Source organism: Delphinapterus leucas, chromosome X (genome assembly GCF_059928025.1).
Source record: "Delphinapterus leucas isolate spDelLeu-1000000601 "Yukka" chromosome X, BTC_Dleu_Yukka2, whole genome shotgun sequence".
In the NCBI taxonomy this organism is placed as follows: Eukaryota; Metazoa; Chordata; class Mammalia; order Artiodactyla; family Monodontidae; genus Delphinapterus; species Delphinapterus leucas.
Window position 1 is genome coordinate 77,402,985 of NC_143150.1, and position 72,089 is coordinate 77,475,073.

The 72,089-nt window shown below is 40.3% G+C and overlaps 1 protein-coding gene and 1 long non-coding RNA gene across 6 annotated transcripts; one reads left to right on the forward strand and one right to left on the reverse strand.

Moving 5' to 3' along the window:
- Positions 1 to 17,617: 17,617 nt before the first annotated feature.
- On the forward strand, positions 17,618 to 48,946 carry VSIG4 (V-set and immunoglobulin domain containing 4). The gene is made up of 8 exons (XM_022564071.2): positions 17,618 to 17,912; positions 23,629 to 23,985; positions 24,752 to 25,033; positions 42,480 to 42,542; positions 43,078 to 43,155; positions 43,484 to 43,588; positions 45,819 to 45,840; positions 46,180 to 48,946. The coding sequence occupies exons 1-8, from the start codon at positions 17,858 to 17,860 to the stop codon at positions 46,415 to 46,417; spliced, it is 1,200 nt and encodes a 399-aa protein (XP_022419779.1). The 5' UTR covers positions 17,618 to 17,857; the 3' UTR covers positions 46,418 to 48,946.
- On the reverse strand, positions 47,863 to 55,768 carry LOC111169698 (uncharacterized). 5 transcript variants are annotated; one of them, XR_002643269.3, is made up of 4 exons: positions 55,679 to 55,768; positions 52,434 to 52,494; positions 51,223 to 51,309; positions 47,863 to 49,518 (listed from the first exon to the last, which is right to left on the reverse strand). It is a non-coding gene; the product is annotated as an uncharacterized LOC111169698 (long non-coding RNA). The 5 variants fall into 5 exon arrangements; XR_002643270.3 differs by having other exon boundaries at positions 55,684 to 55,749; XR_002643267.2 differs by having other exon boundaries at positions 52,434 to 52,567; positions 55,684 to 55,698.
- Positions 55,769 to 72,089: the final 16,321 nt, after the last annotated feature.

A 72,089-nucleotide genomic window follows, 5' to 3' on the forward strand; every position in this document is an offset into this window, starting at 1 on the left:
CAATGAAACAATGATGAACCACACAATAAATGAAATTAAATATTCTCTAGTATCAATCAATAGCAGAATAACTTAGGCAGAAGAATGGATAAGTGACCTGTTAGATAAAATAGTGGAAATAACTACTGCAGACCAAAATAAAGAAAAAAAGAATGAAAAGAACTGAGGACAGTCTCAGAGACCTCTGGTCTCTGGGACAACATTAAATGCACCAACATTTGAATTATAGGGCCCCCAGAAGAAGAAGAGAAAAAGAAAGGGACTGAGAAAATATTTGAACAGATTATAGTTGAAAATTTCCTTAATACGGGAAAGGAAATAATCAATCAAGTCCAGGAAGCAAAGAGAGTCCAAAACAGGATAAATCCAAGGAGAAACATGTCAAGACACATATTAATCAAACAATAAAAAATTAAGTACAAAGGAAAAATATTAAAAGCAACAAGGGAAAAACAACAAATAACATACAAGGGAATCCCCGTAAGGTTAACACCTGATCTTTCAGCAGAAACTCTGAAAGCGAGAAGGGAGGGGCAGGACATATTTAAAGCAATGAAAGGGAAAAACTACAGCCAAGATTGCACTACCAGCAAGGATCTCATTCAGATTCGATGGAAAAATTTAAACCATTACAGACAGCGAAAGCTAAGAGAATTCAGCACCGCAAAACTAGATTTACAACAAATGATAAAGGAACTTCTCTAGGCAGGAAACACAAGAGAAGGAAAAGACCTACAATCACAAACCCCAAATAATTAAGAAAATGGTAATAGGAACAGGGTTCCTATATCAAAAGCTACCTTAAATATAAATGGGTTAAATGCTCCAACCAAAAGACATAGACTGGCTGAATGGATACAAAAATAAGACCCGTGTATATGCTGTCTACAAGAGACCAACTACAGACCTAGGGACACATGCAGACTGAAAGTGAGGGGATGGAAAAAGATATTCCATGAAAGTGGAAATCAAAAGAAACTTGGTGTAGCAATTGTAATATCAGACAAAATGGATTTTAAATTAAAGACTATTACAAGAGACAAAGAAGGACACTACATAATGTTCAAGGGAAAAATCCAAGAAGAAGTTATAACAATAGTAAATATATATGCACTCAACATAGGAGCACCTCAAAATATAAGGCAAATACTAACAACCATAAAGGGGGAAATCAGTAGTAACACAAATATAGTAGGACACTTTAACAGCCCACTTTCACTTATGGACAAGTCATCCAAAATGAAAATAAATAACACAACACAAGCTTAAATGACATATTAAACAAGATGGACTTAACTGATATTTTTAGGACATTCCATCCAAAAGCAACAGAATACACTTTCTTCTCAAGTGCTTATGGAACTTTCTCCAGGATAGATCATATCTTGGGTTACAAATAAAGCCTTGGGAATTGAAAGAAATTGAAATCGTATCAAGTACCTTTTCCAAACACAACACTACGACACTAGATATCAATTAGAGGAAAAAATCTGTAAAAAAATACAAACAAATGGAGGCTAAACAATGTACTACAGAATAAGCAAGAGGTCACTGAAGAAGTCAAAGAGGTAATCAAAAAATACCTGGAAACAAATGACAATGAAAACACGATGCCCCAAAACCTATGGAATGCAACAAAAGCAGTTCTAAGAGGGAAGTTTATACCAAGACAATCGTAACTCAAGAAACAAGAAACATCTCAAATAAACAAGCTAACTTTACAACAAAAGCAATTAGAGAAAGAAGAACAAAAAACCCCCAACATACCAGAAGGAAAGATATCATAAAGATCAGATCAGAAATAAATGAAAAAGAAATGAAGGAAATGATAGCAAAGATCAATAAAACTAAAACATGCTTCTTTGAGAAGATAAGCAAAATTGATAAACCATTAGCCAGACTCATCAAGAAGAAAAGAGAGAAGACTCAAATCAATAGAAATATAAATGAAAGAGAAGTAAAAACTGACACTGCAGAAATTCAAAGGATCATGACAGATTACTGCAAGGAACTATATGCCAAAAAAATGGAAAACCTGGAAGAAATGGAGAAATTCTTAGAAAAGCACAACCCTCTGAGACTGAATCAGGAACAAATAGAAAATATAAACAGGCCAATCACAAGCACTGAAATTGAAACTGTGATTTTAAAAATTCCAACAAACAAAATTCCTGGACCAAATGCTATCACAGGTGCATTCTATCAAACATTTAGAGAAGAGATAATGCCCATCCTTCTCAAACTCCTCCAAAATATAGCAGAGGGAGGAACACTACCAAACTCATTCTACAAGGCCACCATCACTCTGATGCCAAAACCAGACAAAGATGCCACAGAAAAAGAAAATTACAGGCCAATATCACTGATGAACATAGATGCAAAAATCCTCAACAAAATACTAGGAAACAGGATCCAACAGCACATTAAAGGGATCATACACCATGATCAAATGGAGTTTATCCCAGGAATGCAAGGATTCTTCAATATATGCAAATCAATCAATTTGATACACCATATTAACAAACTGAAGGATATAAACCATATGATCAAAGCCGTGAACCAAGATGGCAGAGAAGGAGGACATGCTCTCACTTGCTCTTGTATGAACACCAGAAACACAACTAACTGCTGAACAATCATTGACAGGAAGATACTGGAATTCACCAAAAAATATACACCACATTCAAAGACAAAGGAGAAGCCACAATGAGACGGTAGGAGGGGCACAATTACAATAAAATCAAATCCCATAACTGCTGGGTGTGTGACTCACAAACTGGAGGACACTTATACCACAGAAGTTCACCCACTGGAGTGAAGGTTCTGATCCGCACGTCAGGCTTTCCAACCTAGGGTCCAGCAACAGGAGGAGGAATTCCTAGAGAATCAGATGTTGAAGGCTAGTGTGATTTGATTGCAGGACTCTGAGAGGACTGGGAGAAACAGAGACTCCACTCTTGGAGGACACACACAAAGTATAGTGCACACCAGGAGCCAGGGGAAGGAGCAGTGACCCCACAGGAGAATGAACCAGACCTACCTGCTAGTGTTGGAGAGTCTCCTGCAGAGGTGGGAGTGGCTGTAGCTCACCATGCGGACAAGGACACTGGCAGCAGAAGTTCTGGTAAGTACTCCTTGGTGTGAGCCCTCCCAGAGTCCACCATTATCCCCAACAAAGAGCCTGGGTAGGCTCCAGTGTTGGGTTACCTCAGGCCAAACAACCAACAGGGAGGGAACCCAGCCCAACCCATCAGCAGACAAGCAGATTAAAGTTTTACTGAGCTCTGCCCACCAGAGCAACACCCAGCTCCACCCACCACCAGTCCCTCCCATCAGGAAACTTGCTCAAGCCCCTTAGATAGCCTCATCCATCAGATGGAAGACTGCAGGAGCAAGAAGAACTACAATCCTGCAGCCTGTGGAAGAAAAACCACATTCACAGAAAGATAGACAAGATGAAAAGGCAGAGGGCTATGGACCAGATGAAGGAACAAGATAAAATCCCAGAAAAACAACTAAATGAAGTGGAGATAGGCAACATTCCAGAATAATGATAATGAAGATGATCCAGGACCTCGAAAAAAGGATGGAGGCAAAGATCGAGAAGAATCAACAAATGTTTAATAAAGACCTAGAAGAATTAAAGAACAAACAAACAGAGATGAACAATACAATAACTGAAATGAAAACTACAGTAGAAGGAATCAGTAGCAGAATAAATGAGGCAGAAGAGCGGATAAGTGACTTGGAAGACAGAATGGTGGAATTCACTGCTGTGGAACAGAAAAAAGAATGAAAAGAAATGAAGACAGCCTAAGAGACTTCTGGGACATCATTAAACACAACAACATTTGCATTATAGGGGTCTCAGGAAGAGAAGAGAGAAAGGGCACGAGAAAATATTTGAAGAGATTAGAGTTGAAAACTTCCCTATATGGGAAAGGAAATAGCTACCCAAGTCCAGGAAGGGCAGAGAGTCCCATACAGGATAAACCCAAGGAGAAACACATCGAGACACAAAATAATCAAATTGGCAAATAGTGAAAACAAAGAAAAATTATTGAAAGCAGCAAGGGAAAAATGACATATAACATACAATGGAACTCCCATAAGGTTAACAGCTGATTTCTCAGCAGAAACTCTACAAGCCAGAAGGGAGTGGGACTAAAGTGCTGAAAGAGAAGAACCTACAACCAAGATTACTCTACACGGCAAGTATCTCATTCAGATTCCATGGAGAAATCAAAAGCTTTACAGACAAGCAAAAGCTAAGAGACTTCAGCAGCACCAAACCAGCTCTACAACAAATGCTAAAGGAACTGTGCTAAGTGGGAAACACAAGACAAGAAAAGGACACACAAACAAACCCAAAACAATTAAGAAAATGGTAATAGGAACATACATATCATTAATTACCTTAAACGTGAATGGATTAAATGGTTCAAGCAAAAGACACAGGCTTGCTGAATGCATACAAAAACAAGAGCTGTCTACAAGAGACCCACTTCAGCCCTAGGGACACATACAGACTGAAAGCGAGTGAATGACAAAAGATATTCCATGCAAATGAAAATCAAACCAAAGCTGGAGTAGCAGTACTCATATCAGACAAAATAGACTTTAAAATAAAGAATGTTACAAGAGACAAGTAAGGACACTACATAATGATCAAGGGATTGATCCAAGAAGAAGATATCACAATTATAAATATATATGCACCCAATATAGGAGCACCTCAATACATAAGGTAATTGCTAACAGCTATAAAAGAGGAAATCAACAATAACACAATAATATTGGGGGATTTTAACACCTCACTTACACCAGTGAACAGATCATCCAAAATGAAAATAAATAAGGAAAGAGAAGCTTTAAATGACACAGTAGAGCACTCACGTTTAATTGATATTTATAGGACATTCCATCCAAAAACAGCAGATTACACTTTCTTCTCAAGTGCGCATGGAACATTCTCCATGATAGATCACACCTTGGGTCACAAATCAATCCTCAGTAAACTTAAGAAAATTGAAATAATATAAAACATCTTTTTGTACCACAACGCTATGAGATTAGGAATGAATTAAAGGGAAAAAAAACTTAAAAAACACAAACACATGGAGGCTAAACAATACATAACTAATTAACCAAGAGATCACTGAAAAAATCAAAGAGGAAATCAAAAAATACCTAGAGGGCTTCCCTGGTGGCGCAGTGGCAGAGAGTCGGCGTGCCGATGAAGGGGACACAGGTTCATGCCCCGGTCTGGGAAGATCCCACATGCTGCAGAGCAGCTAGGCCCGTGAGCCTTGGCCACTGAGCCTGTGCATCCACAGAATGTGCTCCACAACGGGAGAGGCCACAACAGTGAGAGGCCTGCGTACTGCGAAAAAAAAAAAAACCTAGAGACAAATGACAATGAAAACACAATGATCCAAAACTTTTAGGATGCAGCAAAAACAATTCTAAGAGGGAAGTTTATAGCTACAAGCCTACCTCAAGAAACAAGAAAAATCTCAAATAAACAATCTAACCTTACACCTAAAGGAAGTAGAGAAAGAAGAACAAACAAAACACAAAGTTAGCAGAAGGAAAGAATTCATAAAGATCAGAGCAGAAATAAATGAAATAGAAACAAATAAAACAGTAGCAAAGATCAATAAAACTAAAAGCTGGTTCTTTGAGAAAATAAACAAAATTGATAAACCATTAGTCAGAGTCATCAAGAAAAAGAGGGAGAGGACTCAAATCAATAAAATTAGAAATGAAAAATGAGAAGTTACAATAGACACTGCAGAAATACAAAGCATCCTAAAAGACTACTACAAGAAATTCTATGCCAATAAAATGGACAACCTGGAAGAAATGGACAAATTCTTAGAGAGGTATAACCTTCCAAGTCTGAACCAGGAAGAAATAGAAAATATGAACAAACCAATCACAAGTAATGAAATTGAAACTGTGATTTAAAGTCTTCCAACAAACAATAATCCAGGACCAGATGGCTTCACAGGCAAATTCTATAAAACATTTAGAGAAGAGGTAACACCTATCCTTCTCAAAATCTTCCAAAAAATTGCGGAAGAAGGAACACTCCCAAACTCATTCTATAAGACCACCATCACACTGATACCAAAACCAGAAAAAGATACTACAAAAAAAAGAAATTACAGACCAATATCACTGTTGAATATAGATGCAAAAATCGTCAACAAAATACTAGGAAACAGAATCCAACAATACATTAAAAGGATCATACACCATAATCACATGGGATTTATCTCAGAGATGCAAGGATTCTTCAATAACTGCAAATCAATCAATGTGATACACCATATTAACAAATTGAGGAATAAAAACCATATGATCATCTCAATAGATGCAGGAAAAGCTTTTGACAAAATTCAACACCCATTTATGATAGCAATTCACCAGAGAGTGGGCATAGAGGGAACCTACCTCAACATAATAAAGACCATATAGGACAAAGCCACAGCAAACATCATTCTCAATGGTGAAAAAGTGAAAGCATTTCCTGTAAGATCAAGAAAAAGAAAAGGATGTCCTATTCTCATACCTATTATTCAAGAGTTTTGGAAGTCCTTGCCACAGCAATCAGAGAAGTAAAAGAAATTAAAGGAATGCAAATTGTAAAAGAAGAAGTAACACTGTCACTCTTTGCAGATGACATGATACTCTACATAGAGAATCCTAAAGATGCCACGAGACAACTACTAGCACTAATAAATGGATTTGGTAAAGTTGCAAGATATAAAATTAATGCACAGAAATCTCTTTCATTTCTATACAGTAATGATGAAGAATCTGAAAGCGAAATTAAATAAACACTCCCATTTACCACTGCAACAAAAAGAATAAAATACTGACGAGTAAACCTACCTAGGGAGACAAAAGACCTGTATGAAGAAAACTATGACACTGATGAAAGAAATTAAAGGTGATACCAACAGATGGAGAGATATACCATGTTCTTGGATTGGAAGAGTCAATATTGTGAAAATGTCTATACTACCCAAAGCAATCTACAGATTTATTGTAATCCATATCAAATTACCAATGGCATTTTTTCAGAACTAGAAAAAACTATCTAATAATTTGTTTGGAGACACAGAAGACCCCGAGTAGCCAAAGCAGTCTTGAGGGGAAAAAGCAGAGCTGGAGGAATCAGATTCCCTGACTTCAGACTATACTACAACGCTACAGTAATCAAGACAATTTGGTACTGTCACAAAAACAGAAACATAGATCAATGGAACAAGATAGAAAGCCCAGAGATAAACCCAGGCACCTATGGTCAACTAATCGATGACAGAGGAGGCAAGGACATACAATGGAGAAATGACAGTCTCTTCAATAGGCGGTGCTCAGAGAACTGGACAACTACATGTGAAAGACTGATATTTGAACACTCCCTAACACCATACAGAAAAATGGACTCAAGGGGGATTAGAGACCTAACTGTAAGACTGGACACTATACAACTCTTAGAGGAAAACATAGGAGGAACACTCACTGACATAAATCACAGTAAGATCTTTTTGATCCACCTCCTAGAGTAATGGAAATAAAACCAAAAATAAACAAATGGACCTAAAGAAACTTCAAAGCTTTTGCACAGCAAAGGAAACCTTAACCAAGACAAGAAGACAACCCTTAGAATGGGAGAAAATATTTGCCAAGGAATCAATGGACAAAGGCTTAATCTCCAAAATATGTAAACAGCTCATGCAGCTCAGTATTAAAAAAAACAAACAACCCAATCCAAAAATGGACAGAAGACCTAAACAGACATTTCTCCAAAGGAGACATACAGATGGCCAAGAAGCATATGAAAACCTGTTCAACATCACTAATTATTAGAGAAATGCAAATCAAAACTACAATGAGGTATCACCTCATACCAGTTAGAATGAGCATCATCAGAAAATCTACAAATAACAAATGCTGGAGAGGGTGTGGAGAAACGGGAACCCTCTTGCACTGTTGGTGGGAATGTAAATTGATACAACCACTATGGATAACAGTATGGAGGTTCCTTAAAAAACTAAAAATAGAATTACCATATAATCCAGCACTTCCACTACTGGACATATACCTAGAGAAAATCATAATTCAAAAAGACACCTGCACCCCAATGTTCATTGCAGCACTATTTACGATAGGCAGGTCATGGAAGCAACCTAAATGCCCATCGACAGACGAATGAATAAAGAAGATGTGGTACATATATGCAAAGAAATATTACTCAGCCATATAAAGGAATGAAATTGGATCATTTGTTGAAACGTGGATGGATCTAGAGACTGTCACACAGAGTGAAGTAAGTCAGAATAAGAAAAACAAATATCGTATATTAATGCATATACGTGGAATCTAGAAAAATGGTACAGATGTACCTGTTTGCAGGGCAGAAATTGAGACACAGATGTAGAGAACAAAAGTTTGTACACCAAGGGTGGAAAGCGGCAGGGGGTGGGGGGGTGTGGTGAACTGGGTGATTGGTATTGACATATATACACTGCTGTGTATAAAATTCATGACTAATAAGAACCTGCTGTATAAAAAAAATAATATAAATTAAAATTCAAAACCAAAAATAATTCCCCTAGACCCCCCCCAAAAAAAGAAAAAGTCATTGCCAAGTCAATAGTTATTTAGATTTTCTCCTATGTTATCTTCTAGGAGTTTTATAGTTTTGTGTTTTACATTTGGGTCTGTGATCCATTTTGAGATTTTTTTGTGTGTGATGGGTGTAAAGTCTGTATCTGGATTCACGTTTTTGCACGTGGATGTCTAGTTGTTTCAGCAGCATTTGTTGAGGGGCCTATCTTTGCTCCATTGTATTGTTTCTGCCCCATTGTCAAAAATCAGTGAACTATATGCATATATATAATAAATATATTAATTGAAATATAGTTGATTTACAATGTTGTGTTAGTTTCTGGTGTACAGCAAAATGATTAAGTTATATATATATATATATTCTTTTACATATTCTTTTCTGTTATGCTTTATTACAAGATATTGAATATACTTCCCTGTGCTACACAATCATAAAAAATAAAAATAAATTAAGACACTGGAAATGACTCAAAACTTTTGGGTGCAGGCATATCCTTGGGTCAATACCCTGAGCCAGCCAGGTGCTGGCAAATGTGGGTGACACCCATTCACCCAACCTTTTTCTGTGTGCTAGGACCACCTGTGTTTGTGCCCAAGTGAGATGTAGTGCTGAAGGATGTGACCTTTGGGAGGGAGGGATTCTGGTGAGAGACTTGGGGAGTGGTAGTTTTAGTGATGTGTCCACACTTTTAGCTGAATATAGGGTGGGGGCAGGAGACCAAGTTTGGGAGCAGAGGTAGTCGGGAGGCATATTTGTGGAAATGGGATGAGCCCAGTGGGAACATGTTTCAGGAGTGCAGCCCCAAGTTTAGAGGACTTGGGGATTGAACTGGAAATAGCCAGGGTCCTGTCTTAGAAAATGGTACCCAACATCAAGCCCCAAAGGCCAAGGTGACAATGTAAATGGTAGAATAGGCAGCAAGATTATCCTTTGGAAGGGTTGGTCACACATTGTAATTAGATATGATGGATGGATGAAGGAAGGTGGTTCTGAATTAAGGCAGAAATGGTGAAGGTGCTTGTGTTTGCATCTGACTCAGAATAAAATATGAAGACATCACCATTGTCCAGGGTTCCTTAACTTTGACATTGTTGACATGTTGGGCCAGATAATTTTTTTGTTGTGGGTGCTGTCCTGTGCATTATAGGAGGTTTAGCAGCACCCCTGACTTCTACCCACTAGATGCCAGTGTCCTCTCCCCATTACCCACCTCCCACATTGTGACAACCACAAATGCTCCAGACACTGCCAAATGTCCTTGGGGGGGGCAAATTGCCCCAGATGAGAAGCACTGCATAACCTGCCAGGCTATGGTACACAGTGCATATTCTAGGGTGTAGAGGAGACCTGCCATCCAGACTGGGACGGGGGATCTGGAAGAAATGGAAGAACCTTGCAGGCCTGGAAATTTACTAATTTAAAAGCTTAGGACAGGTTCCCTTAGATAAAATTGGGTTTATCTTCCTGACTTACGGGTTTCATCCTGGTCTCCTGTGCTCCCACTGTATATCACACATATTCCCAATAAAGCTCCTAAATTCTTGTATTGTCAACAAAATATATATGATCATCTCAAAAGATGCAGAAAAAGCTTTTGACAAAATTCAATACCCATTTATGATAAAAACCCTCCCGAAGGTAGGCATACAGGGAACTTACCTCAACATAATAAAGGCCATATATGACAAACCCACAGCCAGCATTGTTCTCAAAGGTGAAAAACTGAAAGCATTTACACTAAGATCAGGAACAAGACAAGGTTGCCCAATCTCACCACTATTATTCAACACAGTTTTGGAAGTCATAGCTACAGCAGTCAGAGAAGAAAAAGAAATAAATGAATCCAAATTGGAAAAGAAGAATTAAAACTCTCACTGTTTGCAGATGACGTGATACTATACATAGAGAATCCTAAGCATCCTACCAGAAAACTACTAGAGCTAATCAATGAATTTGGTAAAGTAGCAGGATACAAAATTAATGCACAGAAATCTCTTGCATTCCTATACACTAATGATGAAAAATCTGAAAGAGAAATTAAGAAAATACTCCCATTTACCACTGCAACAAAAATAATAAAATACCTAGGAATTAACCTACCAAAGGAGAGAAAAGACCTGTAGGCAGAACACTATAAGATACTGACGAAAGTAATGAAAGATGATACAAACAGATGGAGAGATATAATATGTTCCTGGATTGGGAGAATTAACATTGTGAAAATGACTATACTACCCAAAGCAATCTACAGATTAAATGCAATCGCTATCAAACTACCAATGGCATTTTTCACAGAACTAGAACAAAAAATTTCACAATTTGTATGGAAACACATGCGACCCTGAATATCCAAAGCAATCTTGAGAAAGAGAAATGGAGATGGAGGAGTCAGGCTCCCTGACTTCAGACTGTCCAAAAAAGCTACAGTAATCAAGACAGTATAGTATAGGCACAAAAACAGAAATATAGATCAATGGAACTGTATAGAAACCCAGAGATATATCCATACACATAGGGTCACCTTACCTTTGATAAAGGAGGCAAGAATATACAACGGAGAAAAGACAGCCTCTTCAATAAGTGGTGCTGGAAAACTAGACAGCTACATGTAAAAGAATGAAATTACAACACTCCCTAACACCATACACAGAAATAAACTCAAAATGGATTAAAGACCTAAATGTAAGGCCAGGCACTATAAAACTCTTAGAGGAAAACATAGGCAGAACACTTAATGACATAAATCATAGCAAGATCCTTTTTGACCCACCTCCTAGAGAAATGGAAATAAAAACAAAAATAAACAAATGGGACCTAATGAAACTTCAAAGCTTTTGCACAGCAAAGGAAACCATAAACAAGCTTCAAAGACAACCCTCAGAATGGAAGAAAATATTTGCAAATGAAACAACTGACAAAGGATTAATATCCACAGTATACAAGCAGCTTATGAAGCTCAGTATTATAAAAACAAACAACCCAATCCAAAAATGGACAGAAGACCTAAATACACATTTCTCCAAAGAAGATATACAGATTGCCAAAAAACACATGAAAGGATGCTCAGCATCACTAATCATTAGAGAAATGCAAATCAAAACTACAATGAAATATCTCCTCACACTGGTCAGAATTGCCATCATCAAAAAATCTACAAACAATAAATGCTGGAGAGGGTGTGGAGAAAAGGATACACTCTTGCACTGTTGGTGGGAATGTAAATTGATACAGCCACTATGGAGAACAATATGGAGGTTCCTTAAAAAACTACGAATAGAACTACTATACGACACAGCAATCCCACTACTGGGCATATACCCTGAGAAAACCATAATTTAAAAAGAGTTATGTACCAAAATATTCATTGCAGCTCTATATACAATAGCCAGTACATGGAAGCAACCTAAGTGTCCATTAACAGATGAATGGATAAAGAAGATGTGGCACATATATACAGTGGAATATTAACCATAAAAGAAACGAAATTGAGTTATTTGCAGTGAGGTGGATGGACCTAGAGTCTGTCATACAGAGTGAAGTAAGTCAGAAAGAGAGAAACAATTACTGTATGCTAACACATATATATGGCATCTAAAAAATAAAAAAAGGTTCTGAAGAACCTAGCGGCAGGACAGGAATAAAGATGCAGATGTAGAGAATGGACTCGAGGATATGGGGAGTGGGAAGTGTAAGCTGTGACAAAGTGAGAGAGTGGCATGGACATATACACCCTACCAAACGTAAAATAGATAGCTAGTGGGAAGCAGCCGCATAGCACAGGGAGATCAGCTCTGTGCTTTGTGTCCACATAGAAGGGTGGGATATGGAGGGTGGGAGGGAGACGCAAGAGGGAGGAGAAATGGGGGTAAATGTATATGTATAGTGATTCACTTTGTTATAGAGCAGAAACTAAGACACCATTGTTAAGCAAATATATTCCATTAAAGATGTGAAAAAAATAAGTAAATAAGTAAATCAAAGTAGTCTGAGTTCCAGTCCTTCCTCTAACACTGACCTTCACTCTGTAGACTTGAACAAATTCCATTCTCTCTCTAGGCTTCAGTTTTTCCCACCTGTACAATTGAGACAATGTAAGATCCATGGTGACCTCAAAGGTTCTCTAGGCTCTGACCTTTAATGATTCTAAGTATGGGTCTGGAATTAGTGGCAAAGGAGGGAGCTGGGTGTCCTCTAGGAACTCTTGGTTCTCCATTCTTGACTCTCTGCTCCTTTTCTCTACTCTCCTCAGCGGTTTGGCAAACTCCCATGTCTTCACCATCATCTCTTTCTAAATGATTTTCAAAGTTCTCCCTCTAGCCATGACCTCTCTTATGACTTCCAGTCCTCTCATATTCTCCCTACGAGGACATCTCAGTGCAGAAGTCCCATCACTTCTATTCCCATAAAGCTGGTTCCAAACTGTTTTCTCATAAAAACCACCACTTCCCGTCCAGAATTTGTTGAGTTTTACTTGTGGCCTTGTTGTTGCCCACGCCATCCAGATCTACCACATGAACAATATCTGCACCTTACACTTAGCCATGATTCACTCTGACACATTGTCAAGTCCTAGCCACTCTTCTTTCCTCAGTCTCTGGCATCTACTCTTTCTACTCTGATTAAAGTGCCACCATTGTACATTTACTCATTTGTGGCAAAAGCATCCAGATTGGTCTCCCTGCTTCTACCCTTGCCCCTCTAGTGTCTATCATAGAGAAGTCATGGAAATGATTTTAAAACACTATCCAGATTACATCATTCCCATGTTCAGATACCACCAATCATTCCTTATCTCAGAGTAAAAGCTAAAATTCTTTAAATGACCCTCAAAACCCTGCATGATATACTCCCCCTCAACCATCCCCTTTCCCATTACATCCTCTAACAATTCTCCCCTTCACTCACTGTACTCCAACCACACATACTTGAAAATGCCAGGTATACTCCCTCCTCAGGATCTTTCCACTTGCAGTCCTCCTTTCCTGGAATTATCTTTCCCAGATATCGGCCAAACCTGCTGTTTAACTTCATTCAAGCCTCTATTCAAATGTTACTTCCTCCAAGAGTACATGCCACCTTATTACTCTCTGTTTAATTTTCTATCATTGCCATAACAAATTATCATGATTTTAGTAGCTTAAAACACCACAAGTTTACTACCTCACAGTTCTAGTGGTCAGAAGTCTGCCAGGGATATTCCTGAACTAAAATCAAGATGTGAGCAGAGCTGCATTCCTTTTTGAAGGCTTTGAAAGGGAATAATCCATTTCTTTGTCCTTCTTAGCTTCTAGAGGCCACCCACATTCATCGGCTTATGGCTCTCCTCCTCCATCTTCAAAGCCAGCAATGTTGCACCTATCTGCACCTTTTTTTCATAGTAACATTTTCCTATAGCTCTGACTCTTCTGCCTCCCTCTCTTCCACTTTTAAGGACCCTTGTGATTACACTGACATCACCTGGATAATCCAAAATATTCTCTCTGTTAAAGTCAGTTAACTAGCAACCTTAATTCCATCTGCAAATTTAATCCTCCTTTGCCATGTAAACTAACATATTTACAAACTTTGGGAATTAGCATATAGACATTTTTCGGGGTCCAGTATTCTTCCTACCATACTCACTGTCCCACAGCACTGCTTCATTTTAACTTCATGGTACTCATCACCGCCTGATGCAGTATATACAACACACATATGTTCTAGTTAAACATGCATGTAATCAAAACAATCAAATAGTTCTATGATGCTTGTTAAAACATTTTTCCCTCCTCAGAGACAAATATTATCAACGCTTTTAACTGATTTTGGGGAGCTTTGACTCCATAACTCTAAATAACATGCTTATATTGCTACTCCTTCTTCTATCTTATATAGAAGATGAGAATCTAGCTCTCATTTGTTCCCCTGTATCCATTCACTCCAGTCCTGCACACATAAACTCATGCATATTTCCTGTCTTCCCATTATCTCAATACATTCAAATATAATTTTATTGGTAAGAGTAAGATTCAGTGTTTATGATGCTGAGACTTCGTGGCTGAGCCATATCATATATAACGTTTCATTTATTTGTTTGGTTGTTTGTTTAATAGATACTTTCCACTAGAAAAATAAGCTCCATGTCTGTTTAGTTCAGTACTATATCCCCAGTACCTAGAACAGTGTCAGGAATGTTAAAGGTAAATAATATGCATTTGTTCATTACCCATCTTATCTGGAATTCCTTCCCCATTCTCTTTGCCTAGACAGTGTTAACCAAATCTCAGGTCCCAGCCCACATTCCAGCTCCTCTCAGAAGTTTTCTTAGACCAATGAAGTTCATGGGATTTGTTACCACCTCTGTATTCCCATTGTACAAATAAGTTTCTGTCATTCCCTTATCCCTTAGTATGTGAGGCCTGTTATTGTTAGTTTACTTTTAAATACATTTCCCTCTTTTTAAATGTTTCTTTGGGTTAACGTTTGTATGTGTGTATCTGTGTGTTTACATGCTTATATGCATGTACTGTCTGCTTGTGTTCTGATTGGATAAATGGATCTGTGTTTCAACCCTTGTTTTTGTGTCCATGTGCATGTCTGTGTATATTTGCATGTCTGTATGACTGTTTTGTGTGTCTGTGTATCTTTGCATGTACATTTCATGTATTGTGTGTCAATGTGCTAATATTTTATGCCTATGGTCATTATATACACATATGTATAACTATGTGTCCATATGTATCTATGCATCTATGTTTATATATGATATTTGTGGGTTTATGGGTTTGTGTGTATGCATGTTCTTGAGCAGGATTTGTGTGGATTTCCTTTTTGCACCACTGCTTCCTTCCAGCTCGGTCAAACCCAAGGTGTACATTCACACTGTGCTTAACAATTTGGATCTTGTCTAGGTAGCTCTATACAGGTAAGTGATTTCACTATTCTGGGCCTCAGTCTCATTTGTAAAATGGTGATTTATTCAATTCCTTCATCAAAAAATATTTACTGAGTATCTATTATATGTTAGTCGCTGTTCTAGGCACTGGGTATATAGCAGTGAACATGACTTCATAGTGTTTACATTCTAGAGTGGAAGACAGAAAACAAACAAATAAACCAGTAAAAATGCAACATGCCAAGTGATTTCTACAAAGAAAAAGAATAACAGCATAAGAGGGAATAGAGTGATAAAAGAGACACAAGAGTAAGTACAATAATACAATAATATCAATACCTACCTGAGTGACTGTAAATGCCAAATGAAATAATCTGCACTAAGTGCTTAGTACAGTGTCTGGAAGAGCAAATGATTAAGAAATAGTAGCTGTCATTGTTATACTTGTTATTGTATGTATATTATAGTTTGATTTTTAAAGATCAGGGAAGATACAAATATCAAGGCTAACAGTGCTCATGTTACAATTGGGGAAGCTGAGGTGCAGAGAGATTTAACTTGTCTAAAGTCTCAGAATGAAATAGATGCAGAGCCCGGCCTGTCTCTGGGCTTCCTAATTTCACCTTCAATGTTCTTCTCGCTCAACAGTTACTGAGCCCACTGCAGGACTGGAAGTCTTCCCCAGAGAAATGCTGTGCATGCTCTCGAGGATATTTCTTTATCTTCAGATCCAGGAGATCCTAACAAGAGGCAAGAGGCAGTTGAAAAATAAAATCACCAGGCCAGACAGAAATTGACACCAGTCCAAGGGGGCATGGGCTTCCAGCTCTTCGTCAGGAAAGACTGTATAGGTGAAGAGGTGTGTGTGTGTGTGTGAGTGTGTGTGTTTGTATGTGAATGGTGGTAGTGTGGTAGGGTGTTAGTTGGAAAATACAATAGGAGAGTTCTCCAAAGTTCAGAGTTCCCTGAGTGAGGACCCTATGGGAATGAATGACTAGAAGTTCCAGTGAGGTAGACTGAATGAAGTAACCAAAAATCAAGGGACAACAAGACAAGTGGGATTGAAACTGGGAGGCAGAGGGGCTTGACAGAATTCCTTGTGATAATGGCAGGGCCTGAAAATCTGAAGTCTCCTCTTAGCCCTTGAACAGCTCCAAATCATCTGTATGTAAACATGCTTTGACAAGCATGTGGAGGAGATAATGTCTCTCTTTGGAGTCCCACTCCCCCTCTCTTTAAAGCTCATGCCTCCCCAACCAAGGTCTCTCTATCCCTCTAATCAAAAAGAAAGCTAAATTCAGGTGTTACCCACACTTCAGTATGAATTTGTTGGATGTATTTTTCTTTTGGAAGTGTTTATATTTTCAAATATTAGTGGATTGTTGTCAGTGCCAAACTTGGAGGTAGACTTCTGGTGAACTTACAGTCACTCTTGGGCCTATGAAAAGAAGTAATTAAGCTTCCCATAAGGCTTAATATCACTCTCTCACAGATCAGGGGTATGTACCAATTGAAAGCCATTGAAAACATCAACCTAATAGAGCGTACCACTCAGGTCAATTGGCAAGTACATTGGATGCTAGACTTAACTTTCCCACAAAATAAATAAATAATAGATTCCTTGTGAGCAGTAATGGGAACTAATGTGTACCCTTGCCACTAAAGAGGCAGAGCTATTGGAGAAAGTAATTCAAAGAGCTTTCCCTATACGAGATATGGGGGTATATTCCCTCATAACCGTCTTACTCATGGGCTTACAAATTATTTAAGCATTGGTGTATAAAAATGTCTTTCATAAACTTAATCTCTGTATTCTGAGGCCCATAGGCACCCACCTCCAACACTCTTTATTTGCATACACTGAACAGACGGGGTTAACTGTATGACTGCTGAATATTGCATAGGCCAGCAAAGTTGATCTTTTCTACTTGGGCCCACTAGAAAGGAAAACACTCCCATACTGAAGGGAGCAGACTCATCCCAAAACTCATTCCTCAACCTCATCTTGTTGAGGAAACACAAGTAAACACAGCTTGAGAGATCAAAGACCAGAAGCCCCTATTGGCTCCAGGGAAAGTCAAGTCAATAGTCTAGCAGGGGGAGGAATTGCTTCACTCACACTTAAACCTCCAACCCCAGGCAGGGGAGGGAAGGGTGTGCTCATGTGACTTGTGCTGAAATAGGGAAGGAAGGGGAATTTGAGATGGGACTGGGAGTCTGAGCGAGAGATATAGGGAAGAAAAGGAAGTGAGCAGGCACAGACACTGGCAGCCATCAGGAGTTCAAGTCTTTTTGACAGCAGGAGGCTGGAAGAAAGGACAGAAGTTGTTCTGGCTGTGATGGAGCTCTTACTGGGCCTACTGCTCCTGCGCCACCTACTGGTGCTCACCTATGGTAAGGTAGCAAAAGGGGGCCTGGCTGCTACTGCTGGCACAGGCAAAAAGCTGGGGGTTGGGGAGAGGCGGGATTGAACGCCTACTGAGGAAAGCCTACTCCTGCTGACTAGGTGAGTGTTCTCAGCCAATGCTCCCGGCTTTCTCAGCTTTTGGCAGAAGGAAGGGAGGAGGTTAAAGTCTATTGAAGAAGCTAGGAGATAATTTTGGGTAGAAATTGGAGAGGATCCTCTCTCGGAAGACATCCACATGATTTTCTAGTACCTGTCATATCTCAGGGGCATTAAAAATGTGCCCAATGCCACCCAAATCCCTCCCCAATCTGTTGCCCTTCATCTGAAATTCTACCACTATACCTTTACCCCTATGCTACCAGGTTTTGATCCTTGTTAAGGTATACAACCCCCAAAAGAAGTAATGTTGTCAGGAGCTAGATGGGACCTTAGAAGTAACTTAGATCCACATTTCACTGTTATGAACAGGTGTTCAGGATATTTGTTCACATTCTTGCAGTGACTGAGAATTCACTACTTGTCCAGACCATCTAAAAAGGCAGCTTCAACTGTTAGAAAGTTCTTCCTTGTGTTGAACTAAATCAAATTCCCTGTGGCTTCCATCCAAACACCCCAGCCCTGTTTCTTGGAGACACAGATAATATATCTTCTCCTTCTATGCTGTGACAGCTCTTTAGAGTCCTGAGGACAGAAACCATGTCCCTTTGATTCATCTCTTCTCCAAGCTAAACAGCCTTAGCTCCTTCAACTGTTCTTCACAGAACTTGGTTTCTTACCACTTCCTGGGTTATCTCACTTCCCTGTGGACATAGCCCAGTTTGTCTGGGCTATTTGTGGGGGCTTAATGCTGGACACATACCCCAAAAGAGGATTGACTATCCCATAGTAGCATTATTTTGTGGGGTCTTACTCCATCCTCATTTATACCCCTGAAAATTGAAATAGCCTTTTTAGGAAACTGAGCCTGATAATAGCTAAGTGAAATCCAGGATAGGGTAAAAGATTCTTTGATGCACCCCTGTTTATTCCATATCCTTAGAGGGAGAGACTAGATGAGTGTTAACTTGGTGCCCTTTGTGTGGTTAGAAAGAACCCAGCTTTCCATAACTGACTCAGATTAAACCACCTTGTCCTGGGGCTCTGTGACCCATTAAATTCTAGAACCTCAAAGTTAGAAAAGGAATACTGAGTTAAGTCACCCAAGAAGGAAAATAATTTGCTCCAGGGCACAGAGCATTAGCAGCAGAGTTAATGTTCCTAAAAATTACCGTTCTTTCTACAACTACAATATTTTCACTATCTAACATGTTTTAGAGTGCACCACTCTACCTTCTCCAAATCTGTTGATTTGAGCTGGGAATTAAAGAGGCAGGACTGGAGCTCAGAGGAACATTTTGTAAATGTTAAATTTAAATCACATGTGTATGTGTGTGAGTGCATGTTCCCTCCACAGCCTGTGAGGGTCCTTTAGACCTGGAAGCAGGTCTTCCATTTGCATGGAGGGTCTTACACCACAGACCTGAGACTGTGGACAAACTCAACAGCCAATAACACTTTCTGTCGCCCTTCATCTCAGTATCCCCAACCCATCTATATAGTTAGATCAGCTTGGCTGGCCTTAGAAGATCCTGTCAGCTGGACAAATCTGTAGGACTGTGGCTTAACTTCTAAAAAGCCTCTAGATCTAAGACATATGTTGAAATAATCACAATAAAAATAAGTCCTAATATTTGCATTTTATAAAAACTATAAACATTTTATAAATACCTATTATCTTAGCTAATCCTTTTTTGAGGAAGCATCCCAAGAGGGGGAGAGAGGCCAAACACAGAGGTGCAGGGTCATTGGAAGATCTCACCATCTTTGTTTGATGACGGGAGAAGGAAAATTCAAGATGGGACCCATAATGGATCTCATAAAAGGGGCCACATACCCCAAACTAGGCCTTTTCTTGATTTAGTATCATCACACAGACCACAGAACTTTGATTTTCAAAGTCCAGGTCCCAGGACCAGAGTGGGCCTCAGTAATATGCGTTCTTTCTCAAGCCAAAACTTTTTTCAACAAAGCCCTTTGAGTACATGCTCAGCCCTTTTCTTTCTTCTGAGGGGATGCAATATTTGCAGGAAATTCAATCCTTCCCTGAGGGAGGAGAGCTAAGCTCTGAAGTTCTGGGAAAGGTTTCTCAGGAAGCAGCTGGCAGATGGGGGAATTATTTTTCAGGCAGTCAGGAGGATATTATCTAGCCCTAGGATAACACCCATTAAACCATGTCAAATAGGCCCAGATAAGGGGTTGCTGGTTTCTGTTGTGGCTGGTGGATTAATCAGTTAAAAAAGTAAAAAGGCAGTGTAGGAGCTGAAAGACTTCATTCTAGGCCCCCAGGCCAAGCTCTGCTCCTGCTCTCTGTGTGACTTTGAGTAAGCATCTTTCTCTCTCTGGGCCTCAGCTTGTCCACATGTACCATGAGGGAGTGTGACTAAGTGGTTTCTAAAAGCCCTTTGAGCTATGCCATACTGGAAGTCTCCAAATTCTCTCCTGCCTGATACTTCAAACCCTGTTGTACCAAGTACCTCACCATTTGGTGGTCTGCATAGATCCATAATGGGCAGAGCATCCCCCTAATAGTTGGGACTTTCCTGAAATAGATTTTCCTCTACCCAATCTTCCAGGAAAGTCAGGAGTATTGTTGAATTTGGCCAACATTTCACATTGGCTGCCAAGCCAGTCCTGTTGCTAAAGTGTCCTCTCTGGTTTCCTTATAACCTAGGGATGACCTATTACCTACCCATAACTTGGTAGGTCCCAGCAAAATGGAAAGGCAAACTCCTTACTTTCTCATGTATTAACTTCTCCTTCAGGTCATTATTAAAGCAGACAATGATCCAATCTAATGAATCTGTCCACCCTGGGTAAGACGTATTGAGGATTTCTAGGATAAGAAGAATCAATACAAATATGTGAAGTTTCTTTTGAGGCATGGGACAGGACTAGCATTTATCCCACACCTACTGAATGCCAGCCACTATGCTAGGTGCTTTCACACTTATGAGCTCATTTTATCATCATAATAACACTCCATGGAAGGTTTACTATTACCTCTATTTTGCTGATAATGACCTAAAACTCAGTCAGGCTTAGCAATTTACCCAAGGTCACACAGAGAGATATATGGTAAGGCAGACCTTAAACTTAGATTGGTGTTACTCTTCTTACTACATCATGCAGTCCTTCACTGTCCTCCTGATCTCACTAGGTGCAGTGCTCCTACTCAGTGTTTCTCTAGGCTCTTTGTGCACCAGAGGAAGAGTTGGAAGGTAAAAACCTATGCTATTGAAGTTACCTTCATTTTGGAGGTCAGGGTACATGAGGAATGGTACATTGTCCTCTTTCTTGTGATACCCTGTGCCTACTATACACTGTCTCTTCATGCTACTGATGAAACAGGAAGAATAAGAGGAGAGAAGAGCAAGAAGAAAAAGGAGGAGTAACAGGAGCAAGATGGAATAATGGGTGAAAGGAATAAAGGAGAAGGGAAGAAAAAGAGTAAAAGGGGGAAAATATGCCATTCTTGGATGTCTTGTTACTAACTATGCCCCACTCTCCTATTCTGGGATGGAGAAGTGAAGCCTGACCCACTTCTAGAAGTGAGACTGGGAAATTGGGACTGACTGCCCATATTTTTGACAGACCAGAGTGAGCTATGTGAGAATCTCCAGCAAGTTTCCAGAGAGAGTAATACAAGACAGGCCTTGCAGCCCCGCTATGTCAAAGGGAAAACATATATATTCACAGACAGGCATTTTTGGCTGCTCCAGCTGTCCTCACAGCAAAATGCTGTTTTGTTGCCCTAGAAGGAAAGGAAGCATGAGAATACTTTTCAGAGTTGGAGAAGGATATTTGGGAGGGCTGGAGTAAGATTAAACTGAAAGGGTCAAATAGTTTTCAAGGGGCTTAAGGCTGGTATGCTTGTGCTTACAGGTGAGCAAAAATATATATGGGCATGTGTGCTCATGATGATGATAAGCTGTATCTGCATGCATATGGAGGCAGGAACTGTCAATAGCACAGTGGAACCCACTACCTGGTGAAAGCTCACCACCAGCTGGAACATGTAATTATTTAATTTATGCTTTCATTAAGTCTATTAGCACTGAACCATCTAAGATTGGAAGAGACCTTAAAGAATAATGCTGTTCAAGACCTAAACAAAGCTCAGAACTTGCCCTAGACAGCTTAGTCCATCATGGACAGCTCTGATTAATTACAAAATCCATTTTTAGGGAAAACCAAAATCTGCCTGTATTGTGCTCCCATTTGTGGATCTGAGTTTTTCTCTCTGCCCAGTTTGAAACTCTCCAGAGAGAATGTGGTGGACCTAGCAACATGGACCCATGTTTATTATTGTTTATTCAAGGCTTTTATCTTGGCCAAAATATGCTGGTTATGTACTAGAGTCCCAGGTGAAGTCACAGGCCAAAGGCTAAACTTTAGTAACCCCATTGATAGAAGCCCTGGTACTTGGCAATACATTATGGGAGCTAGCCCCCACCCCAACTTCCATCTGCTTGACTGAAGCCTGGGAATACTAGGCTATATAAAAAGTTTTTATTCAGCAATAGCTTGCACTTTGAAACAACCTCTCCTGAGAGAGATATAAAGACATATCTAAATACAATCTCTCACTCCTGACCCCAGTTAAATAAAACACAAAATCCTCAAGATATTAGCTTATGGATGGAAATTGCTGATGGAAGGTGGTGGCTCTCTCAACACCCACAAATTTCCCCCTTTAGCTTCCTTTCCCAGCAAGCCAAGAATTAATCACCCTTTGGTCCTACCATCATTCCTACCACAGCCAGGTCTAGGATTATACTCAGAACTTTTTCCCCTCCAGACCTTTTCATCTCCATTCCTCCTCAGGATGAAATTTTCCAATGTACCTTTGCTGAGAACTCAGAGAAACCAATAGGGAAATAAACAAAGAAAGGATAGAAATCAGAAGAAAAAAGTCAAGCTTACAAATTACAGGTTTAACACTTAACAATAACTAAAGATTTTGTTAAACAGGAATGCATCTCACACAAGTTTCCACCCTCAAAATTGTCCTTTGTCTGCCTCTTTCCTCCCTTCCAGAAAAGAGCTTTAGTCTAAGGACCCAATCTGAGCCTTTCTGAAGGAGCAATGGGGAATTAGTGGGGCAGATAGCCCTTTCTTTCTGAGCCTTGAAGCCACCACATTTCTCCAGGTACATAATTACATACAGTAAAATAGCCCAGACCCAACTGCTCAGCATTTGCTCCCACACTTCTTTTGCAAAATGTTGAAAGACGTACCTTTCATGGATTTACAGAACGTTAGAGTTTGTAGAATCGTTAGAGATCATTCCATTCAGATTCTCTACATTATATACAAAGAAAATGGGTCCTCCATGGTGAAAGGTGACTTACCCAGGGTCACCTCACAGCAAGGCAGTGACAGGGAAAGGACTTGAAACTCACAAGAGCTAAACAACCTTAAGGGCTTTCCTTCTAAGGACTGGTTCTGATTGATGGGAGGGCTGGCAGAGAACAAAAGGGCATGGGAAATCTGAAAGTATGAGTTAAGGCTGTGTTTCTCAAAAGCCTCTCTGCCATTGCCATCTTAGCCCCCAGGTGGGTGTGCCATCTGTGTCTGCTTCCTTCTTCTGTTCCCCCTCTTCAGGCCAACCCATCCTGAAAGTGCCTGAGAGTGTGACAGGGCCTTGGAAAGGGGATGTAAATATTCCCTGCACCTATGGTCCTCTGCAAGGCTATACACAAGTCTTGGTAAAGTGGCTGGTACAACGTGGCTCAGACCCAGTCACCATCTTTTTACGTGACTCTTCTGGAGACCATATCCAGCAAGCAAAGTACCGGGGCCGCCTGCATGTAAACCACAAGGTTCCAGGAGATGTGTCCCTCCAACTGAATACCCTGGAGATGGATGACCGGAGCCACTACACATGTGAAGTCACTTGGCAGACCCCTAATGGCAACCAAGTCGTGAGAGATAAGATCATTGAACTCCGTGTCCAGAAACGTGAGTCACTGTGGGTGTTAGGAAAGTACTGGTAAGCAAAAACCTGATAGAGGACTGTAATCCTAGAAAACACTGAGAAACCCAGAGACCTCTGTTTACATTTACATAGTGTCTCTTCAGTTATATGTGCTAATCAGAGGAAGTGGACAGGCAGAGCATCCTCAGTGATATCACTCTCGTGGCAGAATTTAATAAATGTTGGGAAGGCTTTCTGGCCTTCAAATCTCTACCCCTTCAAGTGTTCCAGAAATTCCTGCATCGATAGCCTGATTGCTTCCTTGGACTCTGAGCCTTAAAATCCATAAAAATGAGTATATCTGATCAGGATATTGGAGAGTGGATAGATGCTGGCAGAGAAACTCTGGGAAAAGGGATGCATGGATTAGTCAAGATAAACTTAACTGGCTTGACAATTTTACAGAGTTCTGACCCCTGGTAATCCCAAACTGCATATAATCCAAAAACTCTACTTGAGCAAAACAACAACAACAAAGCCTGTTTGTTGTTGTTGTTGTTGTTTTTAGTCAGTTGATTGTTTTAACTCCAGATAACCCAAATCCCCAGATAATACAAAATGGTACCCAATCTTCCAAAAGTTATTTTTATTTAAGTTGTCCTATTCCCTTTTTCCTCCCCATGTCAGGAGTCCCTTTTAGTTCCCTTTGCAGATATATTCATACCCCTAGACTCAGCAGGGATGACTCAGCCTTGTGTTCCCATACCCTTGTAACTTCTCAGAGCCTCCTCTCTTGTCTTCCCTTTGCAGTTTCTGTTTCCAAACCCACAGTGACGACTGGCAGTGGCTATGGCTTCATGGTACCCCAGGGAATGAGGATTAGCCTTCAATGCCAGGCTCGGGGTTCTCCTCCCATCAGTTATGTTTGGTACAAGGAACAGATTAACAACCAAGAACCCATCAAAGTAGGAGTCTTGAGTACCTTACTCTTCAAGCCTGCAGTGGTGACAGACTCAGGCTCCTATTTCTGTACTGCCAAGGGCCGGTTAGGCTCTGAGCAGCACAGTGACACTGTGAAGTTTGTGGTCAAAGGTGAGCAATTCTCTTTCCTGGTGAGCATTTCAATGGACTACCTTGTTCCAGAGATACGTCAGTATATGCCTTTATTCCAGAGAAGAGAGGTTGGGGCAGGATGGGAAGGGAGTCCTGGGTTGTTCAATCACAAAGAAAAAATTCTGGACTGGGGACAATAGGGGTGGAGACAATGCCTGTCATGTTGTAGGTTAAGTAGATGAAAATGGTAAAGGGAAAAGTGACATTTACTAGGTACATTTATTTGCCAGATACAATGCACAAGAAGTCGGCACATGTTTTCTCATTGAATCCCACAAATATCTCATGAGATACCCTTATTTTACAGAAGAGGAAACTAAAAGTCAGGAAGGGAAACCTACTTGTCCAGGGGCTCAGAGCTTGGAAGTTCAAGGCGGTATTTGTACTCAGATTTCATGCTCTTTCCACTATGTCTGATTGCCTCTCATGGTGGAATCTATACCAGCTCCTGGGCACCCTTTGGGATACTTTTTGTTTGTTTGTTTTTGTTGTGCTTTGTTTGGTGTGTTTTTTGTTGTTATTTTGTTGGTTGATTATGTTTGGTTTTGCTTTATGAAATAAAGCCCAGATCTCTGCATAGTTTCTTTAAATCCCCCCCCTCTTTTTTCCTAAAGCCAAATGCAAGTTCTGGTTGAAGTCTCGATGAAGATTGACTATGCTTAATTAAGGTCAGATTATTTATTAAAGAATTATTTGGGAATACTACAAACTGTTTACATAAAGATTGTAGGCTGGGATTTAAGTGATCAGCTCAGCAGTGATATGTCCAAATGAGTCTTGTTACCTTTCAAGAAATCTCTTTGGAAGGAAAGATACTTATTTCAATAAGGTTTCTATTTCCCAAAACATGTTGAGTACTAACTGCCTTTAGGAGATTATCCTCAGAGCCACCTGAAAATTATTATCCTCTGAGGCCAACTCTGTATAACAAAAGTGAACAAACTGTCTCCTTCCACTTGGGTTAGGAGACCGATGTTGGTTTGAGACTCCTGTTTTGCCTGCAAGGATTTGTTTCCCAAAATTGAATTGTAATGAGGATGTGTGCTGTAGGATTTGGTCTGTTAGTTTAGGTGGGAATAAGGGCAGTCTCATTCTGACAGAATTATATGGACACTGGCCCAGTTCTCTGAGAGTCGATAATCTGGTCAAGCAGAGAGAGCAAGACATGGCCAGAAAGTCCAAGAATGTGTACTTCATAAAGGGACAAGTTGAACATTCTCACCTTTCTGAGTTTGTTTCTAGTCCATCTGGGGAGGATCTTGCTCACAACCAATCAGCCTGTCTATTCCTTATCTAGTCCATGTTCACAGGTCACAGAGTTGTTAGGCAGTGCTCACAATTGAGCTCTCTGACAGATAAGGAAATTGAGGCTCAGAGAAGTTACACCCTTCCCTGTTCTCTAAGCCAAGCTACTATCTCTTGGCTTCCTCTACCTGCCTCTTTTGCACCTCAATCTGGTCCCATGAGTCTGGTCACTTGTTTCATCTCTGTCCTACATAGCTCTCAGCTCCTCATCCATCCCCTCACCCTCTGTGATGTTCCTTAATTCTGGAAAAAGCACAGAGGTGCATTGGTGCCACTTTAGTTTCATGCTCTGTGACATCAACTGCCTGTCCCCATGCTGTATGCCAATCAATTTGCTCATCTATGTTCCATTCCTTATAACAGCTATTCAGAATACTTTCTGCCTTATCTCATGTCCCCAGCCCTGCTCCCAGAAGATGAGGTCACCTTCTCCTTCTTTGAGAAGACCCAGACCCCTGCCCTCAGATGTGAATTCTATCAACCATCCTCTCTACTTTGACATTTCCCTGCCCATTCTCTCTTGGCTCAGAGTAAGATGTGTCTCTCTTCTCTCCACAGTAAACCTTCTACCTCAGCTCTTTACCTCAACTACTCCAACTCCCTGCTTCACCCATTATCCTCTACATAAGCCTAAAACGTATGTATGTACGTGTGTGTGTATGTATGTATGTATAATATATGTATAATGTAAGCCTAATATACATATATATGTAAATAACATACATATATATGTTATTTTAAAAAACGTTTTCCGGCTTCCCTGGTGGCACAGTGGTTGAGAGTCTGCCTGACGATGCAGGGGACACGGGTTCGGGCCCCGGTCCAGGAAGATCCCACATGCTGCGGAGCGGCTGGGCCCGTGAGCCATGGCTGCTGAGCCTGCGCTTCCGGAGCCTGTGCTCCGCAATGGGAGAGGCCACAACAGTGAGAGGCCCGCGTTCTGCAAAAAAATTAAAAATAAAAAAAGAATAAAAAATAAACGTTTTCTTCATCTGCCACACCACCTCTCTCCTATGGCCACTACCAACCTATTAAAAAAGGTAGTTTTCACTGGCTGTCTCTCCCTATTTAGCACAACATAACTTTGTAAACTGGAGTCATCACTTCCAAATCTCCAAAACCCAAGATATCTTTATTCACATCTTTGCTCCTTTGTCATAAATTAATTGTCCATATAAGTGTGAGTTTATTTATGGGCTCTCAATTTTGTTCCATTGATCTGTGTGTCTGTCTTTGTGCCAGCAACATACTCTTTTGATTACTACAGCTTTGTAGTATAGTTTGAAATCAGGGATTGTGATGCCTCCAGCTTTGTTCTTCCTCAAGATTGTTTTAGATTATTCTGCATTTTTTGTGGTTCCACACAAATTTTAGAATTATTTGTTTTAGTTCTGGGAAATATGCCATTGGAATTGGGACAAGGATTGCATCAAATCTGTAGATTGTTTTGGATAGTATAGACATTTTAACAATACTACTTCTTCCAATCAATAAAAATGGGATATCTCTCCAATTATTTATGTCTTCAATTTCTTTCATCAGTGTCTTACACTTTTCAGTGTACAGGTCTTTCACCATTTTGGTTAAATTTATTCCTAAGTATTTTACATTTTTGATACAACTATAAATTGGATTATTTTCTTCATTTATCTTTCTGATAGTTCATTATTAGTATGTAGAAATGCCACAAATTTCTGTATATTGATTTTGTGTCCTGTTATTTTACTGAATTCATTTATTAGTTTTAAAAGACTTTTGGTGGTCTTTAGGTTTGTCTTTATATAGTATCACGTCTATCTTCAAATAGTGAAAATTTTACTTCTTCCATTCCAATTTGGGAGGCTTTTATTCTAAAATTATTTTCTTAAATTTAATTTTGGATTGTTCATTGCTAGCGTACAGAAATACAACAGATATTTGTATATTGAACTTATATCCTGCAATCTTGCTAAACTCATTTATTAGCTGTAATCATTGTTTTGCGGATTCATTTTTTTTATATAAAACATTGAAAACCAGACCCCTAGATAACCACTTTGGTTTCTTGTTTATAGGAGGCATAATTTCTTTACATATATATATATATATATATATATATATATATATATATACACACTTATTTATTTATATATTTATATATATTACATCTTTCTTGGAGTATAATTGCTTTACAATGGTGTGTTGGTTTCTGCTTTATAACAAAGTGAATCAGTTATACATATACATACGTTCCCATATCTCTTGCATCTCCCTCCCTCCCACCCTCCCTATCCCACCCCTCCAGGCGGTCACAAAGCACCGAGTTGATCTCCCTGTGATATGCGGCTGCTTCCCACTAGTTATCTACCTTACGTTTGGTAGTGTATATATGTCCATGCCTCTCTCTCACTTTGTCACAGCTTACTCTTCCCCCTCCCCATATCCTCAAGTCCATTCTCTAGTAGGTCTGTGTCTTTATTCCTGTCTTACCCCAAGGTTCTTCATGATATTATTTTTTCTTAAATTCCATATATATGTGTTAGCATACGGTAGTTGTCTTTCTCGTTCTGGCTTACTTCACTCTGTATGACAGACTCTAGGTCTAGCCACCTCATTACAAATAGCTCAATTTCGTTTCATTTTATGGCTGAGTAATATTCCATTGTATATATGTGCCACATTTTCTTTATCCATTCATCCGATGATGGACCCTTAGGTTGCTTCCATCTCCTGGCTATTGTAAATAGAGCTGCAATGAACATTTTGGTACATGACTCTTTTTGAATTATGGTTTATTCAGGGTATGTGCTCAGTAGTGGGATTGCTGGGTCATATGGTAGTTCTATTTGTAGTTTTTTAAGGAACATCCATACTGTTCTCCATAGTGGCTATAACAATTCACATTCCCACCAGCAGTGCAAGAGTGTTCCCTTTTCTCCACACCCTCTCCAGAATTTATTGTTTCTAGATATTTTGATGATGGCCATTCTGACTTGTGTGAGATGATATTTCATTGTAGTTTTGATTTGCATTTCTCTAATGATTAATGATGTTGACCATTCGTTCATGTTTTTGTTGGCAGTCTGTATATCTTCTTTGCAGAAATGTCTATTTAGGTCTTCTGCCCATTTTTGGATTGGGTTGCTTGTTTTTTTGCTATTGAGCTGTATGAGCTGCTTATAAATTTTGGAAATTAATCCTTTGTCAGTTGCTTCATTAGCAAATATTTTCTCCCATTCTGAGGGTTGTCTTTTGGTCTTGTTTAAGGTTTCCTTTGCTTTGCAAAAGCTTTGAAGTTTCATTAGGTCCCATTTGTTTATATTTGTTTTTATTTCCATTTCTCTAGGAGGAGGGTCAAAAAGGATCTTGCTGTGATTTATGTCATAGGGTGTTCTGCCTATGTTTTCCTCTAAGAGTTTGATAGTTTCTGGCCTTACATTTAGTTCTTTAATCCATTTTGAGCTTATTTTTGTGTTTGGTGTTAGGGAGTGATCTAATCTAATACTTTTACATGTACCTGTTCAGTTTTCCCAGCACCACTTATTGAAGAGGCTGTCCGTTCTGCACTGTACATTCCTGCCTCCTTTATCAAAGATAAGGTGACCATATGTGCATGGGTTTATCTCTGGGCTTTCTATCCTGTTCCATTGATCTATCTTTCTGTTTTTGTGCCAGTACCATACTGTCTTGATTACTGTAGATTTCTAGTATAGCCTAAAGTCAGGGAGCCTGATTCCTCCAGATCCATTTTTCGTTCTCAAGATTGCTTTGGCTATTCGGAGTTTTTTGTGTTTCCATACAAATTGTGAAATTTTTTGTTCTAGTTCTGTGAAAAATGTCAGTGGTAGTTTGATAGGGATTGCATTGAATCTGTAGATTGCTTTGGGTAGTACAGTCATTTTCACAATGTTGATTCTTCCAATCCAAGAACATGGTATATCTCTCCATCTATTTGTATCATCTTTAATTTCTTTCATCAGTGTCTTATACTTTTCTGCATACAGGTCTTTTGTCTCCTCAGGTAGGTTTATTCCTAGATATTTTATTCTTTTTGTTGCAATGATAAATTGGAGTGTTTTCTTGATTTCACTTTCAGATTTTTCATGATTAGTGTATAGGAATGCCAGAGATTTCTGTGCATTAATTTGGTATCCTGCTACTTTACCAAGTTCATTGATTAGCTCTAGTAGTTTTCTGGTAGCATCTTTAGGATTCTCTATGTATAGTATCATGTCATCTGCAAATAGTGACAGCTTTACTCCTTCTTTTCCGATGTGGGTTCCTTTTATTTCTTTTTCTTCTCTGATTACAGTGGCTAAAACTTCCAAAATTATATTGAATATGAGTGGTGAGAGTGGGCCACCTTGTCTTGTTACTGATCTTAGTGGAAATTCTTTCAGGTTTTCACCATCGAGGACGATGTTGGCTGTGGGTTTGTCATATATGCCCTTTATTATGTTGAGGAAAGTTCACTCTATGCCTACATTTTGCAGGGTTTTTATCATAAATGGGTGTTGAATTTTGTCAAAAGCTTTCTCTGCATCTCTTGAGATGATCATATGGTTTTTCTCCTTCAGTTTGTTAATATGGTGTATCACACTGATTGATTTGCGTATATTGAAGAATCCTTGCATTCCTGGAATAAACCCCACTTGATCATGGTGTATGATCCTTTCAATGTGCTGTTGGATTCTGTTTGATAGTATTTTGTAGAGGATTTGTGCATCTATGTTCATCAGTGATATTGGCCTCTAGTTCTCTTTCTTTGTGACCTCCTTTTCTGGTTTTGGTATCAAGGTGACAGTGGTCTCGTAGAATGAGTTTGGAAGTGTTCCTCCCTCTGCTATATTTTGGAAGAGTTTGAGAAAGGTGGGTGTTAGCTCTTCTCTAAATGTTTGATAGAATTCGCCTGTGAAGCCATCTGGTCCTGGGCTTTTGACTGTTGGAAGATTTTTAATCACAATTTCAACTTCAGTGCTTGTGATTGGTCTGTTCATATTTTCTATTTCTTCCTGATTCAGTCTTGGCAGGTCGTGCATTTCTAAGAATTTGTCCATTTCTTCCAGGTTGTCCATTATATTGGCATAGAGTTGTTTGTAGTAATCTCTCATGATCTTTTGTATTTGTGAAGTGTCCGTTGTTACTTGCCCTTTTTCATTTCTAATTCTATTGATTTGAGTCTTCTCCCTTTTTTTCTTGATGAGTCTGGCTAATGGTTTATCAATTTTGTTTATCTTCTCAAAGAACCAGCTTTTAGTTTTATTGATCTTTGCTATCATTTCCTTCATTTCTTTTTCATTTATTTCTGATCTGGTTTTATGCTTTCTTTCCTACTGGTAACTTTGGGTTTCTTTTGTTCTTCTTTCTCTAACTGCTTTAGGTGCAAGGTTAGGCTGCTTATTCGAGATGTTTCCTGTTTCTTAAGGTAGGATTGTAGTGCTATAAACTTCCCTCTTAGAACTGTTTTTCCTGCAACCCATAGGTTTTGGGTCATCGTGTCTCCATTGTCATTTGTTTCTAGGTATTTTTTTAATTTCCTCCTTGATTTCTACAGTGATCACTTCGTTATTAAGTAGTGTATTGTCAAGCCCCCATGTGTTTGTATTTTTTACAGATCTTTTCCTGTAATTGATATCTAGTCTCATAGCATTGTGGTCGGAAAAGATACTTGATAAAATTTCAATTTTCTTAAATATACCAAGGCTTGATTTGTGACCCAAGATATGATCTACCCAGGAGAATGGTCCATGAGCACTTGAGAAAAATGTGTATTCTGTTGTTTTTGGATGGACTGTCCTATAAATATCAATTAAGTCCATCTTGCTTAATGTATCATTTAAAGCTTGTGATTCCTTATTTGTTTTCATTTTGGATGATCTGTCCATTGGTGAAGGTGGGGTGTTAAAATCCCTTCCTATGAATGTGTTACTGTCGATTTCTCCTTTTATGGCTGTTAGTATTTGCCTGATGTATTGAGGTGCTCCTATGTTGGGTGCATAAATATTTACAATTGTTATATCTTCTTCTTGGATCGATCCCTTGATCAGTATGTAGTGCCCTTCTTTCTCTCTTCTAATAGTCTTTATTTTTAAGTCTATTTTGTCTTATATGAGAATTGCTACTCTAGCCTTCTTGTGGTTTCCATTTGCATGGAGTAACTTTTTCCATCCCCTAACTTTCAGTCTGTATGTGTCTCTAGGTCTGAAGTGGGTCTCTTGTAGACAGCAAATATATGGGTCTTGTTTCTGTATCCATTCAGCCATTCTGTGTCTTTTGGTGGGAGCATTTAGTCCTTTCATATTTAAGGTAATTATAGATATGTATGTTCGTATTCCCATTTTATTAATTGTTTTGGGTTTGTTATTATAGGTCTTTTCCTTCTCTTGTGTTTCCTGCCTAGAGAAGTTCCTTTAGCATTTGGTTTAAAGCTGGTTTTGTGGTGCTGACTTCTCTCAGCTTTTCCTTGTCTGTACAGGTTTTCATTTCTCCATCAAAACTGAATGAGATCCTTGCTGTGTAGAGTAATCTTGGTTGCAGGTTTTTCTCCTTCATCACTTTAAATATGTCCTGCCACTCCCTTCTGGCTTGCAGAGTTTCTGCTAAAAGATCAGCAGTTAACCTTATGGGGATTCCCTTTTGTGTTATTTTTCCCTTGCTGCTTTTAATATGATTTCTTTGTATTTAAATTTTGACAGTTTGATTAATATGTGTCTTGGCGTATTTCTCCTTGGATTTATCCTTTATGGGACTCTGTGTGCTTCCTGGACTTGATTAACTATTTCCTTTCCCATATTAGGGAAGTTTTCAACTATAATCTCTTCAAATATTTTCTCAGTCCCTTTCTTTTCCTCTTCTTCTTCTGGAAACCCTATAATTCGAATGTTGGTGCATTTAATGTTGCCCCAGAGGTCTCTGAGACTGTCCTCAGGTCTTTTCATTCTGTTTTCTTTATTCTGCTCTGCACAATTTTTTTTCCCACTATTTTGTCTTCCAGGTCACTTATCCGTTCTTCTGCCTCAGTTATTCTGCTATTGATCCCATCTAGAGTATTTTTTATTTCGTTTATTGTGTTGTTCATCATTGTTTGTTTCATCATTAGTTCTTCCAGGTCCTTATTAAATGTTTCTTGCATTTTGTCTCTTCTATTTCCAAGGTTTTGGATCATCTTTACTATCATTATTCTGAATTGTTTTTCAGGTAGACCGCCTATTTCCTCTTTATTTGTTAGGTCTGGTGGGTTTTTATCTTGCTCCTTCATCTGCTGTGTTTTCCTCTGTCTTCTCATTTTGCTTATCTTACTGTGTTTGGGGTCTCCTCTTTGCAGGCTGCAGGTTCGTAGTTCCCACTGTTATTGGTGTCTCTCTCCAGTGGCTAATGTTGGTTCAGTGGGTTGAGTAGGCTTCCTGGTGGAGGGGACTAGTGCCTGTGTTCTGGTGGATGAGGCTGGATCTTTTCTTTTTGCTGGGTAGGTCCATGTCTGGTGGGGTGTTTTGGGGTGTCTGTGCACTTATTGTGATGTTAGGCAGCCTCTCTGCTAATGGGTGGGATTGTGTTCCTGTCTTGTTAGTTGTTTGGCATAGGGTGCCCAGCAGTGTAGTTTGCTGGTTGTTGAGTGAAGCTGTGTGCTGGTGTTGAGATGGGGATGTCTGGGAGATTTTCGCTGTTTGATATTATGTGGAGCTGGGTGGTCTCTTGTGGACTAGTGTCCTGAAGTTGGCTCTCCCACCTCAGAGGCACAGCACTGACTCCAGGTTGCAGCACCAAGAGCCTTTCATCCACGCAGCTCAGAATAAAAGGGAGAAAAAGTAGAAAAAACTAATTAGTAGAAGTTGAAAGAAAGGAGGAAAAAGAGAAAGAAAGGAGGGAGGGAGGGAGGGAGGAAGGAAGGAAGGAGAGAAGGATAAAAAGAGAAATAAAGAAAGAAAATAAAGTAAAATCAAATAAAGTAAGATAAAATATAATAAAGTTATTAAAATACAAAATAATTATTAAGAAAAATAATTTTTTAAAAAACGGACAGATAGAACCGTAAGACAAATGGTGGAAGCAAAGCTATACAGACAAAATCTCACACAGAAGCATACACATACACACTCACAAAAAGAGGAAAAGGGGAAAAAATCATAAAACTTGCTGTCAAAGTCCACCTCCTCAATTTGGGATGATTTGTTGTCTAAAGGAGGGAAGGAAGGAAAGATAGAAAGGAAGAAAGAAAGAAGATAAAGCAAAATAAAGTTATTAAAATAAAAAATAATTATTTTGAAAAAAAAACGGATGTATGCATTCGTTGTCTATTCATGTATTCCACAAATGCAGGGTACAACAAGTTGATTGTGGAGTTTTAATCCACTGCTTCTGAGGCTTCTGGGAGAGATTTCCCTTTATCTTCTTTGTTCTCACAGCTCCCCGGGGCTCAGTTTTGGATTTGGCCCCGCCTCTGCGTGTAGGTCGCCGGAGGGCATCTGTTCTTCGCTCAGACAGGACGGGGTTAAAGGAGCAGCTGCTTCGGGGGCTCTGGCTCACTCAGGCCAGGGGGGGTGATGGTCATGGAGTGCGGGGAGAGCCTGCGGTGGCAGAGGCCGGCGTAACGCTGCACCAGTCCGAGGCGTGCTGTGCGCTCCCCCTGGGAATTTGTCCCTGGATCCCGGGACCCCGGCAGTGGTGGGCTGCACAGGCTCCCCGGAAAGGGGTGTGGATAGTGACCTGTGCTTGCACACAGGCTTATTGGTGGCGGCAGCAGCATCCTTAGTATCTCATGCCCGTCTCTGGGCTCCGCACTTTTATCCGTGACTCGCACCCATCTCTGGAGCTCCTTTAAGCAGTACTTTAATCCACTCTCCTCGAGCACCAGGAAACAGAGAAGAAAAAGTCTCTAGCCTCTTCGGCAGGTCCAGACTTTTCCCCGGACTCCCTCCTGGCTAGCCATGGTACAGTAATCCCCTGCAGGCTGTGTTCATGCTGCCAACCCCAGTCCTCTCCCTGCGCTCTGACCGAAGCCCAAGCCTCAGCTCCCAGCCCCACCCATCCCGGTGGGTGAGCAGACCAGCCTCTCGGGCTGGTGAGTGCCGGTCGGCACCGATCCTCTGTGTGGGAATCTCTCCGCTTTGCCCTCCGCACCCCTGTTGCTGTGCTCTCCTCCGCAGCTCCGAAGCTTCCCCCCTCCGCCACCCACAGTGTCTGCCCGCGAAGGGGCTTCTAGTGTGTGGAAAGCTTTCCTCCTTCACGGCTCCCTCCCACTGGTGCAGGTCCCGTCCCTATCCTTTTGTCTCTGTTTTTTCTTTTGCCCTACCCCTGTACGTGGGGACTTTCTTCCCTTTTGGGAGGTCTGAGGTCTTCTGCCAGCATTCAGTAGGTGTTCTGTAGAAGTTGTTCCACGTGTAGATGTATTTCTGCTGTATCTGTAGGGGAGGAAGGTGAGCTCTGCGACTTACTCTTCCACCATCTTCCCTCCTGTTTTGTGGATTCTTGTGGCTTTTCTATATATGATTTTGTCATCTGAAAATAGGAATAATTTCATTCCTTTCTTTCCAATTTGGATGCCTTTTATTTCTTATTCTGGCATAATTTTCCTGGCTAGTATCTACAGTACAATGGTGAATAAGCATGGAAAGAATGGAAATAATTGACTTGTTTCTGATATTACAGGAAAATATTTTTTCTTTCACCATTATGATGGTAGATGCCTTTATTTTCGTAGATGCCCTTTATTGGTTTGAGACCACTTCTTTTTTTCCTAGCTTGTTGAGTGTTTTTATAATGAAAAGTTAATTGGATTGTGTCAAGTTCATTTTCTGTGTCTATTGAGATGATTTTGTGTTTCTTTTATTCCTTATTCTATTAAGAGACTGCATTACCTTGACTCATTTTCAAATATTGAGCCAATCTTGCATTCCTGGGATAAATTAATCATGGTGCACAATCCTTTTAATATGCTGCTGGATTTGGTTTGCTAGTATTTTGTTATGGAGTTTTGCATCTATATTCATAAGGGATATTGGTTCTTAGTTTTCTTTTGTTTTGATGTCATTCTATGCTTTTGTATCATGATAATACTGGTCTCATATACTGAGTTTGAAGGTGTTACCACACCTACTTTTTGAAAGAATTAGTGAAGAGTTGCCATTAAAAAAAAAAAAAAACACACCTTTATAGAAATCACCAGAGAAGCCACCTGGGCCTAGCCTTTGCTTTATCTGAAGTTGTTTGATTAGCAATCCAACCTTTTTACTTGTTAACGTTCTGCCTATTCCGATTTTCTATTTCTTCTTTAGTCACTTTCAGTAGATTGTGCATTTCTAGGAATTTGTTGTTTATATCTTAGTTAATCCACTGTCATATGGTTGTTCATAGTATTCCCTTGTCATTCTGTTTACTTCTACAAATTTAGTAGATATGTCCCCATTTTCATCAAAGATTTTAATAATTTGAGCCTGCTTTTTTTCTTTCTTTCTTTTCTTTCTTTCTTTCTTTCTTTCTTTCTTTCTCTCTCTCTCTCTCTCTCTCTCTCTCTCTCTCTCTCTCTTTCTCTCTCTCTCTCTCTTTCTTTTGTAGGTTGGTCTTGCTAAAGGTTTGCCAATTGCATTGATCTTTTTCAACAACCAGATTTTGGTTTTGTTGATTTTCTCTATCGATTTCTATTTTCTATTTCATTTATCTCTGCTAAGTATTTATTTTCTTCCATCTGCTTTGTTTTCTGTTTAGTTTTCTCTTCTATTTTTAATTTTATTTTTAAGGTGGAAGATTAAATTATTCATCAGAAACCTTTCTTATTCTCTGATGTAGGTAATTACATCTGAACCCTGAGTACTGTTTTCACTGCATCCAATAAGTTTTGGTATGCTGTGTTTTTATCTTCAATCATCTGAAAGTATTTTCTAATTTCCTAATGACTTCTTATTTAACCCACTGGTTATTTAGAGGTATGTTATTTAATCTCCACATATTTTTTAATCTCCCTAATTTCCTTCTGTTATTTGTTTCTAATTTTATTTTATTGTGATGCATTATTACAATTGTTTCAAGTTTATTGAGACTTATTTTATGGCCTAACATATGGTCTATTCTGGATAATGTTCCACACGTACTTGAAAAGTAAGTGTATTCCGTTGTTTTGTAGAGTGTTCTGTATCGGTCTGTTAGGTCCATTGGTTAACAGTATTGTTCAGTTCTTTGATGTCCTTGTTCATCTTTTTTCTAATTGTTCTATCCATACTTCAAAGTGTAGTATTCGAATCTCAAGCTATTATTGTTTAATTGCCTATTTCTCCTAAAAATTCAGTCACTGTTTGATTCATGTGTTTTGGGGCTCTGTTGTTAACAGCATATATATTTATAATTGTAGTGTCTTCTTGATTGATTGATCCTTTTATAATTATAAAATGTGATTCTCTTTCTCTAATAACACTTTTTGGTTTTAAGTCTATTTTGTTTGATATTAGTATAGCTACTCCAGCTCTATTTTGGTTACTATTTGCATGGCATATTTTTTCCATTCTTTTACTTACAAACCATTTGTGTCTTTTGAATCATACATATACATAGCTTGTAGTTGAATTGTGTTTTGTTATCCATTCTGCCAGTCTCTAAATTTGAGAATTTAAGCTATTTACATTTAATGTAAATGCTGGTAAGGTAGGGTTTATGTCTGCCAGCTTGCTATATATATTGTCTTTTCTCATTCCTTTATTCCTTCATTACTTCTGTCTTTGGTAGTAAATAAATATAATATAGTGTACTATGTAGTTCCTCTGTTGTTTCCATAAATATTTTTGGTTATTTTCTTGGTGGTTACTATGGGGATTACCATTAATTCTTAATTTACAACAATCTAGGTGGAATTCATGTCAACTTAATTTCAATAGCATATAAAAACTTTGTTTCTATATCATTCCATTCTTCTCACGTCTTATTTAATCCATTTATCTGTTGATGGACATTTAGGTTCTTTCCATGTCTTGGCAATTGTAAATGATGCTGCAATAAACATGGGGGTGCATGTATCTTTTTTTTAAACATCTTTATTGGGGTATATTTGCTTTACAATGGTGTGTTGGTTTCTGCTTTATAACAAAGTGAATCAGTTATACATATACATATGTTCCCATATCTCTTCCCTGTTGCATCTCCCTCCCTCCCACCCTCCCTATCCCACCCCTCCAGGCGGTCACAAAGCACCAAGCCGATATACCTGTGCTATGAGGCTGCTTCCCACTAGCTATCTACCTTACGTTTGTTAGTGTATATATGTCCATGCCTCTCTCTTGCCCTGTCACAGCTCACCCTTCCCCCTCCCCATATCCTCAAGTGCATTCTCCAGTAGGTCTGTGTCTTTATTCCTGTCTTACCCCTAGGTTCTTCATGACATTTTTTTTCTTAAATTCCATATATATGTGTTAGCATACAGTATTTGTCTTTCTCTTTCTGACTTACTTCACTCTGTATGACAGTCTCTACATCCATCCACGTCACTACAAATAACTCAGTTTTGTTTCTTTTTATGACTGAGTAATATTCCATTGTATATATGTGCCACATCTTCTTTATCCACTCATCTGTTGATGCACACTTAGGTTGCTTCCATGTCCTGGCTATTTTAAATAGAGCTGCAATGAACATTTTGGTACATGACTCTTTTTGAATTATGGTTTTCTCAGCGTACATGCCCAGTAGTGGGATTGCTGTGTCGTATGGTAGTTCTATTTGTAGTTTTTAAGGAACCTCCATACTGTTCTCCATAGTGGCTATATCAAATTACATTCCCACCAACAGTGCAAGAGGGTACGCTTTTCTCCACACCCTCTCCAGCATTTATTGTTTGTAGATTTTTTGATGATGGCCATTCTGACTGGTGTGAGGTGATATCTCATTGTAGCTTTGACTTGCATTTCTCTAATGATTAATGATGTTGAGCATTCTTTCACGTGTCTGTTGGCAATCTGTATATCTTCTTTGGAGAAATGTCTATTTAGGTCTTCCACCCATTTTTGGATTGGATTGTTCGTTTTTTTCGTATTGAGCTGCATGAGCTGCTTGTAAATTTTGGAGATTAATCCTTTGTCAGTTGCTTCATTTGCAAATATTTTCTCCCATTCTGAGGGTTGTCTTTTGGTCTTGTTTATGGTTTCCTTTGCTGTGCAAAAGCTTTGAAGTTTCATTAGGTCCCATTTGTCTATTTTTGTTTTTATTTCCATTGTAACAAAAAGAATAAAATATCTAGGAATAAACCTACGAAAGGAAACAAAAAACCTGTATGCAGAAAATTATAAAACACTGATGAAAGAAATTAAAGATGATACAAAGAGATGGAGAGATATACCATGTTCTTGGATTGGAAGAATCAACATTGTGAAAATTAGTCTACTTCACAAAGCAATCTACACATTCAGTGCAATTCCTATCAAATTACCAATGGCATTTTTCACAGAACTAGAACAAAAAACCTCACAACTTGCATGGAAACACACAAGACGCTGAATAGCCAAAGCAACCTTGGGAAAAAGAAACAGGTCTGGAGGAATCAGGCTCCCGGAATTCAGACTATACTACAAAGCTACAGTAATCAAGACAGTATGGTACTGGCTCAGAAACAGAAATATAGATCAATGTAACAGGAAAGAAAGCCCAGAGATAAACCTACACACATATGGTCACCTTATCTTTGATAAAGGAGGCAAGAATATGCAGTGGAGAAAAGACAGCCTCTTCAATAAGTGGTGCTGGTAAAACTGGACAGTTACATGTAAAAGACTGAAATTAGAACACTCTCTAACACCATACAAAAAAATTAACTCAAAACGGATTAAAGACCTAAATGTAAGGATAGACACCTTCAAACTCTTAGAGGAAAACATAGGCAGAACACTCTGTGACAAAAATCACAGCAAGATCCTTTTTGACCCACCTCCTAGAGAAAGGGAAATAAAAACAAAAATAAGCCAATGGATTTTTTGTTTTTATTTATATTTTTTGATATTGAGTTATATGAGCTATCTATGTATTTTTGGCATTAACACTTTATCATTCATATTATGCATATATTTTCTCTCATTCAGTAGGCAGTCTTTTTGTTTTGTTGATGGATTCCTTAGCTGTGCAAAAGCCTTTAAGTTTAATTAGTTCCCATTTGTTTATTTTTGCTTTCTTTTCTTTAGGAGACAGATCTAAAATAATACTGCTATGATTTATGTCAAAGAGTGTTCTGCTTATGTTTTCTTCTAGGAATTTTATGGTCTTAGCCATTAGTCTTACTGAGAATCTCTTGTATATGATGAGTTGCTTCTTTCTTGCTGCTTTCAAAATTCTCTCTTTGACTTTGGCTTTTGAGTATGTATCTAGGTGTGAATTTAAAAAATATTTCCCTACTTGGAGTTCATTGAGCTTCTTGTACTTGCAGATTGTTTTCCATCAAATTGGAAAGTTTTCTGACATTATATCTTAAAATATTTTGTCCACCCTTTTCTATCCTCTGCTTCTACAACTCCCATTATGTGTATGTTGGTACACTTGAAGGTGTCCCACAGACCTCTGAGGTGCTACTAATTTTTCTTCATTCACTTTCCTTTCTGTTTCTCTAATTGGTTAATTTCAATTGTTATCAAGTTTACTGATTCTTCTTCTGCCTGCTTAAATCTCCGTTAGTGAATTTTTCTTCTTTTTATTGATTTTTATCCTTTCAGTTGTTGTACTTTTCAACTCTAGTATTTCTAGTTGGTTCCTGTTTTATAATTCTATCTTTTTATTGATATTCGTTATTTGGCTTGAATTGTCCTCATTCTTTTAGATTTTTGCACAATCTTTCCTTTGGTTTATTTCTTTTTTAACAAATTTAGTTGATTTAAAATCTTTGTCTAGTAAGTCCAGTATCTCTGCTTCCTTAGGGATGGTTTGTATTCATTGCTTTTTTATATGTTTATGGGCTCTAGCTTCTAGTTTCTTTGCATATCTTATATTTTTGTTAAAAATTTGACTTTTTAAATAATACAATATGGCAAATCTAGAAATCTGACTCTCCCTTTCTCTCTCCAGGGCTTGTTTTTGGCACTGCTTATTGTACTAGTTGCTGTTTGTTTGTTCAGTAACTTTTCTAAGATAATTTTAAGTAGTCTCTTGTATTCTTTGTCATGGATTGCCACTGAAGTCTCTGCTTGGTAGCTTAGTGGTAAGCTACTGATTGGATAGATATCTCCTTAAATACTTAGAACCACTAAAACTCCCAGGGCTCTGTTGCCTTTTGAACAATGTCTTCAACACTTACCCAGGAAGTTTATAACTGTGCTGTAGCCTTCACTTCCTGCTAATGCAGAGCCTCAAGGCTAGCCAGAGGAAAGAACTTATGATGTTCTCATGTCTTTCCTGAGCATGCACAAAACCCTAGGCATGTCTGTGTTCTTCTAGATTACCAGGAATGTGTCAGAGATTTTCGAAGTCTCTATGAACATCTAATTACTTTTTTTTCTTTAAAGTTTTCTGGCTAGTTTCTTGTTTACCTCAACTATTATCTCTTGCCTCAGGCAGCTGTGTGATAAATACATCCCTTCCCTGGGAACAGTTTTAGCACTGGGTGACCAATAAATATAAGCCTTTTGAGTCAGGTCTTTCAGGGAACCACCACACAGGTCAAATAATGACAATTGTTTGGGAATTAAATCTGCTCTATCCACTCCAGCACCTAGAAGGGGGTTTATTTTCAAGGCTACTACTGGCCTGGGGCAGGGTGATAGGGCTGGGGTAAGTTAAAATGCCACAGAGCTCCCTGTTCTTAACACGACTGGGGTGTCTTTCTTCCATAAATGCTACTTGGGTTGATGCAAATCTTTGGCTAATTTCCCCAAATCTGAAAGAAAAAGTTATGAATTTTTTTTCAGTTATTTCATTGCTTTTGTGAAGAAGTGAATATTTGGAGGTCATTACTCTACCATTTTTACTGACATCACCACAGCCACCTTCTTTGTAATCCTTCTAAGACCCTCTCAAGAGAATGAATAGCTAAATTTCAATCAGAAGTTAGTTAAAACAAAATGTTTTCCCATCCAGATTAATTAAGGACCTGACTGGCCCTAACTTACTTCCCATTTTCCCTAAGGCATTCAACTGTTCACTCAAAGGTGCCAGGGCCCTTGAATGGACTTCCTTTTCCTTGCAGATTCCTCAAAGCCACTCGAGACCAAGACTAAGGCACCTCCAACCATGCAATCCCCCTTCGAAGGTGAGTTTTACTAGGGTTCTGCGGGAGTAGGAAAGGTCTTAAATGGCTTCATAGAAGCCAAGAGAGGAGGCCCAATGCCATTAGATGGGTAATAAGAGGTCGTTGTGTTCTCCAGAAAGAAATTAGTACTAAAGAAATGGAAATAAGAAAGATTTAAGGGTCATGATGAAGTGAAATCATGAATATATATATTCTTCTTCGTGAAAATGTTTGAGGCAAAAGGAAGGAGAGAATTTGAATAATCCCATGGGAGAAGTGAGAAAAGAAAAAACTGTGACTTCTGCTTTGCTCCTAGTCTGACTTGCTATAGGACTTTAGGTATATTGTCTCCCCTCTATTGGCCTTCTTCCCATCATAAACAGTGAAAAACTAAGATACCTCACTTTATGGTAATAGTGGTCAGTGACATGGCCAGGAATTGCAGAAAGCTTAGCACAGATACCCACAGAAGGACTTCAGACTTTGCAGCCACCCTCTACCTCACAGCTACTTGCTGGAAGAGAGGCCTCTAACCCTAACACACTTGTTGTCATAGCAACATCCACAGTGAACTCATCCCAGGGCTGGACCACTGAAGTGGATGGCTACGTTGGAAAGACAAGTGCTGGGCCAGGTAAGGGCAATGTTAAGACTTCTAGCCTTCCCTTTTGGCTGTGAACTTTGTAACTGAAATTTTCCACTATATACAATGTTCTATGTCATTCAAATGCCCAGGCCAATCAGCCATCAACCAGTGGGTCTGAAATAACTTGTTTATACGTGGAGTCTCTAGCTTCTCTCAAGTCTTTCTCATGGGCCTAGGGTTTTGTTTGTCTCTCTGGCTAGCTAAGAAATTTAGGAGAAGATGGAAAAGAAAGAAGTGTGAGCTGGTCTGGACTGATCCTTGGAGTTGCTAGATTCATTTTCAACCAGATACCACTTGGTCTTGTTTTACCTCCTAGGAAATGGTCTGCCTATCTTTGCCATAATTCTCATCATCTCCTTCTGCTGTATTGTGGTCACCACCATGACTTATATCATGGTCTGCCGGAAGACATCCCAACAGGGTGAGTGATAAGTATGATTGGGTGGCTCTTGCTCATTTATTCATTCATTCAGCAGTATAGTTGAGCATAAACTCAGTATCAAGCACTATGTTAGGCACTTCAAAGGGATCCTAGCCTAGTTTGAAAGTGAGGGTAGGGGGTCCATGGAGACAGACCTGCAAGGCAACAATGAGAATACAACTTATGAAAGTTAATTCACAAATCTTTGGTACCCAACCGAGTACAGTATCTATGTAATGAGTTTTCTAATGAGGATGCAAGAGAAGGAGAAGTCACAGTCCTTGACCTCAAGTTGCTTACAGTTTGATTAATGGAATCAAGGTAGAAGCGTGGAGTTTATCAATAACAATACATAGCTATAAAGGCTATGGACTCAAAGCCTGGAGAAGACAGTGCTAAAGGTATCCAGAGGACAGAGGAGTCAGTTAGGGCTAGAGTAATTAGCAAGGGATTTCAGAAGGAGGTGGGGCTTAGACCATTCCTTGGAGGATGAAAACCATTTGAAAGGGAGCAATAGTCTAGGAAGGAGAAACTACAAGAGTAAATGGGTAAAATGGTGAAATATGAATGTGAGTGGGATCATCAATAAAGAAAATTCATGTAGCCAAACAATAGAGAAATACAGGGGAAAAGGAAAGCTTATTCCTGATTATAGAAGGTCTTGAATGACAGGTTAAGGAATTTGGACTTTCTTCTCTAAGGCTTGCATTAAAAATTACTAAAAAATATTTAAGCCGAGGAGTGACATGATTACAGTGTAGTTGTCAGGGTCATTTAACATCTATTTGCCAGCAGAGGAGGAAAAAGAATCTGAATGTTGATTTATAAGTAAAACCTAACTGCACTTCAGTTCCTGTTGCACTAGCTATTTTAACTAGCATTTGTGTGTCTCTTCGTTTGTAGTAGCTCTTACTCCCAAATAGTCTGGTTTCTACCATGGGTCTCTCCAACCAAAAAGGAGAAGGGAGCCTTGAGTGTTTCCTTATCCTGGGTCTCAAGTGTAAGCTCTGGTCTTGGCCAACTGCCATGGCTACGACCCATGAGGCTAAACTTGGATGTGGAGATATCTCAAGTGGTCACAAATCCCAGGAGTACTAAAAGGAAAACATTCATTATAGTCTCAATGAGACTGGATATAAACTGTAATCATATGATTATTTTCCTTTCAAAACCAGTCCAGGGCTCCTCATGACTCATGGGGTAGAGGTCAAAATGTAGCATTCTATTCAAAGCCCTCTATAATGTGGCTCTGGCCTATCTTGTCAATCCCCACCATGCCTTTATACTTATTTTCATTTCCAGACACTGGAGTCAAGCAGGCAAATAGGCCACACACCTCATGCCTTTATAATTTTCCCTTCCTGGATTGCCTTCCCAGAATTCCTGCTTTCTACCTCTCTATAAGGGAGACAGCCTTAGGGCATCAATCCAATTTAACATGTAGTTATTGAGTGCCTACTATGTACCATGCATTAGGCATATAAAAATGAAAAAGACCCTACAATATAGGAGCTGCCAGGCCAACTGGGGAGGTAAGACATGGAAATACAGGGCTCTATCACAAAGCAAAATTGCTGCAGCATGCCGTGTTTGCTTTGTTGTGGTTTAATGTATGCATTCCCTGTTGCATCTCCGAAAGATTACAAGCTCCTAGAGGGCAGTACCAAGAGATATCTATCTTCGTACTAGGCTAGAGCCTTTAAGCCTGCATGGAATGTAGATACTTCTCCTCCACTGACACTAGGGGGCAATGGTGACTTATTCCAAGATCTTTCCTGGGTGCAGGGTGGGGATAAGTGAATTTGGGAATGGCTCAAACCAAAGTCCCAGACATCAGACTAATTCAGACCCTTTTACCTGGGCTCTGGATGGCTGCCAAGTTTCTCACAAGGACTCCCTGGGGATCTTTGGCAAGATTCCTGGGTGGAGAGTGGATCCAGTTCCAGTGTCCCTCCCCCCATCATACCAAGCAAATGCTCCAGCCCAATGTCCAGAGTCAGAGTATGTCAAAGATGACAATGATAAAGTGTGCTTCCTTTTCATTTCCCTGATAAATCTGCATCCCTGTATTTCAACTCACCTTCCCAACAGCTCCTATTTGTTGGAAGGCTGAGACATATTGAGATCCCCCTTTCTGTCTCCCCTTCCCTTACCTTTTGACAAGTACTCATGCTTGGCTCTTACTCACTCCCCATGGAGACTTCTGACCTGATTCTTCCTTTTTTTCTAGAGCATGTCTGTGAAGTGGTCAGGTAAGATAACCTCTCTTCTTTTATCTTCTGACCCATTCCTTGCCCTCGATTTTGTTCGTCACTGGCATAGAGGAAAGGGGGTTTGGCACAGGCCCAATCTTAAGCCCAGAGGCCTTCAGGGTCAGGGCACAACTTTCTTCCCTCTCTGAAGCATCTTCTGTGGTACTGTCCTGGCCCATTGAACACACAAAATAATTCAGGTCCTCTAGCCCTCCATTCCCAGAATCCCTGGGTGGCAAGTGCCTGAGGGTCAGTTGGCAAGAATTGGGGCCGAAAAGTGGGAAACCAGGGTACCAGATTCAAGTTTCTTCTCATGGATGGTGGGCTCTTGGACCACAGGGTGCATGCTGGAGAGGCCAGTGACTCTGGTGAAACCATGAGGGTGGCCATCTTCACAAGTGGCTGCTCCAGTGAAGAGCCAGCTTCCCAGACACTGGACAACGACTACTCTGATGAACCTTGCCTGGGCCAGGAGTACCAGATCATCGCCCAGATCAACGGTGACTATGCTCGCCTGCTGCACACGGTTCCCCCAGATTATGAGCTTCTGGTCACCAAGGGCAAGAGCAGCTGCTAAAAATGTCCTACTGGGCCAAAGTCTGTTGACATAACTGCCTATTCATCCCTGGCATTCTGCATGGCCCCTTTCCCTGCTATCTTTATTCCTGGATAGTCCAAAGTGTCTTCCCTGCCAACACTGGGGCTGCTAAGAGTGAATGGCTTTGCCTAAGAAGTTACCATATGCACCTCAAGCAAGCCTGCTGCTGGATCATGCCTTAGGCCCTTCTAGTATCCCTGCCTGGAGTTTCCATTGCTTCACTCCAAACATCAGAGGGAAGTGCCTATAGCACTAGGACTTGGTCATCATGCATCCAGACACCAGTCAACTTTGGCCTCTTACCACTGAATGACCAGAGGGAGGCTCAGCTCTGGCAGCTCAGGGAACCAGTTAGGTTTAGGATCACTTCCCTTTCTCTAGTGCCAGATAGCTTTTAATTGAGATTGTCATGTAACAGGCCAGGATTCAGTTCTGCTCCTGTACTGTGAGTCTAGTGCTCTGGTATTCTTCTGATGCTCAATGAATATCTAAGCATAACAGCAACTTTGGTCATATTGGTCCTCTCTCAAGGACCTACCAAGAGTGATTAAAGTGAGACTAGTTGAGATGGTTGGGGCCCTGGGAGTATGGATAGCACCTTTGCTTTTTTGTTTTTTCCTTCTTCCCACCCATGCTACCCTTACCTCATTTCAGCAGTGAGCTCACTGGAACACAATGAACATTTGGTAAAACAGTACTCAACTGCCTTCTATTCCCTTTTTAATCATCCTGCCAGCTCCACCTGGGTGACTCTTCCCAGGTCAATTGGAAACCTAAAAAAGCAGACTGTGGGTGCGGAAATAAAGAGATCCCCCTTTCTCCAAAGTATGAATGCATCACCCTCAAGGATTTCCACCTCCTAGAATCCTAAAATCTTTGGAGTAGTTGTACTCTTCATAGATCGTCTTTATCTCTTGGCCCCTTCTTACACTGTGGGGTAGAGGTCAGAGCAGGGAAGCCTCTCTTCTCAAACAGGAATAAGCACTAGGAGTGTGAGTGTGTGTGTGTGCGTGTGTGTGTTTATCTGTCTGTATATGTGCACACACAATACACCTTTAAATCAGTGTCCTCAGAGAGGAACTGTTCTGGGTCAGTTCAACACTGTTTCCATTCCCTCAGGTAATGCATGTCAAATCAACTTCTTCACCCTTTATGGAAGCTGACATGTGCCACTTTTGGTTACAATGCAATTCCAAGGTCAGCTCAGGTTTACCAGCAGCTGCTCCCCTATGAATTGATTACAGAAGTCAAAATCATACATAAAAGTGAACAAAGAGTCCTTCGCTTTACAGGAAGGAATGAAAGTAATGAATCAAGGAGCACATCCATCCCTGGGACCCATAAGCCTTTTGTTGTTGCTACATAAATTGTTCCAGAGTAGGAAAAAATGAAAGTAAACTTCTAAACTCTTTCTATGATGCAGGTTGACACTGATACTGCAAGTTTATTAAATGCCACAAGATAAAACAAGATAAAATTACAGACCTAGGAGCATATATTTATTGCAGCAGGAAACTTCTAGAGCTCATCTCTGCCTAAAACCTGATAATCTTTTTCATGCAAGACAAGCCAGTGAGAAAGTCCTAAGTATAAGGCTAGCCCAAATCTGCAGGATAGGCTAAACAAAAATGGTATAATAAAACAGGACCTGTCTTAGGCAGGTAGCTGGGTGGAGAAAAGTAGAAGAGTAAAAAGACAAGATCTCCAGAAGAGAGGAAAGATATGAAGTTCCTCTAAGGCAATTTCTCAAATTTTGTTCCATGGAACACTCGATCCAGGAAATGGCCCACAGAAAAACGTTTCCATGATCAGATAAGCATGGGAACTGCTTCATTCTATGGCCCTCTCTTGGAGATTTCCAATGGAACATTACAATATTAAAGTCTCTGAAAAATCCTGCAATAAAGCATCTGTATAACTTTTTGTTACCAAGTAATTCCAAAACTTACTTGCCCTCTGAGTCTACATGTTTGTCCTCCTTCTCTGACTCTTGACCCTATTTCTCAGGAAGAAAAACCCTCCATGTTGGCAATTACCTCACACACCCTATAGCACTGCAGTGACCAAAGTTTAATTGTTTTCTTACAAAATTCCTGGGTAGCATTTGGCCCAAAGGCCCAAAACTAATAGACTAGTGGAAAGTCTATCAACCAATAAACAGTTATTAAGTATTTTCTTTTACCTGAGTACTGTTCTGGGGCTGGAGTAGGGATGGAATGGGGAGACAGCAATTAAGGAAAGAGTATTGTTCTCTAGGAGCTCACAATCTAGTGGGGAATTCAAAAATATCCCCTGTAAAAGTCCACTAACAATTCAAGATGTACCATTTGGCAGTAGGAGATAAAAGGGTACATACAAGCACCCAGGCAAGGAGTGCTTTGAGAATGAAGAAGGAAAGAGTATAGGTTGACTTTCAAAAGTCCTTGGAGAGACTGGACTTTGGCTCGGCCAAGAAGTATGGGAAAGAATTGGATAAGAAGAGAGAAATGAAGAAGGTGTTCCCAGGGGGAGAAAAAGCATGAAGAAAAGGAGAGAGATAGGTAAGGTCAAATTGTGCTTAGAAGCCAAGGTTAAGTGTCCAGAAACTGGGTGTCTAAGCCCTGTGATGATGCTTGTGTGAGAATTCAGATGTCCTTGTTAGGGGAGTCTGGGAGGGGAATGTGAAGGAAGAAAGTAATGAATAAAGGAGTACTGCCATCCCTGGGGCCCATATGCCTTTTCAAGACTATTGTATCCACCTAGGGCTCCCACTGTGTATAAGCAGAGCTGCTTCATTTCCCCACCCCCCAACACCCTCAGGTACAATGCTTTAATTCCCTCAAAGTCACCGAAAATAACTTCTGAGAGCTTAGTTGGTATTTGGTGTGTGTTCTTGCATCCAGCTGTCAGTCTATCAGCTGTATTTCAACTGTCCTGGCCTGGAGCTGCTAGGCATATGCCGCACTTGGGGTATTTGACAAACTGACACTCTACTACACGGAGTGTCTAACTCAGCTTGTCAAATACACGGAGCGTGGCACTGCAGGAGGCTGGGCCAGGGGCTTCAGTGGGGAGGCAAGATCTTCCTGGGAGATATGGCCCTGGAGGGAAAGAAAGAGAAAGGAGTCACACCCTGAGCACCAGGGAAACTGCAGAGGCTATAGGGACTAGCTGAAGCACCAGAATAAGGAAGTGAACAAAATAGGCAATAAAGCTTCTAACGAGAAGAGGCATCCTTAGGGTATGTAAGAAAGGCCCACTTGATACTGCAGGTGAAGCCCCAGTGCTCAGCTGGGGAGGTCCTCAGGCCTGAGTCCTATAGCTATGGCATTTCTAGGGATCCGGAGCTTCAATGAGATTCTCTATGCAGCAGAGAATGTACAATTTGGTCATTGTCCTGCCTCCCTGACCTCAGGAAAGGACCAGGTTCCAGAGTCAATGTCCATGTCCCACCTTCCCAACTCTCTCAGTCTATGTTCTCACAGTGTTATGACTATGGACATAGGCTTTGAGTTTAAGCATGGGCATGAATTCTGGCTCTTCCACTGAGTAGCTGAGAAATCTTGGATAAATCATTTTATCTCTTTGAGCTCTAGTTTTCCACATCCACAAAATGGGCGTAAGTATAGTACTTACCTAATAAGTTATTGTGAGAATGACATGAAATAATGTATGTAAAGCCCTTAGGTCAGTATTTGATACATAACAAATGCTCCAAAGGAAAAAAAAAAAGGTGGTTGAACTACCATAAGGAAAGCAAGGGCCATTGACCACTGACTTAACAGGGTCAGGACAATGAAACAGGAATTTCTTATGGTCTCAGACTTACCTAACATGATGCACTTAACAAATCAGGACTCAAGAATGGCAGCTATAAAAGGACCTTCATCTAGTTTCACCTACTCATGTTATAAATGAGGAAATGAAGGCTCACACTGAGGATGAGAGTTGCTAAAGATCATACAAGTTGTACACAGTTTGGGGCTGTGCCCTATGTCACCCTATTGTGCCCTCCAGTTTTCCTCACTGGTCCTTTTACCTCCATGCTCTGTATATCTCTCTGGGAAAAGGGAGACACATCAAAAAGGAAGGCAAAATATAGGCAGTGGACTTGGCAGTGAGGTACTGGGATCATTCAACCCACAGCCATCAGAGAAATAAAGAAGCTGCCAGGAGCATGATCAGGCCTGGAACTTCCGAGAGAATTCACTTGGCAATACCCAGATACTGTTGCTAAAAATTCCAGGTAGTCCGTGTTAAATTCCTCCCTTTTCCAGATGTGGTAGTTGATCTGTGAGAAAGTAGCTGGCTTATATTATATACTGGCATGAAAAGAGGCAAACATTCCGAGGAACATAAAACTACCCTATGAGGCCAGAAAGCCTTATCCCAGCTAAGACAAGGCAGAGGGACTTGTCTTTCAGCAAAAAATCATAGTGCATTGAAAAAAAAAACACTTAACTCTTTCAGGTAAATGTATGTTGGTAAGCAGATGACATGCTCCTCCAACTTGATATCTGAGAGTGACTTCAAACCTAAAGCTCTAAATGATATTTTCCATCCCCTCATTTCCCTCTCTACGTACCCAAGCCATTCCAAGCCACCCAGAAGTGTGGCTTTTTCAGCCAAAGCAACAATCTTGGTCACCAGATATGGCATAGTGGAAAGAATCAGACAAACTTGGATTCTAATGCTGCTTGGGGCACTAATTAGCCAATCATGGCTTTGGGAAAGTTTTCCTTTAGGCTTCAGTTGCCCTTTGAGCTTCAGTTGTCTTCTCTGGAAATGGGGACAAGAAGACTTACCTGGCAAAGTTGTCAGGAAAGTGTTTGGTGAGCTTTCCAGAGCCTCTCATATAGGAGCTCACAGGCACCTTGGCTCAGTTCCTGGAGCTGTGAGTGGAAGCCAATCAAGGAAGCTGATTAATAGAGTTTGAGTTCAGGGTAGTGGGAGAGAGAGAACTGGACTGATGCCTTTCTTCTATCATTATCCTTACTGGCTACCAGCTTCTGTGTGAAGACCTGGATAAACTGAAGATGTCCACAGCCTCCTGAATGCCCTTTCTGACTTCATCAAAAAGGAAGACAGGTATGAGGGGGTTAAAGATTCTTTCTTAGTACATGAAGTTTAAGAGCCTTATAGACCATTTTGCCCCAGTATTAATGGAAAGAGGCAGTGGCTGAGCTGAAACTGTATTGGTTTTATTTCCACATTTGATGTTTTAGTCCATGCCTCTCCAACAGAGTGTATATAAGGAAAGCAGGTTCAGCTGAGGAAGGTTGGCCAGGCCCATAGGAAGAAAAGATGTATATCTACGTGGAGTGATACTGAGGGTCTCTGAAAGTTTTCTCTTGGTCTGTTATACTACATAAAATATCATTTGCTCCCTGTCTACCCTGGGAGGGCTAACACACCAAGCAGTAAGACCTGCTCTGCAACTGCCCCAGTTGGGCCCCCTCATACTGGGAGCAGTATGGACTTTTTTTCAGGCATAGTTCAACCCCCTGCTCAACCTTACCCAGAGATATTTACTCAGCATCACTCTCATGTCCTTTCTCAACAGAGGGCTAAAAACTATCAAAATAAGGGATATAAAAACTAAAAGAGTCTCTAGACACTGTCCATCTAATCCTTCCCCTCCTCTTCTTTTCAGAAGTGGTCAAAAATATGAGTTCTAGAATGGAGAAAGGACTTGTTCAAAGATACACAATGAGTAAATGGCAAAACCAGGACCACTATTCAAATATCCTGATCCTAGTTCCAGAGAACATTCCACTTCCATTTGGCTGTCCCCTAAACAGCCTGTTTGGAGAGGAAATGTCACCCTCCTTTCTCATCATTATAGGCTCCAGGAGAGAAGGGTACCAATGGGACACTTCTTCTCCCCCACCCTTGATCCAGAATTCCTGAGAAGTGTCCAAGGAGAATGGGATGAGCAGATCCAAGCCATATTTGGTAGCCATGGACACTGCCCCAGTCTGGGAATCCAAGCAGAGAGGACAAGTGGATACTATACCTGTTACTGGAGTGGTGCCTTCATCTTGTAGGAGGCATAGGTTCCCTGGTGATGAGTCAACCTGCAGAGACCAGAGGGAACTGGGCTTTATGCTGTGAGCAGGAAGGTCCTATGTTTTGAAGGGCCCTTGGTGTCTTCAAGAGGAAACAGAAATGAGGAAGATAAGGCTGAGGTTAGCCAACGGAAATCTGGGTGCAAAATGACAAAAGAGTGCCGTTGTGAAAGGGTCTCCTACTGAAGCAACAGTCCTCACTGCCATGTCCTCACCCACTGCCAGCTGAACTCCAACAGATACTAACTCCCCAAGCTGCAGAGAGTCTGAGCAGAAAGCCCTGGCTGCCCTAGTCTCGACCTATGGACAGGGAGGTTTCCCCAGATTTACTGAAGGAGTCCTGGAATGTCAAAGCTGAGACATTATCAAATAAAAATCCCCATTGTCAAAACTGAGAAACTGACCCCCTGAGGGATAAAAGGAAATGCCTGATATCAAAAAGAAAATTAGTGGTATATCTAGAATTTGAATCCATTTCTGTCAACTCCAAATCATGCGTTCTCTCACCCTGTCAGAATGCCTCCTAGTCCTGAAACACCCATTTTATCTCCCCTGGCACACAAACATAATTAGCAAGGCCCAGTGAAAAATGAAAAGGAAGGGCCCTTTGTAAAAAAGAAATTAAAAATTCAAGATGGCAACAGTAGAACATTAAGCTAAGTTTGGGGTCTTTCTAAGTATGAGGCCCTGTGAAAATTTACGGGTCACATGCCTATGAAGCTGGGCCTGCTAGCACAGCTCTGCCCACAGGTCACATTCTGGCATCCAGGGAGCTCACAGACAGAAAAAAGAAAATTCACATCTATGAAAGTATTTATTATGTGTTTTACATGTGTTATCTCATTTAATCAACAACCATCTAGTATGGTATTATCATTATTCCTATTTATAGGTGAGGAAACTGAGACACATGGAAGTAAAGTGGCTTGTCTAAGGACACAAAACTAGGAAAAATGGAGAAGGCAGAATTTGTACTCAGGTCTTTCTGACTTAAAATGTTAGGCTTTTTCTACTCTCCTATGTTGGTTATGAAGAAAGTGGTTGACCTTGAGAAGGAAAAGATAGTGCCAGACACTTAAGTTCAACTGTGACCTTTAGGCTTCATGAGGGACATGACAGTTATGAGAAGAAAGTGAATGACTTCCTAGAGCCTTATGTTTGCAATCCGTGGGCAGTCCCCATTCACAGCCAGGAAGACTTTGGATTCCCATTATGCAGTGCTCTACATCATAAATCCTGATGATATGGCAGACGGGAGAGGCAGTTCTTGCAATGCTTTCAGGGTATACTTACAGGATCACCTTCAATGATTGCAGTGCCCAAGTCTCAGTCCTTAGTCTACATAGAAGAAATAGGACCCTTGACAGTACTCAAGCCTCGGTGAATAATCTATCTAAGCTACATACAGTCATATAAATTCGGGTTCAAGAGAAAAGACCACATCCTGGGAGCCAGGAGTTTGGTGTCCTACTCCCAGATCTGTCAGCTCTGTTCCCTCCCTTAGCCTTAGTTTCCCATTTAACCAACAGAGGCTGAACTAGATGATCTTGGTGGCCTCTCCAACTCAAACATTCCCTGGTTCCTTTATAACCCCTTCCATACCTGCCCCTCTCTCACTATGGTCTTTCCTGTATATGCAGAGCCTAGAGGCTCTAGGGGACAGCCTGGGATAGGAATTCACTTACACTCACACTACTCTGCAGAAAACTTCCTTCTACCAGAATAATTTATTGGCTTAGTCCTTGAAACCAGTTTCCCCAGATCTGGCTTCTAGAAAGATTCAATTCCTTTTTATTTTGGTTTCTGACTAAAGCTTGTGGTAGAGTCAGGGTTGTCCTGTGGGCACTTTTCTAGGGAGGGACCCTTCCTCCCTACTCATATCCTAGAGATTAAGTTCAGCTACCCACTTGGGTTTTTTTTCTCACTTATCAGTTAAGGTACTCTCCTAGCTTTTTAACAGGGGCCCTCTGGAAACAATGCCTTCAATTAAAGTAGTAATTAATGGTGGCCAACTTGAGCTTCATAGTAGATCCATGAAAAAAAAACATTAGGGTGGGATTGACATATATACACTAATATGTATAAAATAGATACCTAATAAGAACCTGTTTTATAGCACAGGGAACTCTACTTCACTTCGCTGTACAGTAGAAACTAACACAACACTGTAAAACAACTATACCCAAATTAAAAAGCATTAGGAGCCAGGAGGATCTACAAATCATACCTACTATGCAAAAGGTCTGAATTAGAGAAAATGGCATGGGGCTCCTCAGAGCTCCTCTTTACCTCACAAACACAAAGCATGCTTGGAAGGGCCAATTTGCAGCAACAGCACAAACGGGACTTTTCCTTTAGGTCTGTTGTCCAACCAAAAGACATAGAGTTCTTCCATTTTGGATGCTCTTTGGCTTGACCATGCTTATGAGGCGGGATGAGGGAGAAGAGAGTTGGATAGGGGGAGCAGGCAGACAGTGAGGGAGTCCCACACTGTAGATACATGCATTTATTCACTCAGTGCTGGAATGAAAAAAACACTGAATTTTGAGTCTGAGTCCCTGTGTCTTGGATCCTGTGTTATAGCCCCTGGGTTATAGACCAACCTCTGTAACATTAACTATACGTCCTTGAAAAATCATGCACAGCCTGTCTGAGCATCAGTCACTACATCATACTGAAGGATTGTCAGGCTAGAGGGGAGAGGGATTCAGGCATGCACCCAAGGAAATATATATCTCTACAGTGTGAGACAAGTGATTTGATGAAGGTACAAAGTGAAATCAGAAGAGTGGGTAAGAAAGACATGATTCTTCCAGGGCAGAGGGTGAGGAAGTGGTGGTCATTAGAAAGGTTCAGAGAAAAGTAGGATTTTAGCTAGATTCTAAAAGATAGGGAGATAAAATAATGATGCTCACTGTCTCTAGAAAGCTTTCTCTGACCACCCCTTTCCTGACAAAATTAATGGCTCCTGGCTTTGCCTGCCTCTAGTCTCAAAAACCTCTCCACACTGCATTTATGTGTCTGTCTCTCCAAAAAGACCAAGAACTGCCAAAAATAGGACTGTGTCTGATCCCTACCTTTCTTCACAGGTCCAAGGATGAAATAGTTGCCCCAGAACTGTGAGGTGAATAAGTGAATGCATCAGTGCATAAGCAAATGAAAGAGCCCAAGATCCCCACATTCCTTAGCTTACCTCACCTTCATGAAGGAACTGAGAAGCCCCTCTCAACATTGAGTTCAACTTCGTGCTCACCTACCCCCACTTCCTATAGGAAGCCTGTCAAGAAAATGCCCCAGGGACAACTGCAAAGCTGAGGCCACTTCCTGTGCAAGAAGCCAGTGTCCACACACTCCACCTCATCCCTGGTGATTGCTATGTGTATGATTGCACTGGGGCTTCCTCTGAAAGGAAATACAAAGGCTGATGCAATGTACAGGGCACCTCCAGGCCAAGATTGAAGAACTTCATGTACTCATGGGCTTGGGGATAGATGTTTCACTGTGAGGTTCCCCACAAACCCAGTGACAATGGCAAGAAATGTGGCAGCAATTAACCTACAAGCTATAGCTCAACTTAATTCAACAAGGGTGTGTTGAGCACTTACTGGCTGCAAAGCTCTATGGTTGGCACCAAGGGGAAAAATAAATACACAGCAGAGCAGTATTATACATCTAACAGAAATACAATGTGAGCCACAAATTTTCTAATAGCGACATTAAAAATTTGAAATATAAATAGGTGAAAGTAATTTGATAGTATATTTTATTTAACCCAATGCATCTAATATGTTATCTTAACCAGTAAACAATGTAAAAATGTTTTAATGAGGTATTTTACACTCTTTAAAATGTGGTGTGTGTTTTAAATTTACAGTACACCACAATATGGACTACCTATGTTTCCAGTGTTCAATCACCACACATAGCTAGTAGTTACCATGTGGGACAACAAAAGTATAAAATGTAGTCCCTGCCCTCAAGGAATTTACAGCCTAGTCCAGGATCCAAATTAATACATAAGCATGTACAAAGAACAAATACTATAGTGGAGGTGAATGTATGGAAAAGAGCAATGCACCTGAAGTCAGGAGACCCAGACTACAGTCTATTCTCTGCAACTGATTATCTGTGTGACCTTGAGTAAAACCCTCTCCCTCTATGGGCCATATCTACAATGAGGCTGGACTAGATTCATTCACTCAACAAATATATATTGAGAGTTTTCTAAGTATCAAGCATGGTGCGAGGCACTTGGGATACAGAGGAGAGCAAGACACATAAGATGCCTACCTTCTTGGCACTTGCAGTGTGGTGGAAAATAGCTATTGAACAAATAATTACAGGTAAATATGAAAAGAAAGGAGGAATCACAGAAAGCTAGGAGAACACAGGGAACCTAATCCACAAGGCTTGGATAGGTCAAGAAAACCTCTCAAAGGAAGTGACCTTTGAAGTGCGACTGAAGAATAAGAACAAATGACCAGGTGAGCCAAGTGAATAATTGTTGAAAACCCATTCCAAGCAGAAGAAACAGCATGTGTAAAAGCTCTGAGATGGGAAAATATGTGGCATATTCCAAGAAGATAAGGAGGCTGATGTGGTCTGGAATAGAGCAAGCAAAGGAAAGAATAGCTCAAAGCAAAGTGGGAGAGGCAACAGGAGGCCAAACTGAGGAAGCCCTTGTATACTATGTTGAGGGTTTGAAACTTATCCAATGTGACATGAGAAACGAGAGAATGTACAAGTGGTGCAATACTCTTCCATCTTCAAGACAAGGAATTCTGGAGTTTAGGCCATGGAACAAAAAGTTAATTCCAACTGGGTGGACTAGAGACTTCACAGAAGAGGCATTTAAAAAGAGCCTTGAAAGATAGTAAGATCAATAGTCAGAGAAGAGCATTCCAGACAAAAAGAAGAACACAAGTAAAAGTGCAGAGGTAGGAAAGAACATGGTGAGCTTGTGTGAATGGAGGGACAACTGATGTAACAGGGTAAATATAAGCTTAAGTATATCTTTGAATATCTATAGATGCACTAGAACAATAGCCACCCCAAAGCCTATCCAACTCACAAAATGTGTTCTGGGAGAAACCAGGCAAAGACCTTGGACCTACCAAGAGAATTTACTAAGTGCCAGGCACTGTCTCAAGCCCTTTGCATGTATTAGTTTAGTAATATCCTCATAACAACCTTATAAGGGAGATACTAAAATTATCCCCATATGACATAATAGGAGCTGAGGTTCAGGGAGGTCATGTCACTTGCCCAAATGCTATGCAACAATTTATGAAAGGTAGGAATTTTGAAGCAATCTACAAAAATATATAATATGACTCTGGTTAAGAAGTAGCAAATTCAAGTCAGTTATCATCTCAGTCTACAAGGGCAGTCTTATTCAGAAAAAACTCAATTAATTTCCAATTTATGACTATTAGAGGGGTTGAGCTGAGCTGACCCTTACTTAGCTTCTTGGAAAGAAAAAAATAAACTAATTAATGGGAATTCCCTGGTGGTCCAGTGGTTAGGACTCCGCGCTTTCACTGCTGAGGGCGCAGGTTCCATCCCTCGTCAGGGAACTAAGATCCTGCACGCCATGCGGTGTGATCCAAAAAAAAAAAAAGGTAGATAAGATAAGATAGGAGTTCCAGAGAGTTTAAAGACCTAGAAAAGTAAACTGATTGTGCTCCTCACTTCTTATACCTTACTCCCAATCAGAGTCCTACAGAAACTTCCATCTATGACAGAAATAACAGAAGAAATAACTAGCCAACCACTCATCTATTTTCCACAATGGCCCTCCTAAAGGTAAAAACCCCTAGGCAACAATTGTGGACAGGGAAGGAAGGAAGGAGGAAAAACTTGTGATAGTCCATTGCATATATTTGGAAGGAACAAAACAGCATTTCTTTAAAATATATAGTCTCTAATTCAGACTGGGATGGGTGCCCCTGGTTTCACTGACTTGACACACAGACCATTTTCATCTTCTTAGAGTTTCCTCTGACTAAACAAAGGGCAAGAATGGTGCATTTGTGGGGACAAAAAGAGAATTTAGGCCAAGCCTTTGTGCTTACACCACAGCTAAACATCTTCTAGAACTAGGGTGCTAGAACTTAGTTTAGCACTGATTTAGGAGGTAGTCAATTTTTACATACTTCTCTCTAGGGTTAGTCACCACTGACAGCTTTCCTTAATGCTCCTGTCCCTTATTTGCATATGTTAGCTTCCACAGACTCATCTAAAGAGTGTCAACCATCACAATGTGTATGGCAATAGGTAGTTCAGAATCTCCAATGTATAACCTGAACTTTTCTAACCCCAAAGCAGATGCTATGCTGTAGATGGTCTAATGTCTCTTACTCATAAAGAGTGTTACAGTTTGATTAAGTGGGAAATAAAAATATCAAAGATGTTAAAAGTGGGTGCTTGATTGGTGGCAGGCATTGCAGATTGTCACCCAAGGCCTTGTGCTATAGTGACAAGAGCATTGAGCTTGAAGTTCAAAGACCTGGACTTGAATTTCAGTTTGCCACTTTCCAGCTGTGGGGCCTTGGGTAAATTACTAATATTTCTGACTATCCATTTATCCATCTCAAAACTGAGCTAATAAATAGGTACCTCATGGGATTTCAGGAAAGTTGTATAACTGAGAACTCTCAAGGCCAGACATTACATGGTAAGAAGCAAAAAAAAAAAAGCTAAATATTCACAGAAGAAGAGGCACTGCTCCTCTATTCTCAGTTCTAGGCAGAATGAGAGGTGGGAAATGGAAGGAAAAAAAGTTCTGTTGAGTGTTTATTACGTACCACATACTCTCACATCTATTATATCACTTAGTCCTCTCAACAAACCTGTAGAATTAGAATTATTCCCAGTTCACAAAATAAGGACACTGAAGCTCAAAAAAAAGGCAATTCCCCTCAAAGTTACATATTTAGTAAGTGACAGAGTTGATATTTGGATTTTTATTAGCTGTGTACCTAAGAAGACATGAGAGGGGCTACTCAAGGACTCACCATCTCCTTTGGTGTCCTAAAACCATGCAGTCCAGCCACTCCCTAGCCTTGGAGAAAAGGTTCTCCCGCTAGATTACAAGTTCCATGAGGTCAAGAACCATGTTTGTTATATACAGTTTTCTATAAAGTTGTTAATTTATTTTTCTTGTGTTTGGGACTTCTTTATATATTAGAGAGATTTCCCCCTTTGTATGTAATAAGAATTGCAAATATTTTCACTAGTTTATCATTCGTCTTTTGACTTTGCTTCTAGCATTTTATATTTTTGTTTATTGTCTGTGTCTTCTACCAAGCTCCATGAGGGCAGTGATTTTATCTTATTCACAACTATATTCCTAATGCCTTGCTTTTAGTAGGTGTTCAATAAATGTTTGTTAATGAAAAATAATTATTCCTGTTGTACAGGCCTGAAAATGAGGTGACATGTAAATATTGAAAGCTTTGACCATCCCTTGACCCTGGTGCCTAATGACCTAGGGCCCAGAATTAATCGAGATTGGAGATTCATTAAAGAAAGCCCTAGACACAGTGGCAGAAGACTGAGTTCCAGGCCCAGCTATGTCATGGCTTGTAGTATGAACTTGGGAAATTTCCTTCTTTGCTCTTCTTTATAAATGTGGTAGACTATATGGTCTTTAAGAATCCCCTTCTCCCATTTAAGAATTTTTCAAATGGTCTGGGTGATAGAGATACCAAAGATAATGCAACTGACTAGAACCCTACCCTCCCAGAACTCATGCTCTAATGAGAAAAAAGCACTCACCAAACAATCCCACAGTAAAAATACAAGGTTATGTAAGATAAATATAGGGTGTTATGAGAGAAAATAATAGTAAATCTAATCTTGTATAAGAGTTTAGGTAAGTCTTTCTTCCAAACGGCCTAAAACTGACACCTGAATGATGATCCAGACTAAGTAAAGTTTTCTGGGCCTTGGTTCTTTTATATATATATATATATATATATATATATAATTAATATTAATTATATCATGTTTATATATTATATATTCTTTATTATTATATATAATATTATACAATTTATAATTTTATTATAAACTATATTTATATTATGTTAAACACAAACATATACATGTAAATCCTAACTTAACATGTGTGAGAAAAGTTTTCTAAACTATAAAATGATAATATGAATGTGAGGGATGACTTTTTTCCTGTGGCTGGGGATTTCTCTGGACCTGTTTGGAACTTCGTGGGTGGCTTTTACTCCAGGACCCTTTGAGGCTGAACCTGAGCCTGAACCTGAGACTCATAGGGGGATCTGCTGCTCCTTTAGTAGTGTGAAGCAAATACCATCTGTCTCTGACAAACAAAGACCTGTTTTGGAGCCTGAGAGTGTCCCTAACTACATATTAGGCCCACTTCTCTGACTCACTGATGCTATCAGATATCCTGGAAAGCAGCTTGGCTTGTCTCAATGCTTGATAAAGGAGGTAGGATGAGGGTTACTTTGTGGGCCCCTCTGGACAACTTGACCTTATCCAGGAGATGGTCAGCTCTTGGACATTGTGGCATGGATTCCCAGCATCCACAGGTTTTCCCATATTCTCATTATCTATTAAGTGTAAACAGGGAGAAGAAAGGGGATTTGCATCTGGAGACTCCAGCACACTGTGTTGATAGGACTAGGGATACAGCAAGTAGGGGAAGGGTGCCAACAGTTGGCTAATGGCTACTATGTCCCAGGCACTGTGCTGGATGCTTTATGCACATCCTCTCATGTAACCTTCACAACTATTCTAGGAGGTAGTAGTTGTTCTTCCCTTTCCACAAATGATAAAAATGAAGTTCAGAGTGCTCAAATGATTCATTTCAAGCCACTCAGTTAGCAGCTGAGTGTTTGAAGTTCAAACCAACTTTCCCACTTTCTTCTATACCACATGCCACTTGGAAGAGTCATTTTAGTAACTTCCACTACCTCCAGGGTGGACAGTACCAATTTTTATTGCAAAGCAGGGGGAGAATTGTTTGTAAATTTGGGGAGATTGCAAATATAGAGTTTCTCTCACTTCTCTTGCCGTGAGCTATTTTCCTCTGGCAGGAAGTTGATCCTCTCATCTCATCTGAACCATGCCTGTTGTGGTTTAAGTCAACTTCCTCTCCCCTTATCCTACTTCTCCTCCAAACATTCGCCCCTAAGTTGTAAGCCTCCAGCCTCTTGTGCTCCTTTTGAACCTCCCTCTTTGACTCCTAATCCAAACAAAGGCATTTCAGAACTCAGATTAAAGCCACTCTCACTTCACCTGCTTCCATTACTCCACTGGCTCTGCTCACAGAAACTTCATCCAACTCAATGGCCTCTTCTCAGATGCCATCCTGTTTGGTCCTTCATATGTTGATCACAACCAACTTAAAAAAAATCTCTTTCCAATGCCCACTCCATCATTCTTCAGTTCACTCAAAGTTCTTGCAAAAGTAGTTTCTAAATGTTGACTCGTTGTTTATCCTAATTCACCATAACTTAGCTTCCTATTTGTTTTCTATCCCCCTTTCTGCACTGACCCTGCTATCTGGTGTCACCAAATTACCATGAACGCCTTCTCAACAAAGCCAAAAGCCTCTTTACTAGCTCTCATCTCCCTAAATGTCTCTGCAACAGATGACTCTGTCAGCCATTCCTTCTTTCTCGAAGTCCTGTGGTTTAGAAATTATCCTCTCTCTTCAGAATGAATTTTGTCATCAGTGTCACACAAGCATAGTTCAGATGAGATGTAAAGATCAACTTTCTGCCAGAAGATCATAGCTTATGGCAGGGACTGTTTTCTTCATTTGTTTCCCTAGTCCCTAACACAGCACCTGATCCAGAGTAGTGTTCGGTGAGAATAGTTGAATTTGCTTGCCTATATTCCTCTGATTTGCTTATCTTCCTGACTACTTTCCTTTGTTTTCTTCATGAATTCCTCTTTCTTTTCCTGCTCCTTATTACGTTAGTGTTTCCCTGAGTTCTGTATCTTTCTCTGTGTGTATGTGCATGTGTCTGCAGCTTGCTCACCCTCTATCTCCCTCACCTCTACATTAGTAGATTCAATTGAATATTGAGCATATCTCCCTGAATGTCTAAGTCCTCATGTCCCTGACCCTATACCTCAAACCTTCTCATCATCCTGAAGGGAATCCATATCTCCATGAAGGGAATCCAAGATAGAGAGATCAGTCATCTTTGACCACCATTATATATTTTTATTAATACTCTGATTATAACACTTCCTTGTATCATGATATTTTATGCCCCTGCCTTCCTCTCATTATAGCCTGGAGTTCCCTCAAGGACAAGGGTCTCTTGGTTAATTTCTGTATCCTCAGTTTGGGGCACAAAGTAAGTTAGCATTTAAGAAATGATAGCTGAATGAATGAATGGTAATTAGGTCAGCCCCCAGAGCGCCTGTATTAAGGGAGAGGATAAGCTTATTCTTAATGATTAAGATGAAAATGAATATATATAATTCATATATATATATATATATATATATATATATATATATATATATATATAATGCTCATTTTCAGTTGATGATTTCTTTCTCCTTAAAGTTTGGTATTTATTGCCAGGACGGTCTTTCAGCAACACTGTTCTAATGGTGTTACTTCACTGCTTAAAAAGAATCAGTGGTTCCCCATTGCCTGAAAGTAAAAGTTGAAAATTCCTCAGCCAATTAGTCAGGACCCTTCACAACCTGTCTACAACCTATGTCTTCACCCTTATCCACACATCCTATGTTCCAACTACGACACCCCTTATACGCTAGTAGTATACCTCTGACCTTTCCATATGCCTCTCTGTGGACCTGGAAGGTTTCCTGGCCCCGTCACATCTATCCTGACAGGTGACCTTGTGTTTGTTCTTCAGGCTCAGCTCAATTATCATCTCTGGGAAACCACTCTTGGCTCCCCTAGACGAAGTTTCCTGTACTATGTATATACCTCAATTATGGCCTGAAAACATTGCATTTATGTTATCTGTTTACATGGCTAGAAGGAGAGATCTATCAGGCAGGGACCTTAACTTAACTTGTTTTAGGATTCCCAGAGCCTTTAGAGTAAGTTCCAGCATGAAGCAGACTTTCTGTAAACTCTTGCTAAATCTGATTAAAATGCTTATTGAAAGATCCTTTCCATACATGTTCAGCCTCCAACTCCAGTTTTGCCCCAGTCCAAATCTCTTCAGATGACAGGGTTATCTCTTTTCTTAGGCTCCATACCTAGCACAGAGTAGGCTCTTAGTGAAAGACCTAGAATCAGATTCTGGCTGGAGGTGAAAATAGGATGGCACAGCAATTGGGTTTTCTTCTAAACTTCTACTTTCTTCCCATGGACATACTGATAGAAAATTTGAAAAGGAATGAACACAGTTTCAATCAGGGTTATATTCCTGTCACCTTAAGTAAGGAAGAGAAGGAAATTAAATGAGAGAAAAGGGAAAACCCGGGTATGGGGGGTGGGGGCAGTAGAGGGAGGAAATCTGTCATCTAAAGTCAAAAGGAGCAAAGTTATAAATAGACTTCTGTCCCTTGGGCAGTTACTAGAAAAGTAACTAGGTTCAATTGATTTAATGACTACTTTTCTGAGAGTTCACAGAACTCCTGATCCTTATTTAGAGGCTAAGAGAGAGTTTACAAAATGCAGACATAGAATGGTATAGGACAAGAGCCTAGGTAGAACAAGGTTATGACCTAGGCCTAGATCCTGGCTTTGCCATTGACCCACTTGGGCAAGTTTCTTACCCTCTTGCACTTCACTGTCCCCATCTGCAAAATAAATAAATTGGCTACTTGACATTACAGAATGAGATAGAAGTGCCTTCTAAGGATTTGGGCTTACTTCTTGGGCTGCAATCCACGGGCCTACAAGCCCCTGTGCTTGCCCAGCTTCAAGACCGAAGAAAGGGTGCAGAGTCAGCGACAGAGACATCAGTGGTTTAATGGATGGGGGATCTTACATGTCTGAAGCAAGGTGCTGGAGCAGCACCACACCGTGTGGGGTGGAAGGTGGGCAGGACGTGGCAGCAGGCCTCGCTCCCAGGGGTAAGGGGAGGTTGCCAGTTATAGTGGGAATTGACGTCAGGTTAACTCACCAGTTACCAGGGAAACTAGCAGAGGGGAACGCCCCACACAGCCCCTTGATAAGAACAGTCACTAGCTGGGGCCTGGGGCAAGTATGTAGGAAAGTCAGTCATGTTAGTAGGGTGTAAGTAAAGCAGGTACTGGTCAAGTCAGGGATGTACAGAAAGCAAGAGAACAGCCATCCTGAGTGGCCTGACCATACACTTCTCAGAGATCTCTCATCTTGGGGTACAGGGTTCAGTTTTACATGACCTCCAAACTCCATTTCTGATAAGATACCTGGAGTTGACCTGACCGTAGTCAATGAACTGACTCATACAAGACAAAATCACAGGAAATGGATGTAATAACAAAGGATTTTTTGTTTGTTTTTTGTATTTTTAATTCCAGAACAAATATAATCCCCAAACAGCTGGGGAGTTGTTAGCTGAACAACAATTTCTCTCTTGCTCAGAAAAATTCATTCTGGAAGCCAAATTAATCACAAAATTCCTTGATGAAAACACAGACCGGACAAAGGACATTAGATGAACTTAATGAATTCTTCCTTTCCCCAAACCGCCTCAACTAAAATGGAGTGAAAAGGAGGGTCAGGGTAACCTATTTATTTTCTCTGTCCCTGAGACACTACCATGGATACAATGAGCACTTTCAGCTCTAGGTCCTGTTTTTTTCCAGTGTTCATACAGAATCCCTACCCACCCTTCTGTGTTATTTCTGCAGATGAGCTAATCTTGTTGATGAGCCTTCTAGAACTTCTTTAATATCCTATCAGACCTCTTGAGATTCCACCTTAATTAGATTTTTGATTTCTGTGAGGCTCTGTTCTTTCCTACTTTGATTAGTGAGAGCTTCTATCCCCTTAAGGACTTCTCCAGATGGCTAATCTAGTACATGCTGATTTTACTGAGCAAAATCTCAGAGGAATCTTTGCTTTGGGTAGAGGGAAGGGAGGAAGAGGGTCTCACTTTGCCCCTACTCCTATGTACAAAGAGCTCTGCTCTCTCCCCTGATAGAAATTGGAGTGAGCTCAAGGGACTCTGGAAGATTCAGGGGATTTGCAGATGCATTTTATTTCTGTTGAGGTTATTGATTTGAGAAGTTTGGTAACCAAAGTGTTGCATTATTATCAAGGTGAAATACTATTTCATAGGAAAAGCCTTAGGCCTCGCTGAAGTTGCTTTCATGGTGAGGCAGTATTGGTGAGAATACTATTCAAAGAGAAGTTATCCTCTCCTTCTTTCCCCTGCACTCCTCTCCTCTACTTTCCTTTTTATTTCTACTCCTTCCTCTCTCATCTTCTCTTCCTTCTTTCTTCTCTCATTTTCCTCTCCTTCTCTCCTTTATCTTCTTCTATCCTCTCCCTCAAGCTGGGAGATGGGATAGATATTAGGACTAAGTGCTAAGGTAAACCTGAGCCTGAGGTTATAACTGACTGTAGCACTTTGAGTTGCAGAGAGAAGAGGGGGAGGGGGAGGGGGAGGGGAGGAGGATGAGGAGAAGAGAGAGAAGGAGGAGAGGGAGGGGGAAGAGGAGGAGGGCGAAGAGGTGGAGGGGGAAGGGGGAGGGGAGGAGGAGAAGGAGGCAGAGGAGAAGTAGAAGAAAAGAGGGCTATAGAAAACAAATGAAAATGGATTTGAAACTTTCATCAGATCTCCTCCCATGAAAGCACAAAGATTTTGGACTTTATATCTAACCCTCTTCCAAGGCCTCTGCCCCGACCAGGATAAAGCTTATCTACCCAAAACACTGTGTTGCAGTTTCTGCTCTTCCTGGAAATATCTGCTGCTAAGAAAAGCTTTGCTGACATCCAAAGGCAAAACCATACTGTCAATGGGTTCACAGATGACTTCCTCCCTCTGCATCCAAGATGGAGTCCCCCCCGTACACTTCTTCCTGAGCAGTGCCAAGAGTCTGGTGTGCCCATTTAGTTTTTAGTTCAGATGAGACTATCTCAGTCCTACCTTAGCTGATCAGGCCTAGAGCTGAAGAGTGATGTTCTTATCCATCAGACAACCTGAGGCAAAAGCGCTTCATCTCTGCAGGCTTCAACTTTCTAACAGGAAGATGGGGTCATGGACTAGTTAATGTCTCCAAGCTATAAGAGCTCTTAGGGAACAAATATCCCCACTTCCTTGTTATACAGATGAGAATACTGAGACTGAACAAAATTTAAAAATCCATGCGGGAAAGGGATTAATTTATTCCTGGCACATAGTAGACACTTACTAAATGCCAGTTCCTTTCTGTGCCATTTAAAGAACTTTCAGCAGGAATGGCTCTAAAAGCAAAGGGATTCCTCAAGTTGCATCCAGTGCTGTTCCTGCGTACTACACTGCCTCCAGATGGCTATTAACCCTAGTCAGGTGGACTATGTACATCTCTGGCTCTTTTTTACCTCCTGACCTTTGAAATTCCCTTCAACCCATGGCTGAATCCTTCTCATCCTTCAGGTGTTAAAATATCCTTTTCATGGGATGGCCCCCCTTCCAACCCAAGAGTAGCTCTCCTTATCCCTTTTCTCTCACATAGTAAAAACCGTACTGATTTTTTTCACAGTATATTGCTTCCTACCATTTGGAATAATTTAATTTGGGGTCAATTAACATGTTTATTCTGGTCACCTCCCTGGTTCTGGACACTGCATTTTGTGACTGTGAGCTCTGTGAGAAAAACAGAAACTGTGTTTTATTCATTGATATATTAGCTAGTGCTTAGTACCTGGCACATGGTAGGAGACATTAAATAATATTTAGTGAGTAAATGACTGCTGCCTCTGACCCAACATGTCAGGATGAGAGAAGTTGACATTACTGGGGTCAGTGTTATGCTTAGGCTGAAATGGAGAAGTTGAAGTCATGGAAAGGCCAAACAGCTATTAAGTTGGATGGACATGAGGCTCCAGCAAGAGCAGAGCTCAAGCTCTGGGCATGGAGGGACCATTAGTTGAGTGTAGTTGAGCAGTTTAGTAGGGAAAGAGGCTGCCTTACGGACCACTGCTCTGGGCCTCAACATCCTCAAATATAAAACAAAGGTCATAATCTTTGCCCTCCCTACACTACAGGGCTGTTGTCAGATCTGATGTAATAACAGATGTGAAGAAGGAAAGTAGGATGGTGTGGGAACTCATGAGTGGGTGGCTTATCTGCCACCACCCCTAGCCCATGCTTGGCCTGAGGTGGCCTCTGTAACCGCCTCCCCAGCGGTTACTCACTGCAGAGTCATTGTGAAAGGGAAGTCCCAGCAACAACAGTCTGGACTTCTAGCCCATACCTCCTCAGTTGCTCAAGAATGACAGTTGGCTTTTGCATCAGTCCCTCTGTACCATTCTTCCTCCATCCTACCCCCATACTACCTCCCCAAAACCTATGTGTGGTAATTTCCAAGCTGGTATTTCCCCACTTCTGTGGCAATATTCTGGTCTCTCAGAGTCTCAGGGACCCTGGGATGGGGACCTCAGGTGATGGAGGTGGGAGAAGCCAGGTTTTCTGAAACCCTCAACATGACACTTGGCCTGTCTGGGAACATGTCTATCAGGCCATCCTGCCTTCCCCTGAACTACTTATACCTTTTAGAGTTTAGGTTAATTTGACAACTTGGATTGGTCTTCTTAGGGCCCAGCATTGGTAATTCAGCTTAGATCAGATCAGATCCCATAATTGGTAAACAGGTTAGAAGCCTAGGTTTAGCTATTCTTATCTCTACCTCACTCCCATATCATTAATCACAGAAATTATGTTGATCATGTTGGAGGGTAAGAAGGGGAAGACACACATCTTTGGCAATGTCCTCTTCATATTTTTTTATTCATTAATTTACAAACACATGAGTACTTACTCTGAGTCAGGTCCCTGTTTAGTGGGGAAGATAGCCAAATAAACTGAATAGTTCAATTAGGACAAAGTGCTAATCACTATGATATATTCAAGTGTAATATGTAATACAATATGTATAATCTATATTATAGTATATATAATATGTAATATAGTATGTATAAACTACAGTGGCAAAACAGGAGTGATTAACTTCCTGGGGAGGGCAGGAGCAGTTTCACAGAGAAGATTTTAAATCAGACTTGAAGGATAAATAAGATGATAGCAGGCAGTTTACGGGTAGGGGTGGGAAGAAGAGCATCATAGGCATTCTAGAAGAGTATCCTAAAACACATGTGCAGAAATGTAGATGAAGCAGGTAATTTTGGGTGACTAAAATTCTGTGTGGTTTGATCACAAAATTTATGTTGAGGAGTGGCAGGAGATGAAACTGGATAGATGTGCAGGTCCAAATCACTGAGAACATAGAATGTCATGCTGAGTTTAGAATTTGTCCCCCAAATAATGGAAAGTTATTGAAGGGAATACTAAAATTTATTTAGTAACTCCCTAAAGTATATTTTCTGAACCCAGATGCGAACAAATAGTCTAACAAATGTGTATGTAATTATGGGAGCAATAAGACCAAACTTTTAGACCTGAAGTTATGCTGGGAAATCTGAAATCTATGTCTACCATATTTATGATTATCACTGCCTAAAGATAGAATGTTCATTTTTAGATCAAAGATCTATAAATATAGATCAAAATTTTATTTTGTATACTTGTTTCCAGAAAGCCAAACTTTCTCAAAGAATCAAATATTAGCCAAACAGGAGAAAAGAGACAGTTCAGCAAGAAAAATAAGATTCTGGTAGCAAGAAGACAATAAGGGGTTGCCAAGAAACCCTGAAATTCTAGTCCTAGGGGTGAAGGAATTGGAACCTGGGGGAACAGGTATAGATACTAGATGGTAATCAATATCTTGACCCCTCTCACCACACATCCTTCTTCTCAAAACTACCTTATTTATGTGTCTCTTTATGCAGCTATTCTTTATGTATTTAAAACTAAAAGGAGGACTAGATTCAGTCCAAGCTCTGAGGAACAGTATTATGAGCTGAGTTGTGTCCTATAAAATTCATATGTTGAACCCCCACTACCTCAGAATGTGATTGTATTTGGATATAGGGCTTTTAATGAGGTAATTAAGTTAAATTGTGGCCATTGGGATGGGCCCTAATCCAATCTGTCTGGTATCCTTATAAGAAGAGGAAATTTGGGCACAAAATGAGACACCAAGAATGTGTACACATGGAGGAAAGACCATGTGAGGACACAGTGAGAAGGTGGCCACCTCCAAGACAAAAGAGAGGCCTCAGGAGAAGCCAAAACTGCTGACACCTTAAAGTTCTAACCTCCAGAACTATAAGGAAATATTTTTTGTTTGTTTTTTAAGCCATCCAGTCTGAATTGTTTATTATGGCAACCTTAAAAAACTAATACAGGCAGAGACCAATTTTTTTTTTAGTCCACTGTCCACTGATGTCTCTCTCAGGGCATTATGAGTCCCTGGCAAAGGGAGACCTTCTTAGTAGTCTGGTAAAATCTCTCTCCTCCTCTTTAAGCACTATGACCAGGCCACCTCATTGGCAGCAGCACCTAAGCAATGAGGCCAGTTTCCTTTCTCTTCTACTTCAGGTCTGGACAAGGCATCACATGATTTTGTCACAGGCATATTTTGTCCCACTGTGAGGTCTCCATAAACAGTCAGAAACAGGATAGTCATGGCAGGAGTAGCATAGGTGGGAGGTCCCACCAACTCTTAGGTAAAGCCAAATGGAAAGGCAGAAAAGTCCTGCATTATTATTCAAGAGAGTTTCTGTGTTCAGCTCTGCTCATAACTAGTTGTGTAACTCTTAAACACAACCCTTAGTCTCTCTAAACCTTGGCTTTCTCATCAATAAACAGGTGACAATGTGTATCTCACTGGACTCTTACAGAGACTAAATGAAATGATATGCAGGGACTTCCCTGGTGGCGCAGTGGTTAAGAATCTGCCTGGGCAACTAAGTCTGTGCGCCACAACTACTGAGCCTGCACTCTAGAGCCCACGAACCACAACTACTGCACCCATGTGCCAAAACTACTGAAGCCTGCGCACCTAGAACCCGTGCTCCACAACAAGAGAAGCCACCACAATGAGAAGCCTGCACACTGCAACGAAGAGTAGCCCCTGCTGGCCACAACTAGAGAAATCCTGTGCACAGCAACAAAGACCCAACACAGCCCTAAATAAATAAATAGTAAAGTCTCTTTATAATAAAATCAGACTTGTTTAACCTTTCAAAAGAAATGATATGTAAAAGCTGATTATTATAAATTCTGGAGGAGTTGAACTTTGGATAGTTATCGTGAAGGTGTGCCAAATCCCACAAGGATCACATCTTCCAACCAACCCCATCTCCTCTACTTGCTCCTATAGAGGTCAAATTAGACCAAATTTGATTGTTTGGAAAATGAATCAAACATAATCAACAAGAAACATATGAGCTCAGCCTTTTGCAGAAAGAGTTGAGCCTGAAAAAGGGATTTGGACACGTATTACTGGTGTGATGGAACTCGAATGTGTCCCAAGTCTCGATGAAAGGACCAGGTTGTGTCCCAAGTCCAGTGTTTAGGAAGACATAGCAGGAATGGAATTTAGTATATAGAAAACAGTAACCTATTCAATTATGTTGTAATTTGGCTGAAGTTACTGTTGTGTTGTCACAACAGACAGGAGGTTTAGGGGGATAGTATCCTTGGAGGCTAGAGAAAGAGGAGACAAAAACAAAAGAATGTGTTGATGTGCTGCTGACACTATCCAAGGAGAAGGGCCACTGATGAGATGTGGCTTAGAGGAAGCATGTGTAATACAGCTTTGGGATTTCGGTGGACAGTGAGCTCAGTATGCATCAATTGTGAAATGTGGTGGCCAAAAAGTCAGACTACAGAATGTTTTCCCTTATGGGCACCACACTCTGAGAGGAACATTGACAAACTGGGACATCCAAGGCCCCCACATTTCCCTAGAGGGGCTATGGGTTCAAACCTCTCCCTGGAGCAGCCCTAACTTCCAAGATCACTACAGCCCAGCCCTTATCACAGCCTAGCCTCAAACCATACTGTGAAGCTTTCATCAGCCAGAGAGCCATGAGTCCTGGAGAATTTGAAGTCTTATATTCTTCTGCTTCTTAAGTTTTAAGGTCTTAAAATGATGAGTCAATTAAAGTAAAGGCCATTCTATTTTGTTATAAAGCATCATAAATAGAAACTATTTAGGCCAATGCTGCCTACCACAACCCAAACTGTTTTCTGTGCTAGGAAGACTTTCTTAGGTCCCAAGCCTAGATGGGTTTCTCAGTCAAGCATGGAAAGGCTGGAAATGTGGGAGTAGAGACCAGATGAAATGGACAACTTCTCCAATTTTTTTGGATTTCCTCATACAACTCTTAGGAGCAATTCTTGCTCAGGATTGTGGTTTTCCTCACAGTGGATGGTGTCTCTCCAATGGATCATAAGAGTTTGATGGATCACACTCTGGGGCCACACTTTATCTTCCATTCCATGTTTCTTGAGGTTGAAGGTGGTTTCTCAGTGCATAGCATGACAGAAGTGGCAAGCATCCTTGAACATGCTGTTACTGTCTTCTTG

Bases quoted from the DNA above. Each gene is read 5' to 3' on its own strand.
- VSIG4 (XM_022564071.2), top strand. From the start codon at position 17,858: ATGGAGCTCTTACTGGGCCTACTGCTCCTGCGCCACCTACTGGTGCTC. The intron at 42,543-43,077 runs GTGAGTTTTACT...TTGTTGTCATAG, and splicing joins CATGCAATCCCCCTTCGAAG to CAACATCCACAGTGAACTCA. The intron at 45,841-46,179 runs GTAAGATAACCT...CTTGGACCACAG, and splicing joins CATGTCTGTGAAGTGGTCAG to GGTGCATGCTGGAGAGGCCA.